Source organism: Lagopus muta, chromosome 4 (assembly GCF_023343835.1).
Source record: "Lagopus muta isolate bLagMut1 chromosome 4, bLagMut1 primary, whole genome shotgun sequence".
NCBI classification, from domain to species: Eukaryota; Metazoa; Chordata; class Aves; order Galliformes; family Phasianidae; genus Lagopus; species Lagopus muta.
The window spans coordinates 45,528,553-45,600,641 of record NC_064436.1 but is presented as its reverse complement, the minus strand read 5'-3'; the positions used below and the strand labels follow the sequence as shown (position 1 = coordinate 45,600,641).

Sequence of the window (72,089 nt, the reverse complement as noted above, 5' to 3'; positions counted from 1 at the left end):
TCCAGTCACGTTCACAGCATGTAAACATGTACATATAAGGTGGCAGGATGATCACTTCCAGAGAGAACATGTATGTGTGTTTAGAATGCATTTATTCATATGTCAATGCACTCACTTGTGTGTGAACAATACATATTTATATAAATAAAAAGCTCTTCTCAAATATCTGTACACAGAAATATTTTCATGAAAGCCAGTGAAAAGGAAGGAAGCATGGCATATTGAATCATAAATCTTTGGATAATGAGTTTTCCATCAACCACCTAACACAACCTACTCAATTCTTTGAGAAGTTTGTCTCAATGCACTGAGAACCGCTGCACAACATGTCCACCTGTCACGTAGTCACACATCACCACCCTCTTACTACCATTCTTTGGCACCACTTCAGCAGTATTCCTGCACCACACAAAGAGCAGGGAGTAACCATCAGTACAGTCCAACAGTAGGTGGCAGCTTCAACTGACTTCTCTGCAGAACACTTTGATCTTCGTTATTTCCTGCTCACAGAGAGATGCAATCAGTGTAAACCTCTATTAAGCTGCTTAGGATCACCAAAGCATTCTGTGCCTCTGTGGAAAGAGGGGTAAGTATGGTACCAACGTCACCAGCAATAGACTCTATGGGAGCTCCTGACTGTCTCCAGTGGGAACAGCTCTGTGGCTAACCGTAACTGGGAGACTTGGTCAGCCCAAGAATGTACAAAAGCATTATTTTTATTTCCCTTACACCGATCTCAGTCAGAAACAAATATTGTAATTAATGATCTTGATTCTTCAATGTTGTGGATACTGCACACTCTTTTGCTCCCCAAGCAAAATGTGCATAGCATGCTTCTAATCTTACCCAATGGCTTGTTTTGTTATTTCTCGGAGAGGAAGACAGTTAAGGAGGATGAGTAGAATGACAGCATATAAGTTTGCAGAGAAATGTCACTTCGGTTTTGATTAACTAAAACTCAGTCCAGGCACAAACTGGAGTTTTGTAGAGTGCAAATAGACTTATAGTAGTTCCTTATCATTGCAGTAAAAAGCATTCCACCAACTCAAGATCAGGGAACAGGTTTGGCTGTGCCCTTGATAGAGTGGTACTGATATCTACTATTCCAACCTCAGATTTCTCATTAGAAAATCTGACACATATCAGGAAACATAAGCATCTGCAATGAATAGTGTTTCATTGTCTGTGGCATTATAGGAGCAAAAGAGAATTACTATGGATTCAGTGCAATTTGAATTAAAAAGCAAGATGAAGCCTCACAGGACTTTCAAACTGATAGCTAATCTCTGTGAAAAAGGGCTATGAAATTAAATGATAGTTTCAGGGCTAGTTCTGTTTGCTTATTTAAAGCAAATGCCTTGTTAATGCCTATTAAAAAGAAATCCAGGGAACAACAGGATCTCATGTATGGGCTGTCAAATTCATTTCCATATAGCTGTGCCGTCTTCCTTCTTGTTGTTGGTCAAGGGTTAATTCACTGCAGGAAAAAGTGCAACAAAATACATCACTTTAATCCCTTTCTTCTGTGAAGATGAAGCAATAGAAAAGGAAAAGTAACAACTGGGAAAATGTAAGATCCGGAATTTTTTATATAAACTCATCAGCCATTCTTGACGTCTGCAGAAATAAACACTCTGCAATAAACAGTGAGGGCTTTTCTTAAACCTTTCATACGTAACAACTTTGAGAGAGGAAAAAAAAAATGTTCAAAGGCTTTTTCTGAGTGTATTTGCATTTCCAGGCTTTGTTATGTTATCTACCTAAAATGAAGCAGTTGCTCTTTTGCTGCTTAACCCTTCACAGCACACTCTCTAGCACTGAAACAAACTTCCATGGCTGAGCTTGACAGAAATTAAAATAATCTGACTGCTGAAATCGTGACCTTTTTTTGTCCCCAAACCTTTTCAGACTCCTCGAGCCTGTGTTTCATCCTCCATTTATATCCTCAACCCCTGCAGCCTTTTTCTTCTGAACTCCTGTGCTCTGTGCTGAGCTCAGTAAGCCAGCATTTCCAAGAGTCGCCATTACTTTTCCCCTCAATAATCACAGCACTGAGCATCCTATGGTCCTCCCCTTTACTGAATCTTGTTGATCTCCATACAATTTCAGACCCTGAGTGGTTCTTGTCTTCTAAGAGCACATCCTACTGAGTGAAAGGCAAAAGACCTCTACACCAACATTTGCTTTATTTATTACTGAGAAAGGCTGCTAATGCTTGGGCAGGTTTTTCACCAAATAAACCAAATGAATGAATGAAATGTTCAGAGGCCAGATGTTTTCAGAATAAGATGGGGGTGTTCAGTTCACACAATTGTTCTGCTTTTTTTTGTTTTCCTGCACAGTTTTTCCTGTGGAGTGTAGGATATATTAATTTGCAGCCACAGAGCACTTGAAACGCATCTACTGGCTCAGCCCAGCACATCAGTGAGAGATGGCTAACAGTCTTCCTTTTCCTGTGCAGCTGTTGTTTGCAGAAAGGGATAATTTTTAAGTTGATTTATTTACCTTGGGCATTTTTTTTTTCTCTTAATCAGTGAACATCAGCATGCTAATTGTTACTAGTGGCTTTGAAACAATGAATAAGCCTCATTGATACAATTATGACCGCAATAGAAAAACATCCTTGACTTGCAGGTGGAAAGCTGAGAAGTTTTGTCTTCAGGAATGTTGATATCATAGAGTTCCCAGGTAATAAATAAATAAATAAAAATAATTAAAAAGAGCAAAGGCCCATATATTCAGCTGAAAGAAGTCAGTAAGTCTTCAACTTGGTCTCCTAATGTAAGGTACAAAATCCATATACGGTTATTGTGTTTTTAGTAAACCTCTACCTGCTGTAAATTGTTGCTTGTGCACTCGGTGATAAAATAGAACATTCTCCACTGGGATGATCCTTTAATTGTAGCAATTGTGCTCAGGAATCCCGAGCCATTCAGTGAGGGCACAGCAACCCACTGCTCTCCCTGTCCTGAGAACCAGCTGCCTCAGAAACACCATCGTTTCACACCTATCTTCCTACTAGATTTGAGAAAGTGCACCTTGTTACTGCATGTGGAACACCTGGATGAAATGCTAGCTGCATCCACAGCACAAAGCACAGGTGCAGAGGTGCTTTGGGAACAGATTAGGCAAAGACTCACAGCCCAACCATATTCGCCCTACTCTCCCATTTGCTGGTGTTTCAGTTCCTTTTTCTCATTCACTGCATCTTTTTTCTTACTGGCAGAGGCTGCCTCTCTGTGGCAAGAGCTTGTATGCAAGAAGATTTTGAAATCTTCCTGCTTGAGATGTGTGAGGGAATTAGTGCACTCTGGGGACATTTTTCATGAACTTGCAACTGAAGCTTGGTAACCACCTTAGAAATTCCCCTCCCAGATGCTGCACTTTGAGGAACTGAGGGCTTGCACATCACACATTCATTAACCATGCAGAACCACCATGCACCATGCTTGCCACAAAGACACAGAGAAATACACGTGGATTTTATCATTATAAGAGGAATCGAGACACAGGTGGCATTGAAAGCAAGCAGAACAGGGGGAACAGTATGTCTGAGTGTAGTCTCTCCAGCAACTTTGGGAAAATGTTTCAGGTGAAAGCAGGAGAATGGCTTTGATCTGTTTGCAGTCTGAGGATAGATGCAGGAATGCTGCATAGCCATGGTGAATCCACCCCAGGAATGGAGCCTTGGTGAAGGCAAACATCACTGATGCATAGCCTGCTTACGCGTAGGATTGATGTAAGTTTGCTTCGCAGTAGTGATCAATATATTAGCTTGAGGGCCAATATATTAGTTTAGCAAAAGGAATCAGTATGTGCTAGCTTTAAAGCTTTTCAGTTTAGCTTTGCCTAGTATGTGAACAGACTTGTTTTTCTCAGTGATCTTTTTTTTTTTCTTCTCAGTGATAAGAGGATGGAAATGCAAGGAGCAGATGCAGACACCCATGCAGTTTTTTGTGAATAGGAAGAATGAGGTGCAAACCCAGAACGACCACACATAGGCTGGGGATCAAAATTTCCATAACAAGCTTCCTCCCCAGTGATAAAAGTCCCTCCAAACTTTGCTTTGAGCATTTCAATCTTCATTTCATTGTAGCCTCAGTCCTCTCTGGGATTATAAAACTGATAATTTTTTTTGGCTGCAATGGAACACTGAACACACTGATGCTATGGGGAAGAATAGTGGCCTCCTATCTGCATCCACTGCAGTGTATTTTAGCAGCTGAAGAGTTCAGAGCAGCCAAATCATCAAAGAGTTTTGCCCTTGCAATAAAAGCTATCTCTGCCAAATGAAGCTTTTTGGTGTTTAACCTTCATCTGCCTTATAGAGATGAATATGGCTGTAAAAAAAATTTATCAAATTTCCACTGAAGTGTCTTGTGTGGGAAAGTGCCAGAATATCAAGATGGAAGACCTTCTCAGGAAATGTGTCCATTCTGCCATCTCACTTTGTCAGAGCTGTACCACATCTTTCTGATGGCCTCATGGGCTCCCACAGCAGCAGGACAGGCAGGCCCTCTCTATCTTTAGTTTCAAATATCTTTAATTATCAATTACAGTGGCTAGCTATCAGGGTACTATCAGGGGATGGGAAAGAAGGCCAAGTCAAACAAAATATATTATTGGTCCACTCTTCATTGATTGTAATTGACATGACACAGCCGACATAACTGTTAGATTCTCCCACAAGACTGTTTTTATAATTTCAAAAGGAAAAGCGGGAAGAGCAATTGTTAATTCTTGTCTGATCATGAATGGAGGCTGTGAAAGGCAGGGCTGTCTGCAGCACACTGGGATGAGGACTTGGCAGGAGTCACCAGGGCTCTTTATCTGTTTTCCCCACTCGGAAGAAGGAAAGCTTTTTTTCCCTTTCCTGTTTCTTTGCTTGGAGAAATCTGTTGCTTCCCCTGAGATTTACATCCTGACCTATGTAAATCTTTTAACTGTTGTCTGTAACATTTCACTCCAGGAGCCTCCTTGATGAGAAATGAGGCTTCAAGAGCACGGGACAGCATTATTTATTCATCTGACATTAGTAACCTATCAGGCAGGATTAATCAAAGAATTGCTAAAGCCTGTCAGTCCTATAATCATGCAGGGTTGCTCACAATATGGGGTAATTTTCTTTAATTAAATTTCTTGATATTGTTTAAAGCATATGCTAATTTAGGTCTGGTTTCACTTACTCTTAAAAAAAAAAAAAATCAGACAGAACTGAATGCAGTTTTAAGTATATTTTTAAATGCATATCCTAGACATAAATGGTAGATAGATGTATATGTGTGCATTCTGTGCAGGCCAGTAGTGATTATACTGTCCTTCCTGGACCATAGAACATCACTATGGGTGTTTAAATTATTCGCTGCTGGAATGCAAAAAAAATAAAAAATAAAATTCAGGAGGGAAAGCAAAGGAAGAGTACTTCCAGATTTAGAACATGCACACAAACACACATAGATAATTTGTGATATTATACATATAAAATGTATGGCCCTTGGTTAATTTAGTTCTGTACAGTTAACAAATGTACAGTTAGAAAAGTGGTGTGGTTAGGATAGTGATTTACAGGTTTAGTGTTAGATTACTGTGATGGAAAGAAACAATCAAAGATGACATGCTCACCCATTATCCTAGGCTCCCAGTAGAAAACTCCAAAAGAGGGAATCTCCAGAAAGTGATCCGTCCCCAGTGGCAGTCAGCCCTTAAATGGGTTCTAGGAGAGGTGCAGCCAGACTCCACTCCTGGTCACACAGGTGAATCACTTCCCATGCTCTCCCACTCAGTGCTTGCCTCAGGTGATCAATCAGTGGTTCAGGCCATGACTCAACAGATCCCACACAAGTTCATCTGTAAATAATACAGCCTTTTTGTTTAAAGTAGGGTACAGATGAGAAGCACATAAGAAAAGAATTGAGGGCTTTTTTTGTTTGGTTGGTTTTTTGTTTTTGTTTTTGTTTTTTTTAATCTCAAAAATGTTTTGCCCTCTGCTCATGACTACAGAGCATCTCTATTTCAGCTCTCGTGTCAGTCCCACCATCAGCAGAGCAGAAAGGAAAGGGATTCCTGAGAAGAGCCAGCAGGGATTTATAGAATCATTAAGGCTGGAAAAGACTTCTAAGATCATTGAATCCAATCATCAACCCATTCCCCCTGTGCCCACTAACACATGCCCCTCAGTGCCATCTCTATACAATTCTTGAACACCTCAAGGACAGTAAGTGACTCCACCACCTAAGCAACCTGTTCCAGTAAAAAACTACTCCCAGATGGCTTCTGAGTAGTACAAGTTTGCAAAATGTACACGACTCAGCCCAGCAAAAAGAAAAACTATAAAGCTTCTTTGAGCCAGTATTTTCTCCATGAGTTTCTCTTGGAGAAAATCCATGGGGCAGGGCCAACACAAGCAATTGGTCTTAACAAGCCTTCACCATGGCTAAGAAAGCTCTGTCAACATGCTTCCTGATAACCTGAAAGCCAACACCTGCAAGCCATATGAAAGGAAAGTGCAAGCAAAGGAAGGATGAGCTTCAATTGGTAAACAACTGAGAAAAGTACAGCCCCAAGGAACGAAAAGCATAATGTAGCATGGATTGAAATGGATGATGTCCAGAGAAGGGCAGCAAAGCTGGGAGGAGTCTGGAGCACAAGTCTTATTGGGAATGGAGAAGAGAAGGCTTAGGGACACCTTATTGTTCTCTACAATGACCTGAAAGGACGTTGTGGTGAGGTGGGGGTCAGCCTCTTCTCTGAGGTAATAGTGATAGGACTAGATGGAAATGGGCTCAGGTTGTGCTAGGGGAGATTCAGGTTGGATATTAAGAAGAACTTGTTCTCAGAAAGAGTGAGGATGTATTGAAATGGGCTGCCCAGAGTGTTGGTGGGGTTACTCTCTATAGAGAGGCTTAAGAAAAGGGTCTACGTAAAGTTTAGAGACATGGTTCAGTTGCAGTTGCAGTATTGGAGGTAGGTGAATGGTTGAACTAGGTGATCTTAGGAGTCTTTTCCAACCTTAATGATTTTATGAGTCTATAGTTGCTCTTTACTGTTAATGAGGATTCTTGTCTTCATATTGGTGCAGATACTCCTGGGATGCAAGCAGAGCAGCCACAAGTGTGTTTTGGGCAGTGCCCAATGCTGTGCAACCTCCCCAGGCTTAGGGGCGGTGGGTGAGCAGTGGCTGCTTCATCTCACCCTCAGACTGGCTACCTTCCTTCTTCCATATCTGTTCTCTTCCCAGAGTGATTGATGAGCCCTGCACAACCTGCAGGGACCCAGGGAGCCTGGGAACATGGCTCCAACACATAGTGGGCTTGATCACAGTGGCACTGCCAGTCAGGGTGAGCTGTCCCTCACTCTGTGCTGGTTCTGAAATGAAGGCATGCCATGAGTGCTGCCACAGACATGTTTTCTCAGTGGTTTATAAATAATTTAATTCTGCTTTCAGACAAGGCCTTCAGTTTTCTTTCTGTTTAAGCTCTCTGGGGTTTATGTTATTCTCAGATTCTCTGATTTGTATTCCTGTCAGCAAGCAGTAGAAAACTCAGCTCTTTCAGAAAAGCTTTGGCACCAAATGGTTGCTTCTAGTGGTATCTATGTTATTATTGTCATAGAGTTGCCCTGGTTACCTTGAAGGAAGGACTAGACCTCTGGACTCGTTCATCTTGCCCAGTGTTAGAGGTCTGTCGTAGTGGAAACTGCATGTCTCAGCTCTTGGTGCCCCAGTGCCCATCCCGCCAGCAGAGAGTATCTGAGTGGAGATCTAACTCACATGGTCAGGTCCAGTCCACTTGGGCTAGAATACTTACTCTCTCTGTCTTACTGACTATACTCACTGAAGGGTGCTTAGGCACCAAGCTACAGCAGATGTGCCTCAGAGACACCTAAAGTTATTTCTAAGCTATCTTTGTGTTGTGACCCTGTGGCACGTAACTGTCACCTGACTGCTGACACGTACTTTAAAATCAGAGCTTTTATTTACTCAAGTTTGCTTAAAAGAAAGGGAAATCTGTTTGCTTAAATATGTTCAAATGCAGTGTAAAACCTACACGTTTGTAATGTGGGAGAAGCAGCGGCAGTCCCATGCCAGTTCCCTAGTTTCAGCAGTTCTGTGATGCTGCTCAGTCCCAGTTCATTCTATTATTCTAAAACCTACAAAATGCATTATTGTATGTGGGAAAGATGTCAGAGACTCCTAAGTCTTGTGTTTATCTCCCTACTGCAGAATGGCAGCTCAAAATCTTCAGAAGAATGGCAGTGAAACTTGCTGATAATGAGTCTTTATTAATTCAGAAGGGCTTGAGGCTTTGATTGCACTTGCTTATTCAGAAACAATCACTTAACTTCAGTGTACTGGGATAAATGAGCACCCACTGCTCATGCACTAGCTGTTGCATTGTTTGAAAAACAAAAGACGTAACTTGCAATGTGCTGACCTTTTTACTAAAAATGAATGGTGATCTGCTATCATATCCTTTCTGTTGCTATCTACACCGTACCCTGTGGAGGGCAGGAGGAGAGCCTGCAACCTGCATAGCGCAGACATTGTTTCTTTTTCATGGGAAACAAGGCTTGTCAATCAGCCAAAAGGCATTTGGTCATCTCTTATGACCTAACCAGGCTTCCGTGTGTCACGTGGCTGTGACCAGCCCTCAGGTGCAGACAAAAAAAAAAAAAAAAGTGCACAGTCCCATATCTCAGGGATGTATGCAGGAAGGTGAATTGCAGCCTTGGCTACATCACCTCACGTCTCTGCAGAAATGCACAGTGTTGGGTGTGATAATTGTGCCTTGATGAAAAAAGGGAAATGGAGCTGACTCATGGGGCGCTATGAAATAAAACAACCATTAAACTTGCAGCTGATGTGACTGTAAGGATCCCACATAGACCAAGCAGATTTTGCTTGCAAACTGAAGTTGATTCCTGGGGAAAGGACTCCCAGAGCCTCATAATAATAGATTGGCATGGATTTTTTTGTGGTGAATTAATTTTTGGGCTCTTTCCTTCTAAGTGCTGTCACCTGATGGAGAGGAAACTACTTGGAGGTTTGATGGGGTAGTTTCCCCCCATCAAACAGGGGAAAATGCAGCAAGGGCTTACTGAAAGACAGACAGTAACACCCTAACTTGATATCTTCCTTTGACAATACAGCTGATTCCCTGCAGATTTGTTCTGTTTTGATTTTAGTGAAGCATGTGACACGGTGCCATGCAATAAATATCTATTAAGGTAGGAGCTGTCTCGGAACTGCTGTAAGTGAAAATTAAGTTCATGACCACCTGAAGAACCTGAATAACATAAGCGTATGGGTCTAGATGAGGTGCATCCCAGAGTACTGAGGGAATTGGCTAATATAGTCACTAAGCCACTCTCAGTGACTGTTGAAAAGTCCTGGCAGTCAGGTAAAGTCCCTAGTGCCTGGAGAGAGGGCAGTATAATGCTCATTTTTAAGAAGGATAGAAAGAGTCACTCAGGGAACTACTGACCTGTCAGCCTCATCTCAGTGCCAGGGGAGACCGTGGAGCAGATCTTCCTGGATGCTATGCTTAGGCACAAGAGGGAGGTGATTTGGAATAAGGGTTTTGATGTTTGTATGCTCTATGTAGAAACATAGAACCCTCTGAGGTGGAAAGCTGCTTTAAAGGTCATCTAGTCTAATTCCCCTGCAGTGAACAGGAACACTGAGAGCTAGATCAGGTTGCTCAGAGTCCTGTCTGGTGGGACCTAGAGTGTCTCCAGGGACAGGGCTTCCACCAGCTCTCTGGGCAACCTGTGCCAGTACCTCATTGCACTTAGTGAAAAAAAAATGTTTTCCTTTTATCCAGTCTAAATCTCCCCTCTTTTAGTTTGAAACCGTTTCCCCTTGTCCTGTCGCAACAGACCCTGCTAAAGAGCTTGTCCCCTTCTTTCCTACAGCCACCTTTAGATACTGAAGAGAAAGGGTACTGAATGTACTGGATTTGCAGAAATTTTACATTGTTTACTTATACTTCCCTCCAGTTTGTCACAGGATAGAAAAGAATAAGAGTGAAAATAGTGTTTGTTGTTGTTGTTATCTTCTTGCAACAATCCATACACTTCTCTCAAACTTGCAACAACTCTTCATGTACATTTCACAGATAACAGCCCTGCAGTTTAACCTCATTTTGTGGTCTTGAAGTTTGCTTTCTGGTCTTTCTTCAGCAGTATGTTAAAGTTAGGCTCCGGAAAAAGAGGATATAATAACGCCTTCTCTACCTTATCCTGACCAGATGAGACAGGAATCCACAAAAACAGGCAAAAACACCAAACCTGCAAGGCGGGGAGATGAAGTATTGAAAGATAGAGTTTGATAGAGTAATTCTTCTTGTGCTTACTCACACTGAAGACTGTTGTTGTAGTGACAGCTTTAATGATATTTGTTTTCCAACAAGAAAAAAAAAAATAGGACTGCACCAAGTCCAATTTTCTGTGTCCTGTTCAGTTTGGCTTTGCCTGTGCCACAGACCAGACTGTGGCAAAACTGATGTATTGTGCACATTTTGTTGTCACATGCATACAATGTGTTATACTGCTGCTCACCATCTCTTCTTTAAATGAAAGTACAACAGAAATGTCTTTCAAAGGAAAAAAGGAGAAAAGAGGAGAATGAAAGAGAAGTGACCAAGGGAGAAGTATCTTGGAAATGGTAGAGGTGGATCAGCTTCTGCTGCAGTAGGTTCCCCAAACACAGCTGTTCTACTCACCTGAACAGGCATCCTCTTTGCTCAGAAAAAACAAGGAGACAAGGAATGTTCAGGTGGTAAAACTTGTTTGTAAGTGTAACACATACCAGTACAGAAAAATAGATGCTCCATTAGCAGCAGTATTTTTTCCACTTCTTTGTAGTGTTTGTTAATAGAGCTGTTTTATTCAGGGGCATGGTTTCTTTTCTCTATTTCTTCCATATCATATTTATAAGGTAGAATTTTGTAATATGACCAATCTTTTTTGAAAAGGTGCACCAAGAAACATAAGTCGGAAAGATAATCCTACTGTTGGGCAAATACAATGCCAAACAACCTTAGCAAAGTTTGGGTAGATTTGAACAAGAATTATCTTTGTTCGTTCCACGTTTTGTCCATTCACATCAACTTTAGTGTCATGGAAATGAAAATCAGCTCCAAAATTCCGTATGAACATGACTCCTAGCTTTCTTTTGCTACCATGAGTATCCTTTTGCCTTTGGCTTGCTGCTTCTTATGCCAGAAAGCTGGTGATATGAGTTTCCACAAATCCAGCACTCCTGCTGATCTTTCACTGCTGCAGCAGTAGTCTCACCATGCATCAAGGGAGTCCTCCAGTGGACATATGTGCAAAACACCCTGGTTTTGCCCATTTCTGCACTCTGCTGAGGCAGTTGTCCACCTTGAAATGATATTTTATTTGAATAAGTAATGCCATTTGTTGGAAAAGTGGAGTAAGCAGGTTTCTTATTTACATCATTGCATGGGAGTAAGCAGGTTTCTTATTTACATCATTTCATGGGATCTAGCATAACATTTGGAGACTCAAATACTTCCTAAATAAATACTGCCAAAGAATGGGCTGTTGGTGTACAAAATGTATTAAACTTTGAGGAAGTATCTGTGAAGCTACAAATCAAGGGCAGTAGTGCAAATCACAGGCGTTGTCTTGGAAACCCTGATGCAAAGCAGCCATGGCTCTGGCCAGCAGTGCTGTGAGTGGTGAGAAAGTATGGTATTTGTGGTATGTTTTCAGAAGGGATTTAGAAAAGAAGGAAAGAGGGAGAAAGTAAGAGAAGGTGAAATAAATGTTTAGGTAACCCTCCGATACCATGCTACCACAAACACTGAGCTGACAAAACTTAGCTTCCTGTCAAGTGTATGTCCAGCATCTTCCATTCACCAGCAACAGTGACAATCATTCATACTCCTATGTGCAAATCTTCTGCTTTCCAGTGCCATCATCTCTATGCTGTCATCCTGGCCAGCAGCTGGACAAAGATGACCCAATATGCCAGTGCTGTGCTGTGGCTGGGTCTGCAGTGGGTACACGCTTGTTTATTTATTGGCCGTCCAGCACCTACAAACTTCTTGTAAGCCAAACATAATAAGAATAGCCTTCTTCATCAGATGACTTGTCTCTCCACAAGAATATTCACTTAGTTCTCTTTCTACTACCCACCAACTGACTTTCATGGAATATGCAGAAATTTCCTATCTTTGCAATTTCTGGCCTTCCATCAGAACTGACCAGCTTCAGAAGTTATTAGTGGGAGACAGACAGTGGGATCACACATACTTTATTTCTTAAGAAACCAGCCTAAAAATAAACCATTCCAGTGGAAATCAAAGTTATCCACCTTCTGCCAGATTGTCTTTCAAAATCCTGTTGAACCTGGTATTTCCAGATGCGTAACAAAAGAATGAGTGATAAATGCTGCTCTTTATTTAACATGGATATTCATGTGTGTATGTAACAGTGTGCACCCTGTCATTGGGTCCTTTCAGCTCTGCATGTTTGCCCTGTTCTTTACTTCCTCATCGCTTCCAAAGTGCATTTCTGAAACCTACTCTATCTGGAATTGATATCAAAGTCATCTCTTTGACACCCTGTCTTGCTTAAAATAGAGCTATCTCTCTGTTGCAGATCATGTTGAATAGCATACAGCACCATACATACAAACAAAACACATTATCAGTAATGCAGGTTTGAAATAAGGATGCTTTCCAGCTCCAAACTTCTCATTATTCTTCAAATGAAATTTTATAGATCCAATAGACAGAAAAAGCAAGGGAAAAGGCATCTCCACTGTTTGATAGAAGTTACTGTAAGACAGCTTTTATCAATTTTTTCTGCAATCAGTAGGGCGGGGGAAAAAAAACAAACAAAAAACCATAAATTTACAAGAAACAAGCAGAAGCCAGACTGCAGAGAAAATTGCCCAAGTAAAAATGAATAAGCACAAGGGAAAATGTGTCCAGAGAGAGTATGAAACTCTTACATTTGGAACAGGGCTGCTCTGGGTATTGTAGGACAGAATAAACAACAATCTACTATCAGATGTCCTCTCTACAGGCTACTCCTTAGATACTGCAGAATGTCAGAAAAAAGAAGGATCTTAGCTCACCTACGTCTCTTTATTTCCTTGTTTCCTGTTTCTACAGCTTTTATATTCTGAAGAAGTAAGCAATAGAGAAAATACAAAGTTGAATGTACCATAATTTTTTACCAAGGATGAGGCAGTCAGTATGGTGAGGCAGTTCTTTCACATCCAAAGACTCTTAAAGACTAAAAAAGGAAGGAAGAGAAAAGAAGGTAATGTAGAGAACAGAAGCGACCCTGAGAAACTGTGATAAAATCTTGAACAAATGGAATAGGGAAACGATTGGAGAATCAAGAATAAATAGAAAAGGTATGTATGGAAAAATTTTCCTTCAGACACTAGATGGCTCTGCAACTCCGAGAAAAGCCTGCTGTGCTGGAGCTGCTTCCTTTGTTTTACTAGAGTTAAAGTGCGTGGATGACTTGGAACTCATGGAACTGCTTATACAGCACTGGAAGAAGGTAACATTAAGAGGAACTAATGCGATTTGAGTTCAGTGAACCAGCAGTGAGCTGATGTGGTACAAGAAAATTAGGGAAGCTGAATATAGTACCAGTGTAGGGAACGTAAGTGTGTTTATATCAGAGAGGCTAAAGGAGAGCTACTGAATTCAGAGAGCCTTCTATTTTTTTTTTTTTTTTCTGTTGTACAGCATCAGTGCTCAGAAATCTGTTAACATGAAGGTAGCGGGTTGTCAGAGGAGAAGAGCTCAGATTCAGGATTTGGTTTCACTTGGCACGGAGATTGCTTCTTTTATCTCAGCAAGTTTCAGTAAACCATTAAAAAATAGCCTTTTTTTTTTTTTTTTTTTTTTTTTGTCATTTCCAGTTCGCTTTCCATATTTCTGTTGGTTTCCCAGTAGGAATATGTGTTTATCAATCTATGCTGAAAACTACTGCTAGGAAAGATCACTTTCCCTTACACTCTTTTTCCTTTGTTACTTCTCTATGAGAGCTGTTATTAGTTTCTCTTTTTTGGCGCACCATATTTAATCTGTTTTCCCATTTTCAAGGCTTCATGCTGTATATCAGTGAGAAGAAAAGGCGTAATAATAGGCCAGGAGAAATGTGAGTGAAGAAGGAGGCTGCACAAAGCTGGGCAGGAGAGCAGTGTGCAATAGCGTTGAACTGTTGCAACTGCTTCGTAGTGTTCTTCAGCATCATAAACATGAATTTCAGGAGAGAGAGTACTTCATTTATTCCCCTCTTTTCTTGTCAGATGATTCTCTTTAAGTAGGTACTTGCTTACATTTGTCACCTCCTATCCACCTACCATCTCCTCTTTTTGCATTACCAGCTGGGAAATCCCTGCTGAGAGTACCAGATTCTAGTCTAGATATAGAGCATGCTCTTGTGGGGGATGTGATAGGAGAATGATTCTATGATTCTATGATTAGTACTCTCCACAGTGCTGTTGTTTAAAGATTCCACTAGTTAATAAATATCCAATGCCTCTTCCTTGGATCTCAGCTATAGTCTGTAATCCCATATACAGCACTATGAACTTCTTCCTGCACCAGGAAATAGTTCTATATTTCTAGAAATAGTATATAGCTATACATTTCCTGGAGTACTCAGTTAGGTTCTTGTGCTATCCTGTGAAACTGCAGTTTTGTCACTACAGGATAAAGGCCCAGCCCATTCCCCTTGATGCTGTGGAAGAAAAATGTGAAGCAGATGATAGAGAGTTGTTGGTCCCATTTATTAGCCTCGTTTACTATTTTGCATTTATGTTTCAATGCTTAGAAGCAGGGTAGGATTACTTAGCAGAAAGCAAACACTGTACATAATGGCAAGTGAGACACAACCCCTACATCCAAAAGCTGTACACTGGCCTGTTTGCATATCAATATAGAATCACAGAATCATAGGATGGTTTGGGCTGGAAGGGACCTTAAAGCCCACCCAGTTCCAATCCCCTGCCATGCGCTGGTTGCCACCCATCAGATCAGGCTGCGCATGGCTCCATCCAGCCTGGTCTTGAGCACCTCCAGGCATCCATTGCTCCTCTGGGCAGTCTGTTCCAGTGCCTCACTACCCTCTGAGTAAAGAATATCCCTCTAACATCTAATCTAATTTTTCACTCTTTTAGTTAGTTGAAAGCCATTCCCCCTTCTCCTATTACTATTACACCATACAAAAGGTTGGTTCTCCTCCTTTTTATAAGCTCCCTTCAAGTACTGAAAGGCCACAATGAAGTCTTCCTGGAGCCTTCTCTTCTTCAAGCAAAACAGGCCCGATTCCCTCATCCTTTCTTCGAAGGAGATATGCTCCAGCATTGTGATTGTCTTTGTGGCCCTTCTCTGGACCCACTCTAGCATGTCCGCATCCTTCTTCTGCTGCAGGACCCAGGACTGGACACAGTACTCCACAAGGCATAGCAGAGACATCATCAGATGAAAGTATGTTTGTTACTAGCCTTTTTTTAAATTTCCATGAGCTGAAAGCAGTATAATTGATAAAGACAAGACCCTGCTTTGCTACCTTGGTCTTAGATGATTCAGTTCACCAGGATGAATTTCACCTGAGAATATAAGACCTGCAGAAGATCAGTAGGCAGCAGGTGAAAGGTGGTTTGGTTATGCTGAATTTACCTTTACAGGGAGAAAAAGGGCCCAGAAGCAGAGCAAGACCAGAAGTTGTGATACGTGATATTCTTGTATGTATATCGAATTACCACAGTGAGGGAATTATCCTCTGTGGCTCTTTAGCAGAGCCAGGCTGGTTGCAGTGGAATTATCAGAGATCCTTGGGACACCATAGTCATTGTGTCTTGCCAAGTAGGCAAGGGTGTCAGTTGGACAGAGAGTTTATGTGATGTTGCTTTGCCATCTCTATCCAGGCTGAGCAGGACACTGTGCTCTTCATTCCATGGGATGGAGGAGCATTCAGTTGAGTGGGAAAGGGAGATTGTTCTGTATCTGGAGCTAAACACCAAACCTGCATTTTCCTTACTCTTGCTGCTATACTTGTGCCTGAAATGTGGCCAAAATATCTCCATTTGAATTTTCTTTTGATTAAGTAACAGCTGTTACTTACTGTTTTTTCTCCCCTTCAACTTTTTTTGAATAACAAACTTTCCAGCACCTCCACATTTGACAGCCGAGCCAGCTGCAGACCCAACTGAAGGCCAAGTGGCTGTGAACAACCTAATTCTGTGCTGCAGTTTGAAGAAGAAACACAGTGAGCTTGGTCTGGTTTATAAAGCTGCATGAACTTTCACATTATATTGTTTGTTATGATGTTTTCGAAATTAACCACAGATGTTTTACTTTGGGCTTTTTTTCCCCCCTGTTTGAGTCACCTATTATTCAGGCCAGATCTGGGCAACTCAAACAGAAATCACAATGAAGAATTCTCCAAAAGGTCAATAGTTTTTTTGATTTTTAGTCATCTTCTGCACGTACCTAAAAAGATAAGGAAACAAACACAATATCTGCTAATGACATTATATAAAATCTGGGAAGCAATGGATCCTATCTGAACTGTTTGTGTTCCCCGTGACTGAAACGGAGTAAATGAGGATGCTTAAGAACTGAGTTTTGCCCATGATTTGCATCTTGTCTTTAAATTTTGTCTTCTGTTCCTGCTTCAATTTAAGGGTGAAGGAGACTGAAAAGTTTTAGAGACAACTTTTGATCCTAATAATGTTTCTTCAGCCCTTTTGAGCAAGTGGGATCCTATCAAGCAAATGAAGTCAGAAACATTACGTAAACTGTCAAGATGACAAATGGCAAATGAACAGACACAAGATCTGAAAAACACCATGTAGCCCAGCAGGACATGGAGAAACCCCTTACATTTCCTTTTGGAAAAAAATGGTCAGATATTCTGTGACAGAACAGATCTCTCTTTCTTCAAAGACAGCAGGTTACTGTAGCATCCTTTGGACAAGATAGCAGTGTACAGAAAAAGAAGAGTTAACGACAAGAGTTAATGTCACCCTTGTTCAGTAGCCTGCTGAGTCCTTCATAGAAAAGAGAGCATATATCTGGCTACAGAGTGCTATTTGAGAATACTATCTCTCAGTCCGTTCTGATCAAATGTTTCCATCCAAACACATCCACAGATTTTTTACTGCGTGCTTAGTATGTTTGTTTTCAAACAGCTTTGTAATAATACATCCAGATCCCCAGAATATACGTTAAAGTTTTAACAGAGCATTGTCCTTGGAAAGTTTTCAAAGTGTTTCTGTATGTTTGCAGTATCTGTAGTCAGCACGCTCACAGACAGGGTGATTCATTTCCTGCCCAGTGGTCATTTGTTGTTTTGTGTATTTTTTTTCTTGGCTGCACCTTTACGAATTATGGAAAAAAAATCACTATTTGCTGGTAATGAAAGTGAAGGAACTAAAAGTTAATGCAGCAGAGAATGCCAGCCACAAACACTAATAAATGCCAGTGCAGAGCAGTACTTTGTATTAACCTGCCATGATGAGTGCCTGCATCTTTGCAAGTCTGGGAGTCAGCGTTTGGTATTGACTAGAGAATTGGGTTGTATCTACAATATAAGTTCCTGAGCAGTGAAAAGAAGAAACACAGGTTATTGCTTAATAACTCATATATTTCAGTATATTTTAGTTTGGAATGCACCTGCACTGTCCAGTAATGTTTTGTGTACCTAGTGCTTGGCGATTTCTTGTTTGAAAGTACAGTATCTCTGGAGGTTGTTAGGTGCTACACACACAGGTGAGCTCCGGAGAATAGAACATTGCCTGTGACATCTGAGTCTTTTTAAGTCCAATGTTTGTCGAGGCCAGGTCAATGATAGTAAGGTACATCTTATTACATGTTGACAACTTCCCTGACTTTTTTCCTTGAAGAAAAACCTAAAGATGATATAAAGCTTTTCTAGGCAGTTCAGTTGAAGAAGCCATTGCCCAAAACAAGAGGTGACAGAAGCTTTTAACCAAAGCATTCTTTTTTTTTTTTTTTTTTTTTTTTAAAATAGCTCACCTTGTATGTTTACTCCTGGGTCCTAGGAAATCATTGCTTGTTTGAACTGATAGTGGGAGAAAAGTAGCAAAAAGGTAAGAGGTTCTTAAAATGAGAGTATGGGAATAATAAACACTGTACTTTCATGTTAGTGCCCTCAGAATTTAAGCTGAGAGGAAGCATGGTTGGCTAGATGATCTTAGTGTTCCTTTCCAACCTTAACGTTTCTGTGATACATATATTTGAGGAAGGACTTCTGGGTAAAAGAACTAACCTCCTCCAATATTAATTAAGGAAAGGAAAAAAACAGGAAAAAGAAATAAAGCGTTTGCTAAGATGATACACAACTGTAATTCCTGACTCTATTCCCTGATTTTGTCTTTCTGGGGAGCCCTGAACTTCAGCAGCTATTAGTCAGTGTCAGAGATTGTGACTGGTTTCTCATGGAAAGTTAATGGTTCTCATGGATGACCTGGTCATTCTCTTGAATTAAGAATAAAAAAGTTGTGCTCAGATACCTTAAAATTGGTCCATGATGTACAAATGTAAAGAATAAACCAGATAACCACTGGATGTTTAGTGAAAGTGTTTCGAACTGTATCTGAAGGCTTCACAAAAATAGCAGAGAGAAGGTATTCTCTTTTACCTCATAGGCAATCTGTGCAGTGCAGGGCAACAGCAGGGAATGAAGACAAAGGCATGCAGGCTTTGGGCTGGGAGGGAAACAGATGACTCTACCTGAACTGTTGGAGGACCCCCAAGCGGATAAGAAATCTACCAAGGATTTCCAGCATAAACTGGCAATGAACCGATTTACAGGCATTCAGCTGTCTTCAACCTGTGAACCAAGGTCAGTGGACGGAAGCCAAGCAGCTCAGAATGGCTCTGGAATTTGCCATCTTACATTATTTTTCGGTTGTAGTGGTATGCCAGAAAAGGAAGCAGGTGTTAGCAAGGAAGATGGGTGCAGATCACTGAGTCAAGTAACTTCAGTTCTGCATCTTGCTGAGAATCAGCTGTTCTAGTATGACTTACTACAACATATGAAGAACCAAAGAACAGTTAAATTCAGTTTGTGAAACTAGTGAAGTCAATCACTAGAGTGCCTAGACGAGGGCACTCATTCAGTTTCAAAAGTAAAGAAATTGTCACAAAAATAGATACAAACCAGATGAGAAAGGAACATTGCAAATACAGCTCACTCTCTGAGGTGTGTAAGGGAAGGGACATTGAGCAGAAACAGAAGCATCTAAGAATATGAAAATCATCTTTATGGTTAAGTCTCGCATAAGGAACAATTTTAGTAATTTCACTGCTAGGCACATAATGTACAGAAATAGCAAACACTATAAGACAAGACATGCAAGGCAGTGTGGAGACTAAGAGGTACCAAAAACCAAGCCATCTTTTGCATTCAGAATAGATAAGAAATGTATCTTGTTTCAGAAACAGGGGAAAAAAAAAAAAAAGGCTGAAAACCAGACTTCTCCCTGCACAGAGAAGACAACACAAAAAATCCATTCAGACAGCACTCCAGCTTCTGAATTTGTAGTAACAGCCAGGAGTAGTATAATGCACTGGCAAATCCAGAGGCAGTGCCTATTTTTACAACACAGTTTGTGTAGTATCTGAGCAATTTTCAGCTAAACTATTTAACCTCTTTTCAGAAATGACTGTGATGTCTGCTTCCTGTGAAAGGTATTGTGCAGAGCAAAATCAGGGAATGACCAAGCCATGCTCTGGCACCAGCAAGCTGGCTAGTTTCACCTTTTAAAATTCTTATGGAACTGAAAGAGGGAATATAATTTTCTCGTAGATATTTAGTGTCCCACAAAAGCAATCAGCTCCATCACTGGGTTTTCCTCCTAGTATATGCTGGACCCATGCATCGATCAGCCACCTGTCCCAGAAAAGAATCTGTTCTACATGCAGCCATGCACGTAACCACTGCTCCCTGCTCCCAGGGCCCCACACACTGTGCTGCAGCTGCCACGGAGACTGCGTAAAACCTGGGGAAGTCTCTCTGGAGGCACCCTGCATGGGGCAGCAGTCTGGACAAGAATCTGAAAAGGATGTTCTTGCTATATTACAAGCATATTTACCAGGTCGTGCCTAGACTGTGTTTACACTGCTTTTTGCTGCGTGAAAAAAAGAAATTGTTTATCGCTGATCACAGTTGGAGCCATTTGATGGTTTCTTTCTGAGCTCACTTTGCGTCCAATTCAATAAGAACTAAAAATAATAACATGGGTAATCTAATTGAAGATCAGTAGATATCCTGACCGCAGTCTTGGAACATACATCCCACGTACACTGGGTGCACAGCAGTGTGCAGGCCCTCTAGCAGCAGTAGCTTTTCACCTAGAACAAGGGTGACACTGGTGAACCACAAAGCATATCAGTGTTGTCCTGCCCCACTGATGTAGCGCAGAGACTTTCTTAAAATAAATAACAAATGTTGATCTCTCTCCTTGATTGCATACCGTGTCCAAGGAAAAAATAAATGTTTAAACCCTTGATTTTCACAGGCACTGGAGAAATCTTGGCCAAAAGAAAACAGGAAAGCATTTGTAATATTAAAAATAGATTGCTTCCTGGAAGTAAGATTCCTGATGGTCTTGTTGACTTGTTTTTTTCACACTAAATGCCATATCATGCAGAGAAACAGCCAGCCAGCTCCCCACATGATTTGAAATTTACCTGAACAACAAAACTTAAATGATATGATTTATCATGTGTTTTGATTTTTTAAAATATTTATTTTTCTTTAATATGCTTCAATGCAAAAGCTTCCGAAAAAAAGACAGCTACAGGCCATGATGTGGATTCAGAGCCCACAGATGAGTACTGTAGGGTGTAAGCAGGAACAAGGCAAATATTCCTGTAGATAATTAATGTCCAGGCAAATAAGTGTTATTCTGAAGAGCTGGGATTTTACAGGGGACTCCCCATAAAGAATATTACTGGGAAAGTCAGAGATTTAAAACAAACAAACAAGTACCCCAGACAACTTTAAACGTACCTACAGTCCTGTCTAAAACACACATGAGAAATATACATCCACCTACATGCAGCAACCTCATTTATGATAATTTTACTGTCATGATATTTTCTCTGTCATGATCACCTTACAGTGTGACACCCCTGCTGCCAGAAGCTGTTGAGACCACAGCAACATCACATTCCACAGCCGTTCATTAGCATAACTTCTATGCAGCAGATGAATCTGCTATAAAATAAGACAATCAGCATTGCATGAGGACTTGCATGCCAGCAAGTGAATGAATACCCAACGAGCAGCAGTCACCCAAATGCTCCTGGTTCCATTGATACCTCCTTGTCCTTATTTTTGTCTGTCCAGCTTTCAAAACTTATAACCTAAAACAGAGTAGATAGAGGCAAAATCTGGAAGTGGTTTTTGGTCTTGATGCTCATCAGCTTCTGCTGATACTCTGAAAAGATTGAGATAGAAAAGACACTTTTCCGGTTGATATCTCTTCAGAAATAAACTTACATCTTAAATACACTTTTTGTCTAAAAATCATAGTAGGTGTTATTAATGCTGCTGTACTTTGCTTCCTATGAAAGACTGAATTGAGGGATGTTTTCCCCTTAAAGAGATACTGTTGCAATAAGATTCTCTTTAGAATTTCCTTTGAAAAATAATTCTAGTTCATTTGAAACATTTCCTCTTTCAGTTTCCACTCAGATCCTTCTCTCAGGTTTTTTAAGGCAAGGAAGGTAAGTTTTCTAAGTTTCCTTCTGGTCACTGAGGGACTTTGGGCTCTCTTTCTCCCAGTGATATCCCAGTACAAAATGAATGCTGTGAGGAAACAAAGACATTTCTCATGAAGCTTTTTCTGAGTGCAGGGCTTTTCACTGTTGGAGAAGACAATGGTTGCTCCGTTGTGTTCCAGCCTAAGAAATCTGACAGCCTGCAACTGTCACTAAAAATGTAATGAATATTGGCGTGTGGGAGTCTTCTCACTCCATCACTGAGACACATCTAGCTCTGGACATATCAGGAGCAGTTCAGATTTCCCACCTGTAAAACGAGGAGAGGACAGTCTCAAACCTTCAGATGAGCCTGCACAAGTACAGATTATTCCTTTTTTGCTGTTGTTGTTTGGTTTGGCTTTCATTTTGTTTTTGTTTTGTTATTACCTCATCTGTTTTCTAGTGTTATTGCAAATAAAAAAAACTTCTATCACAGTGGAAGAAATAGCTGCAGAAATAAATATTGTGAGTAACACTGCATATTCTACTCAAACTTTTGCAACATTTTTGAGTTCCAATGCCAGTTTGAAGCCCATTGTGCCTCACTGCCTCTGTTGTTCCCTGAAATATGGACTGTCTCCCCAGGAAATTAAGCGTTTACGTACATCTAAATTGTGTCCTCATGCTTTGGCTTGGATAAACACTAACCAAAGTGGTTTATATGCTGAGGTTGTTTTTCTTCAGAAAGATGATCCCTAAACTAACTTCAGTCAAGAGAAGTGCAAAGATGAATGGTGATTTTCTTTTTCCAAGGGTCTTTCAACAGATCGGTTTAAAGTGCCATTCTTAAGTCATGCTCAAGTGTTAGATGAGTGAATCACTTTTTTATTGCTGCTAATAACAAGCTTTTGTTGGTCAAATTTATTTTTCTGTGAAAATATTACACCTCAAGATAAGAGCAATTCCAGTCACTTGTATTGACTAGACAAACACAATATGTTTTTTTAGATGCATACAGCTTCATTCTGGAACAGATAAGGTGAATGCAAATGGCATCCAAATGGCGATGGTAAAAAATGGTTTGTCTACATGCAGTTCAAACCTTGTCCCTCCAAGCACATCTCACTTCATGCCCTTCAGCCTCCACAACCTGTCCCTACTGATGAGGAGGAAAGCCCTGGCTAGCCTTTGCTATTTCCGTTGCAGTTGTCCTTCTCTGCTAGTTCTATGCAAGAAAAGAAAATAAAGACAAACACACACAAACACACACACAAAAGAGATTTCCAGTCATCCAATTAAGCTGGAGGAGAGGAAGACTCTCTTACACTTTTTTTTTTAATCTCTTCTCAAGCCTCTTGAAGAGATTGCCCCAACCACAGCATTCGTCTTGGCCAGTGTAACAAGACAGCCCTTTCATTGCTGTTATTTTAGACTCCTTTTCACTACACTTCTCCTCTCTGGTTATAGGGCTAGCTAGGCGGAAACATATCTGTTACACATGCTTCTTATCTTTACATGTCCTCACTTAATCCAGGAGCTGAAGGACATCATTCATATGGTCAGATTTCTCTCCATCTCTGAGCTTATGGTTGGTAGCTTTTCAGCCTCACTTAGCAGGGGGAGAGAAGTGAATGTTCAAGCAATGATTTTAAACTCCCTTACACCCCCGCAAATGTGAACTGGGTTATTGCAAAACCTGTCTCCCTTATGTTAACTTATAAAATCTTGAAAAAAATAATCAAAATAAATCAAGATTAATGCCAAGAGTAAAAACACAACCGGAGCTTGGCTTAAAAAAAAAAAGGAAGAAAAAACAGCTAATTGGATGGATACAAGTGAGCAAGAGCAGAAAAAGAAACAATCATCTATTTTACTGAATGAGGAGCACTAAATGTTGGAACCAAGATTAACTACTAGAGACCCAGTACCAAAAATCTAGGGGTGGTCAGATTACCCAGCTTACAAATAATTGAGTTCATCTTTTCCTTGAAGGATGGTTTCCTGAACTGTTGGCAGCTGATGCAAAAGAAGATCCCATTACTTTGAATAATGTCACCAAAGGCATTGAAAAGGGCACTTGTCAGAACTTCCTAATCAGAAGGAAAAAGGTTCTGATGAAAATTTTTTTTTAAATTATGAAGCAGAAGAAGTTTCTGCTGTAGTCTGGGGGCACATCTATTTTATCATTCAGATAATACAGAGATCAGAATGGAAGCAATCAGTGATAACAATAAATATTTTCTGACTGGAACAAAAATACAGGTGGCTTCTGCGTGAGGCAACATTTCTGGTGAGACTCATTTTAGCATTTCTATGAGTTAGTATATAATAGGATATCTATTATCCTGTCTTCTCAAGAAAAAAAACAAAACAAAACAAACAAAAAACAAAACAAAAAAAAAAAAAACAGTAAAAGTTTGCAGAAATTCCAAAATTTGTGGATTTGGATACACCAGCAAGACCTTATCAAAAGTATTTGAAAATGCAGACTTCGTTCATTTTCTTAATAGCTTAATGTTTTAATAGAAAACGTATCTCATTATGGTACAAATTTATAAAGTGTTTATAGTTATATAGAAATGTAGCAATCAAAATAATATATCCCATCTCGATTTGGAGTAGTTAAAAAAGCTTACCTTGCCATTTACTGAGATGGGAAGACTCCCACTTACCTAATATTCTACCTGATGGAAGAGCAAAGATGTTTTAGAAAGGTAAGCAGTAGTAATAATGATTGTAGTAGTAGCAATCAGAAGCCAATAAAAAACATCTGATGCTGACCTCAATTAACACTAACACGCACTCATTTTAGCAGCACTATCAAGTGACCTCTACAACATAGTTATAGCCCGGAGCTCTGATTTCAAGGGATGCTGGTGACAGTTCTGTTTTGAAAACAAACAATTAGAGGCCACAAATCAGGATACCAAGTTGAAATGTGGCCTCCTGAGGATCTCGCAATCCTGAGCTTGAGTATTCGGATAAACAGAGGACTGCTACAAAGAGAGTCACGTTGCTTTTCTCATTCCAGATAATAAACAGGTGTATCCTGCAATGTTAAAACCCCACCAAGAATCAAGCAAGTATCTACAGCTGGGCTGACACAGGCCCTAAAACCTAAAGGCTTATATTAACAAGTCTCAGGGAAGATCTGGGCAGAGTGGAGACTAACAGTGATATAGAGACTCCTACAGAAAAGAATGGTATTTATGCTGGGTAACTCTGGCTGCACCTACATCTGTCCTTCCCAGGATGACAGCTCACATAAAAGGAAAACAGTTCTCAGAAATTGTCTGGAACCAAGCCAAATGCTGACATATCTCTTCTCTTGATCTCAGCTGGACATAGCAGCTTAAGTATTTCCAAGGATCCAGGCACCTGTTTTGAGATTTCCAAGGATCTAAATATGAAAATTACATTTACTTATCAGCAGCTGAAAAGCAATAGGTATATAATATTTTAGTATATGTAAGGGTGTAATAGCGACGTCTCTGTGGGCTGGCTGCTGCTTTCTGCAATAAGTGCAGCAGAAAGCTTGCAAGATCCAGAGCAAGAACAGTGCAGAGTCCAATCTTGCAGTGCAGCTAATCCAAGAATCATGGTCAGTGCAAAAAAGTAATGAATAATTCAGAACCAATTGTTACATAGGGTGAATGGGCTGGTAGCAAGTGCAATAACATAGGGATCTATCTTGGGACGTCTTGTGTTTATCAGTGACCCAGAGGAGATAGTGGAGTACATCTCATCTGATCTCAGAGCTGGACGCGCTTCAGTGGGAGACAGAGCTAGAGATCTTCTACAGTGCTGTAGAGTTACCCTGTGATCCTGTGAGAATGCATTAAATGAAGCCAATGCTGTTCCTGCAAAGGCTATTGATATTTGAAATGCAATACATATCAGCATTCTTTTACTACATTACAGTGTATGCTGCAAGCTGCATTCCTTCCTCTTTCTCCATGCTATAGGTTTATAGGTTAATCACAGAAAAGAATGGGTCAGATTACTCCACTGAAGACCTCATGCTGAAGCTGTAATTGAGTTTACTCTCTCTATTCAAGCGATGAACATCAATGTTCAGCTTTTATTTCATATATTCTAGCTATCAGTATGGTCTCAAAGGAGTTAAAAAGAGGAGAAATATTCCAGAACGTATGAGTCAAGTACTGCAGTCAAAAAAGGACTGTATGTCCTGAAATAGATGGGAGAGGAGCAGTGCTGTAACCAAGTTTCCGTGTGAACCTCTGACTTTTCTAAATACCAGAAAATCTTTCCTCTCAGATCCCAAGTTTACCTTCCTCATCGGGCTTGTTGCTTCCTTTAACTGCACTGGGAGGGGACAGTTGCTTTGTAGGGTGAAATCCAGGTTATTGTTGTCCAATTTGCCTTCTTGTTCTTTTCCACAGAAACTGTCCCATGGGCTTCAAAAACTGTGAGACTAGTGAAAAGTGACTTTTGTATGCACAGTTTGTGAGAACTTGCAGAGACAGCAATGAGACAGCAATGGCTGGATTAAAATGAAAGGTGAAACAATCAAATTCCTATGAGGATTGAGTTTCACCCAGTTCCTTTTACAAGATGATATTCCTTGCAGGGAGAAGGCCTGACTGAAAACAAGGATGAAGTGAACTTCACAGAAGACACTGAATGTTTCCTTGAAATCTATAAAAAATATATTAAGTTGTTGTGGCATGTTGTGTATCAAAGTTCTGGCATTCAACTTTTTGCATAATATTGATGATTTAGGCAGATCCCAGCCAGAAGATTGTTCTAAGGTAATCTCTTAGTCCTCCTTTATTTTTCCTAACAGTAAATTTAATTTTATTGGCTATTTAAATTCATTAGCTTTGCATTTTCTTTTACTTTATGTATATTTCAGTGTTGGAGAAGGGCTTCAAGCAGAGTTTGACTTAATGGGGACTAAGAAACATGATCACATGGGGCCATTCCATGCTCGGGGGGCAGACAAGATGGTACTCCTGATAAGGGATCACCCACACCAGCCATCCTGGGGACCTATAGCTCAAAGTTCATATATGTGAGGAGGAGGAATATGAGGAGGGCTGAAGGAAAGCAATCTCTCAAAGCTCTGACAATTCCAGTCACAGCCTCTCTGCTCATTTCCATCTATCCGCAGCAATAAAGAAGATACAAAATTCATACAAACCATGCTTTAAAGACTGTGGATGGGTGACTGAAATATTGAGATGTCAGTGAGCATGTGAAACAAGGGGTAAGAAAGGAGAAAGCTTTTTAAATATATAACATTTAAGGGCAAATCTTAAACTCTGAAAGCATGGTCTTTGTAAAGAGAGCTAAAATAAGGTTTTTTTTTTTTTTCCTGAAATTTTTGTACAGGAATATTTGCAGAGAAAGCCTGTAAAAATTGTTTATTTCTCTCACACGAGAGAATATTTACAGTGAGACATTGGGTTGCCAAATGGACATTACAGAGTGCAGTGTTATAAGAGTTATAAGCCTTATAAGGGTTTTTTCAGCCCCATGGAAATGGCTTGGAACGAGTCAGACAAGATGACTGCTGCACTGGAGTCCTGTGAAGGTCTAGCTAGCATGCATGGCACACAACTGATACAATCCCTGCATCCACATCTTCTCACTTGAACCATGTCCCGTGTGTAGAGTGGCAGAGCTGTAGCACCAGCAGAGTGGTGCTGAAAGCTTTAAATACCAGACCTCACATCTGAGGGCCTTTCTGCTCTAACTTTTATTCTAGGTGGTCATTTTTTTCTGCAGAGGAACTGTGGATGTGGAAATCCCAGCATCTCCAGAGCTGAGAACACTTCATTTAGCTGTGTCTTGTCACTGGATCTCATGACAAAAGTATCTGAATATCTCATAAAGGTTAACATAGCAGAGGAACATCATGACACAGAAGTAAACATCATTCATGTCTCACTGACTTTCAGAAGTTGTTTGCAACTTCCATGCTTTTATTTCCATGAAGAGGTATGGAGTGTTAAGAAAAAATGTAACTTAGTTTTTCCTTGATTAATTACATCTTTACATTCACCTTATGGTTATTTTTTGTTTTTTGTTGGTTTTTTTGGTGGTTTTTTTTTTTTTTTTTTTTTTTTTGCTATCTTTAAAAGAGAGTAAACATGACAGCTTGTTTGCCAAGATTGTGTGGAAACGCAGGATATATATATTTAGCACTAGTCACTCCGTTCAGAATGAGTAGGAAACCCATCAGTTCCTGAGGCTGTAGAAGATTTCCTCTGCACAACCTGTCATCAGCCTGCCAGAGCTGAGGATATTCTGTACTTGAAATATCAGGAATGCATTGCTTATTTGCAGCCAAAGGACTGAAAATCTGGGCTTAGAGTCTCTTTTCCAAAGGTTGCACAACCTGTGCACAAGCTGCATAGTCTGTGCCGCTGGTCCTTACTGCACTGAAGAAGCTCTGGGAGCAAACTGCAGGCTGCACTCAATGGAAAAGGCTCAGTGGTTCAGTGTATGAACCAGTGCCTGCTCATTCTCTTTTTGGAGACACAGTATTTTCCAAAGGTTCAAAATCACTTATAGCACTTACAGAATTCCCTTTATTAACCAAAACCGTGCTCATTGCAGAGCATTTTAGCCAAGTGTCACAGCTTTAGTGTATGTTTGAAAGACTCCGTTAGAATTTTTCATGTGCAGCTTGACAGATGTAACTCATGCAGAGAATTACTGTGTAAAGCCAACATTTTGCTTAACTTATCAAGCCCACAGAATACCAGAAACCATCCTGGCAAATTTAGCAGTCAACAGTGGAAGTCCAAGGAAGAGTCAAAGAGCCGGATAAGCACACAGAGGAACTTCTCCCAAACATCCTGTGCCAGTTGTCCAAGATTTGTAGCTCAGAGGTTTCTTGATTTTGAATTTATGTTTTTACATTTAGTTCAAGGGAATTGAGTGTACCCTCAGTAAATTTGCAAATGACAGCAAGTTGGGGGGAAGCGTCAATCTACCTGAAGGTAGATTGCAGATCCCTCTGTAGAAGACTCTACAAAAGGATATGGATATGTTGGATTGATGACTTGAAGCCAATTGTATGAAATTCAAGAAGATCAAGTGTCAAGTCCCACATTTTGGTCAAATCAATCTCTTGAGGTGCTACAGGCTTGGGGCAGAAGGCCAATGGCATATGATTTGTCTCAGAAACAGTGTAGTCAACAGGACCAGGGAGGTACTTGTCTTCATCACTGTCTAACTGATGTGTCAGGTTCTTCATCCTGAACAACTCAGCTTCCAGTGATTCTTCCTGTGTTTCCATTGCTCCCATCCTGTCCCCGGTGATTTCTGCCTTTCTGCCTTTCCCAATGTTGTTGCTCTTGCAATATTCCTTCTTCAGAGCCCCATCTCTGCTTTTGCTCCTTCTAAAACACTGATCCCAACTTGGTTTTCTTGCTTGAAAAGTATACCTTTGCCTGTTTAAGTCTGTCTAGCTTCCTGGGATGGGAGATTCTTCCAAATTCTCTGCTGAAGTTTCATAGCTACTAATGAAGACGACATTTATGAATTATTGGTTCATCCAAGTTGATCTTGTTTTTTTTTTCAACAGGCAAAAAGTTATAATACTTAAGCTCTGATCATTCTCATAAGCCCAGACCTCTAAAAAGCCCTTAAAGAAAGAGGAGAAAACACCATGTAATAAAAAAAACAGAAGCATTCCATGAAGTCAGATGGTAAATCTTTCCCAAGAGCTAGTGTAGCCAACAGTTCTGCACCTCAGGTCAGTGAATTTGTTTAATGGATGACAAATGTGTTTATGACATATGATATATGAAAGCTTTGCAGTGATCAAGAATATGAATGAATATATCAATTAATCAACAGCAGTCAGAGAGTGGGAAGTATGTTTAAACATACAGCAACAATTTTCTGTAATCTATTTGTAAAACTGTCACTCACATTCAAATATTCAAGATTAAGGGCATGTTTTCCAACCCTTTCCGAGACATCTCCTCATCATGCAAAGCCCAATTCTGGCAGAATTATAAAGATTCCTCCTTAAATTTACTTTAAAGCTGATCCCATAACAGACTCAACAAACTGTGTAGTCATTAGGGGACTCTACATTATACAATATTGATTTCTCTAATATCCATATAATTATTTTGAGAAGTAAATTGCTAATAAAACTTAATAATCTTCCTGAAAAATTAGCAACATTAGCCTGAGACCAAGCTTGAAAGCCCTAAAGCTATTGTTTTGATGGCATTCCCAAACCATATGCTAATAATTGTACCTCTTTATCTGCGCTCTCCCTGCTGTTTTAGTACTTAACTAAACTGTAATGTTAAATAGTTATTTTCAGCTGAAGAAGTTTATCAGAAAACATAAAGATGTCTTTGCAATTGTAATCTAAATCTGCATGTAAGTGCACCCAAAAAGTTCCACTTGTGAAGTTATCTCCTCAGGGCTCCATTTATGGGTACTGCCCTGAGTTTAAAGAGAGTTTTTATATCCTCAAGTCTTAACTCCCTAAGTCACTGATAAGATAGGCCATACTTTCACTCCATTCTATTAGCTTGCACCAGTAAGTGTAGCCTCTGCTTGTGCAGTGTTGGAGAAATACAGCCTCTGCTTCTGCACCATATCCCTCCCTGGAGCCAGACAGAAGCTGCACAAACAGCCTGGGAATGGGTCTGGATGTGCAGGAGATGAGTCCAGCCCAGCCCCTGGAAGTCTTTCATCAGCCCAAAATAGCAAAGTGGAGATGGTACCAGCAAGAAGGGTCTTGATATTGACTGATGCTGGGAAGGTTGTGGTGTATCCATCATGCAAATTGCTGGGTTGCTCCGTTCTTGCTGGCCAGCCCACAGCCTTCTTCCTTCTCTAGGGAGCTGAACATTTCATGGATATGCACTGGGCATCCTGCCAAACCTGGCACTCCTCACCATGAGGCCTTCCTTATAGGTGCTGGAAATACAGAGTCTTTACTATTTTTGCAAATATTGAGGCTATTAGGGTGATGATGCAGGGGAATAGATGTTCATCGAATCCTAATGCCATGGAGAAAATGAGAATAGTTGGCTAGCATACTGGACAACAGCTGACACCACCAAGTTCAAGCAAAATTTGAACATAGAGGACAGAATAATAAGCAATGGGCTGCTTGCAATTTTGCAAGGAAATCACTGTGAAAAAGAGGCCTTGTTTCTGCATGAAATACAAATGAAAAAGCAATTTTCAGATGACATCTATAAGTGTTGCTGGTGTTCCAGTCCAGTGATGCAACCATAGTGAGTAAAATCCCTTTGTTCTTCCTTGGTTCCTGGTGCTAAAGTAAAATTCTCCAGGATAGGGACAGATGTATACTCAAAAGGAATATATGCAATTAACATAACTTCTTTCAGCCTTTTGCTTCTCTCCTGTCTCCTGCCCTATGCCAGCGCAACACTGCTGAGTATGGGCAGGGTCAGACCCAAGGCCACTGCTGCCCATCAGCCCCATTGGCTGCAGCGTGCAGGGATCAGTGCGCAACAAGCAAATGATGGAAAACAAACAGCAGTCTTCAGCCTGAAATAAATCTAGTAAGAGTTGCTGAGAATTGTATTATAAAACTCCAAAAAATGATACATCACATACAGTCTTTGTTGCCATGGTGCATGGCACGGATACAGCCAAAGGTTAGTGCAGTACACCCAGAGGTGCAAGAAGCTCCAGTCATCAAATGCTACTTGCACACCTGTGGTTATTACCAAAAGTGAACACACTGCAGCTGAAGGTGGGACTGTGGCACACATAGAGGCAGCCAGCTTTCTGCTTATGAGCTTGGTCTGCTGAGCTCCCATTGGAACTGATGCTTAAATTGGCAGGATTTAAACTATTTTAGGTATTTCTATAAAGTGTTGAGTCAGAATTCTAACTGCATTGGGAAAGCAGAACAAGAGAAATAAAACTAATAGTAGCTTCATTTCCACTCACTTTTGTGAAACCATTGCTAGAGCTTGGAAGCCACTTAGCATGATTACACAAGATAGAACAGCATGGAGCCCAGAGAAGCAGCCCTGTGGGATGCTGAACATCTCCAGTTCTCCCTGTGAAAGAGAATTAAGCCTCATGAGCTTCAGTTCACATATTCCACCCCTCAAAAAATCCTTTTTTGATGAAGACTCAGGAAATGACATGACACTGACATTTTTACTGGCACCAGAGCCTGTGTCTGGAGCTGGGCCTAGAAATTATATTAATTTGCATTTCCCCCCCCTCTTCTTAAATCTACAAAGCATCCATCATTCACCATAACATGTCATTCTAACAAGCTGCAAGGCAGAGATAGTTCGCCTTTGAACCAACTGGTAGCAGTCAGCGAATAACATCTAGGTAACCAGAACACCCTTCATCATGAACCTGATACCTTTAACAGCTAATTAAATCTGTGTAGGGATTAGGCTTTACATTGTATAGTTTTATGGTAACAAAACTCCGGCTTCCTAAGATTACTCTGAGCAGCTCCTTATCTCTGATGCTGAGATGCTTATCAGCAACATATGTTAAGAGCTCCTGCTATGTTTCCCAATGACCTTCGGGGACTTAATCAGCCCAAGTGTCAGGGGTTCAGGAGCTGAAGACATATATTATGACACAAACTGTAGCGTTCAGCCAGGCAGAATAAAAATTCAGGGCTAGAGTCCAAAGAAAAGGTCTCTGTTGCTTAACTTCTGTCCCTAATAAATTTGTCAATTAGTAAGAACAAACGTTAACTTTGTTTTCCTTGCCCTTGCTGTTGCTTTGTTAGGACCCACGCTGCGCGGTAATGCAGGGTGTGTACTCAAGTATCAGTGATGAGGGGAAACCTCAGATGATTCATGATTTGGGAATGTTTCACACAAAAATAGCAAATTCCAGCTTTATATCTGGAGGCTACCTATGATATCCAAGCATGTTTTCCAGACATAGAACCACCAGAGAGAGATCCAAGTAGGGGGAAATTTCCGTCCCTAGTTCCAGTGGCTCTAGGACTGTAGCCTTTTTTAGTTACATGCTGCTTTTAGAATCAGTGAGCAGTTGGTCCCAAAAGTCCAGCATGGTATGTGGGGATAATCACATCAAAAGAAGGATCAGCTTAAGACTTGCATGTCTTTATGTGCGTGCAAAATACAATTGCTATGAGTACAAAAAGTTTAGGCAGTGCCAAGACACGTTCATGAAAAGAGTAAGATCCTTTTTACACTATGTGTTGCATGAAGAAGGACCTAGCTATCGTGCTTGAGTGCCCTTGCATTCTCCAGATATGCGTGTTTCTGCTGATGAGACCTAACACAGAGCCATCTCCAAACTCCAAAACTTCCATTTCAGGTGTTACTCTGCTTGATTTTCCACATTCAAACGCAGCAGCAATTCCACTTTGTTCTAGTAGTTCTTCTGAAAAGGAGGAGTCAACCCCATCAAAGCTTTTCCTCACTCCTACTTAGCTGCTTATACCAGTATGTTTATCCCTAATCTCACAAATGTCTCTTTAGTTTGCAACTTACAGGGTTCAAATCCATGGAATCTCCCATGCATTTCATGAGTAAGGATAATACTGAACCATGCTGCATAGCTGCAGAATGGAGACAAAGCCAAGAATATGTTTGTGAAGCATTTGCAGATTTGCACTGCGTCTGCTGCTTCATAGAAAATAGCCATTTTGGAATGTAAAACATCCACCAGGAGATATAGCCTGACTGGAGTTTAGCTGAACATGCTGCATTCAGAATACAACAAAAAGTCCAGGTGTTTTCAAGGATATAAAAGCCATGGTCTAAGAAAAGAATTGTGGAACAGGGTGCCAAATACACAAATGTATTTATAGAAGCTCTGCTTGCTCTTGAAGCTATATATATGATTTTTTTATTATTATTTTTTTTTAAATTTAAGCTAATTTCCTCTTCTAAACCAGGTGTGTGCCTGTTCCCAGATTTCCCAGGCACTGTAAATGAAAGCTCATTAAGCGTAATGGCTCTATTGCAACTTCATCAGTCTGCATTACGGTGGATACATTTTACAGGTACTGCAAACACACAGGGAAGCATGTGATTATGTACATGTGGCACATATCATGAGTTGCACCATCTTGGAGAGAAACCAAAACTAAAAAATTTAAACATCTAAGCTGAACATTTCAAACTTCGGGGAGGCTTCAGATCTAGAGCAGATGAATATTGATGACTGTCTCCATTTTTGTTCCTGTGCCAGGAATTTCCTTCATGTAGTTATATCAGCGTATAATAACAGACAGAAGAAACAATGTTGAAGAATACTGGGGGGAGAGAGAGAGGATGTTGAGGAATGCAACATTTCCTATCAAGTGTAGTCTACTGGCCAGAATATTGCCTGGCAATGAAAACAAATGTCAAATACATACACGAAAACTTACATCCTTCCTGGGAGCCCTCACAGCAAAACTGAGAAGCATCTCACTTATTTTACTGTCTGATCTCCCAGCTTTTGTTTTCTCAGCTGTAAAATGCTTTAGCTTCAAGGAGAGTAATGGAGAAACACCTGAATCTGGATGCCCACAACTATGTAGTTGGGGAATTCATCTAGTACAAAGAAGATATTTGCCCTGGATTCAGCTCTGGTAGAGTTTACTGGTGATATCTCCCACTTGCTGGGCAAGTGATCTCATTATGTAGTTTACAAAGATCGTATTCCAAACTGCAATAAAGAGATGGAGAGTTCAAGTCTGATGCTGTGGGTTAATTTCTCTTGCACATTTGTTAACATAAACTGTTATGATTCTTGGAGAACTAGTACTTTAACAGAGGTCAAACTGAGAATGCAGGTGTGCACAGAACAGAAGAGAAAGTCAGAAAGTAGAAAACAGAGTGAAAAGATGGCAGGTTTAAGTATGGAATCAAAATAAAATGATGCATGTTTACATAAGAGCAAGGGCCAACATTTCAGCTGTAATGTAAGTGAGATGGAAGAAAGACAAGTGGGGAAAAAAAATAAGGCTTTAAGGAAAACTGCTACTCCTCAGGCAAAAGCCACAATACAATTAGATTAACCACTCCCTAACTGAGCTCTATAAACTCAGAGAAGATTCAGGCTGTGTAAGCAGTCTTCTATGAGCCGTTCTTTAAATGCAATTACTTCCAACCATTAAAAATTACTGAAGTTTCTTTACTATAGATACCCTCAGAAATGCTCATGGACCTGTACAATGGTAGAAATATGTAGATTTGTTAAGTGGCACTTACAATAACTAGCACTTGATAAGTTTCCCTGTCAGTAGATAGGATATAAGTAAATACAGGAAAGATTTACCTTATAACCCCTCCCCTCTAAGTTTCCAGTCTCTTATAATAAAATGAAAAGTTTTATCTATTAAAAATGTTGTGACCCTCATAAGGCTACAGAACACTGATATAAAATGTGAATAGTACAATATCCATTATATAATATATATATTTATATTTTAATATATTACATTTATTTCTACATAAGGAGGCTATAAATACTGTATATGCCTTATATTCATGGTTCCCAGCATCTGACTTAATAGTAAGAACAAACAAACAAAACAACCCAACAGTACAAAAATACAAAAAAGAACTCAGTAGAAATAGCTTTACATTTTAAAAGTCTGCATTGTGTCTACCAGTAGAGCTCTGGGACTACAAGAGCACAGTAAGAAGTTGTCCAACATCTACAATCTCACCATTTGGAGAAGATTGGAGCTGCCATGAAACCAGTCACAAATTCCCAAGACTACATAAATCACAATCTCTGCTGGTGTAAACAAACTTTTAGTTTGTCAATGACAGATGTGACTTACACCTGGGGAAGAGGGATGAGAAGAGAAGGCAGAGTGCCTTTTGGATAACCCATCAAGACCACAGGGCTGTCTATGGTCCCAATGTAAATTAACCCTCCCTCTCTACCTCTGCCCCAGGGGCAGTTTAGAGGGGAATTTTCTGCAGCACTCCTGACTAGCTCACTAGATCAGGTGCCTGGCAAGGGCTGAGGGTGCTGGGGAGGGTGTGGGCAGAGACATCACCATGGTAGATGTGCCCCATGCACCCGTGTTCCATCATCACACTGCTCCTCCTCATTAATCTCAACAAGTACATCTTCACCAAGGAAATGGAGATCACGAGGTTTAGTACAGCAACATCTTTCTCCACAAAGGATAGAGATCACCTCCCCCACCTATATTTAGCCCAGCCTATGTTTAGCCTTAGGCTATTGGTGAGTGTCACAGCCTTGAGATGGAGGTTCCCTTTTTTGTTTGCGGAGGTGCAGGCACGGGATAACTCTGAGAAACAAGAAGCCAGCGCTGTGCTGTTTCCTTCCTGGAGTCCAGCCGGGAAAAACAAGAGAGCAAGGCTGTGTCTTTATTTCGTACAATTACAAACAGTTGAGCTGAACGCCATGCCACTGTCTGTGTTGGGCTCAGCCTGTCACCAAGGTCCTAAAAGCCATCACGCTGCTTCTGCCATAGAGTTGGCACTGCACCCACACACCACAACCACAGCTTCGTGTCCTCAGCCACAAGTGTCTCTGGAGGATAGCACCCCACAGCCTGGCACTGCCTTTGGGCTGCAAGATGCTTCTGTATCCTCTTCCTGAAAAAATAAATGTCTTTCCCTAGGCCCACGGCCGCAGTCTCTGTACACACCAAATGTGAATACCACCAGCCAAGGCAAGGAAGGCACATCCCAGGGGATCTGGAGCCACCGGTTTTGGCTTAGAGTGGTGGGGACGCCATAGGTGCAGGGCTGTCATATGCCAGGCCGTGCGCACGAGGCAACACGGGGGAGGCCTCCTGGGCACACAAAAGTTCAGTGTCCTCACTGGAACAGACCATGGTGTCCATGTCGTCTGAGTGGTACCCCGACTGGTAGCCACTTGTCTGGTTGGATGCCTCGGACATGACGGACTCATTGCTCTTGCTGGGGGCTAGTGTGCTGCAAAAATACCAGATAGGTCAAGTCAGAGAGAAACAGATTTGTCTTCCGGAGGACAAGTGGGTGACTCCTGTGGGCAACTGCTTCACATCACAGCAACAATAAAAGCAAAACAGTCAATTCAACAAAACTGGCTTTAAGCCCTTTTAAACGTGTGTTTGATTATAAGGAGAGATCTTTTTATATGTCCTAACTAACCCTAATGAATGGAAAATATTTAATTTTATGATAGTAGGGAGTTGGATTGCAACTGTAGATGAGACAAAACTTTGATATGTTTTGTACAATACAGCCACAGTGCAGTTGTAACTGCTATACACCTTTGTTTATACAAAATAATTCCTCTGAGAAGCTCTCAGAAAGCATAAGTCAGATGAATGCCACTGTATTTCCTGTGAACTGCACAATCGAATCCCTGTACAATGCTCTGAAAATACACCCAGGTACATCCTGAAAACTTGAGGGCTGGTTTCAGAAGAAAGAAAGAAAGAATAACAAAAATAAGAGCTCTTTGTCATCCCAGTTGTATGTACTGGCTCAGTTCCTTCAAGGGGTGGTTGATGCTTTTGCAGCTGGTAAATACAAGTCCCTTCTATGTTGTGCTATCTTCCCTCTCTTGGTACCAAATGCAGATGACCAGACATAGAATAAACAACTTTTATTTGTGTGGTTTTAAAAAAAACAGTAAGAAAAATTTTGTATTTTAATAAAATCTACAAACCTATCAGTGCTTCGAATTACCGCAAGAAAAATTTCTTATTCAATCCTATTTGCAACCTGAACCTTACCTGAAGGGTATTTTGACTTGTTTATCTTGCTCTTCCAGTGTCTTCAGCTCTTCAGATGCAAGAACCATCCCACTGTCTGTCTGGTTTTCCTGTAAAAATGGTGAAAATGCATTAAATGGAAAGGGGTTTACAAAAATTTAAAAAATAAACACACTTCTCAATAAAAGGAAAAGACATGCAAAGAGCAGTCTCACCTCCTGAACAACTTTTACAGTGGTTACCAATGGGATATCTTCAAAAGTTTTCACACTCACAGGTCGGCTTTTTCTTTTGCTACCTTGTCGGTACTGACTGAAAAGAAAACAAAAACAATCACTTTGTGTCCACTATCCACAACTTGGCTGAAAACAGCACAGTGATATCAGAATCCTTTTATCTCTCTACAGAGAAATTAATCCTTTTGTCAAAACATGTTTTGCAAACCTCAAAATATCCATTTATTGAAAAGGACAAACCGCCTAACAAGTGACAAGTTTCTGACCTTCTGCTCCTGACAACCTTGATCTCTGAACAAATTCTAAGAAACAGATTTGAGAAAACAGCTCCTTTCCTCAGTTACGCTGGAGGGCTTCACTTCCTGCAAGCTTTGCTCAGAAGTATAATAAACAGAGGAGCCTGGAACAAAGACATGTGTCTCTTTCTTTGGGTTGAACTTCTGGGACCCCTGCCTGGACTCAGGACAACAACAGCAGACTCAGCAGACTGACGCCCTTAAACCATGGGGATCAGCTAAGGCAGGGCTGCATCTCTCCTGAAGGCTCTTCTCCAAAAGAAGCCCTCTGGTCAGGATGACGTCCATAAAAAATACGGACCAAAAAATAACAAACAGAAAAACTGCAGTTTCATGGGGGTACTAATAAAGCAAACACAACAGCCTTCTCTCTAAGTGAATCTGGAATAAAATGAATGCTGTCTCAGTTAAATAGCTCCAATTTATGTTCCTAACAGCTTATGGAGAAAAACACACTCTGGGCACTATGGATTTAGAATAGAAATCTGCATATACCTTGCAAAGGTGGAAGCAATACTCATCCCATTTCCCAGCTTTGACTTTAGTTATGCCAACTCCTGCTAGTCTCCCGTCGATTTTAATTTGCTTCAAGTATTCTTCAATATTCTCTATTCTCCCTATGCTTGCCTCTCCTACTCCAGCTTTGATTCAAAGTTTGCTCCTCAAAGCTACTATTTTTTGGAGAGTGAAAGAGACATTATTGAACAGATCAATCTTCTCTTCTATGTGAACAGTAACAGCCACGTCTACAAAATTCTTTTTCAGATAACAGAAGAACAAAGACTCAATACAAGTCTTATGTTCCTCATTTTGCTTCTCCTAGCACAGTTTCCACAAGTGCTTTCTCATTAATTCTGTCACACTGTAGAAAAAGAGATGATAAGTCTCTTCAAAAGTTTGATGGAGAGATTTTACATCTGTTCATAACAAGAAGTAGGCACCAGGAACAGCCATGTAAGAAGTGTCAGAAGTGGAAAATAAGTGTAACATTTTCAGTGTTAAATCATAGTTCAGGTATTTTAAAAGTTTGTATTTTGGAGTGCAACACTATTTAAACATAGGGCTTAGGGTTCAGCTCTAGGACCCTCAGTTCAGCTGAAGTATGAAATGCATTGTGACTACCTAGTTTTTTTCCAGGACCACACAGAAATGTGATTCTGCAGTACCCCAGATTACTGGGAACCCTGTCTGTCTTTGATGAGGGTAACACAAACAGTGAGGAAGAGGGGCTCAGACAGCACCTTGAGGAAACCACATGAAACCTGCCAGCAGAGTCCTTCTCTCCACTGATGGTTGGATCCATGTCCTGCCCTCTTTCTTCCTACACTGCAGCAAGCGCCCCAGGACATTCAGAATCTAAGCTGCTCCATTTGCTCTTAAGCAGCATTTGATGAGAAAATTACATTCTCCCTTACATACTATGGAATGAAACGTCCACAAAGGCCCCATGCCCAAAGCTCTCACAAGATCCAGCATAAGCCCCCACTTAAGTGCTTTTATAATTACTATAAATTCATTACTGGGGGACTAACCCCTGCTATGACATCCAACAACTATCTCTACAGGTCTACTGTGGATGCTCCCGCAGCACAACAGACGTAAGCAGTGACAATAATCCCAGTGACAATACTGTTTGCCTCACGTTCCCCTTAGCTATCAGTTCACGAGCTATTTACCAACATTCCAATTCAGGAGGATTCAGGCCAGGCAGGATTCCAGCCAAGGTTGAAAAAGATCATCCAGTCCAACAAGTCTTAATAGTAGATCTATTACTGTTCATATTTGAGGGTGCTGCAATACCAGAGCTTGAGCACACCTGATTTGGGTCAGTACAACTTTGTTCTATTTCTTAAAAACTAACAATGCTCTTCAATACTTTTGCTTTTTTTTTTTTTTTTTTTTTGAATGAGAATGAAATCTAAAGATCTATCATTAGCATTTGGGGGAAGTAAGAAACAGGTTTGGCCTACTGAAACTCTACAGATTCATTTATATCCCTATGGAGGAGGTTAAATATGGACCAGAGCAGCTGAAGTCTCTTCCTTTCATTTTCCCTGCCCCCAGCATGAACAAAAACTGCCCCGAGGCCCAGTAGGATGTCGATCATATAAAATACCTAATTCCTGCTGTGTTGTCATAGTGGAATTTAGGATCACAGACTTCCTCTTCCTCCTTACAGGAAGCAGGTGAAGTTGGGAGAGAGAGGCCCGAATCCTCTTCCATATTCAGCGATACTGACAAAGGAAGGACAACGTAGTCTTTACCATCCTGTAGAATGCAGCGAAAAAAATACAAAAATGAAAAGTGCTACAGAGAAACACAGTTTCACACACATACATGGAGAATGCATCAGACCAGGAGAGATATGTTGGCTGTTTTATTGAATTGTGAGAATTATATTGCCTCTGTAGGAGCAGATACACTAAAAAAAAAAAAGAAAATGTAAAGATCTACTGCCAAGTTGTTTCTTATTAAAAAAATGAGAAGTTTATATGATGTACTACAAAACATGTGTAAATAGAATTTTTTCTTGATATCTTTGAAATAAAAAACATAATTTTTAGTAAGTTTTGAATCCCAATAACATGAAGTGCATGAATCTGAAAAAAAAAACCAACCTTAAATTGAAGATGAGATCGGACTACAGCATATAAGGACTAAATTACGCATAAGAAGTAAACAAAAAAGGAATGAAATACAGATTGCAAAAACAGTAACTTTTCTATATATGTACATATTTATTTCAGCATCTCAATTGATATGAATAAGTAGGCTTACATTTTTAAAATTCTCTTCTATTTGCTTAAATTTCTGCTCTTAAATGTGAAGAGAAAATGAGACTATGCATTCTTTGGTACTGTATATCCATTTATAGTCCCGTAAGAAGTCCTTTAATAGATTACAACTCTTTTCTATTTTTTTTTTTCATTCATTTCTTTTGAATTATTACATGACACATACACAACAGCAAAGTAGCAATACCAGTGGCAACATGAGAAACCCATGCTGGCCAAGCAATGTGCATTTCAGTCATCTTGACAAATTTCAGTGATCTTTTTCCTCTACCCAATCATTCTTCTCTGCCAGTTGTTCCAGCTGCTGGCTAGGAGAAGTGGAAGAATAGGTTCTCCCACAGCTCTAGTACTCATCCGTGGCATTTTATGGTAGCTAGTGAGACAGATGGAGTTTGGTTGGTAGTTTTAGTAATTTTAGTAAGTTCAGAAAATTTCACATACCTGACGGACGTTGGCTTGCAGTAAATTCCCCAAGTGCTCCACCAGCTCTGAAAAAGTTGGTCTCTGCTTAGGATCTCCGTGCCAGCAATCCAACATAGTTTGGTACCTAGAAGGACAAGCCCAGTGAAATACCAGCATAAAGAAAACAGAACCTACTACTTTCTTAAACACCAGCTATTACTGTGGGATAACTCTGGCAGCTGAAATTATGGTTTCTTACATTTCAGGTGTTGTATAGTCTGGTGCTCTCATTCTTGTTCCTTCCTTCAGTCTTCTGCAAAATTCCTCATCAATTTTCACTCCAGGGTATGGTGATGCACCTAAAATGAGAGCAATGGTAATTTTAATGCATTAGATTCTTAATTTCTGGAATTAATTTTCTAATATATAATTCATTGTGGCCTGAGTTAATAAGGTACTTCAGTACATTTGGATGTGCAAACAAATTATATTTACAATGGCAGAAGCAAGTGAATGAGTAAATGAGGCACATAATCACATACTGAAATCGCAAGAAGATGCATTTAAGTCCATGTTAACATTTGCATTTTAAAGAAATTTGAGCATTTCACTTTGAAGGAGAAAATAAACAGGAAATCTTCAAGAAGTAAAAAATACTGAAGGGAATCCAAGAACATTTTGACTATTTTCCTCAACAAACTGTTGTGTAGATTTTAAGATGGTCAGTGAAATTAAAGTGACTCACCTAATGAAAATATTTCCCACAGCAGAACTCCAAATGACCATACATCACTCTGAATGGTATATACTCTGTCAAAAATGGTTTCTGGTGCCATCCATTTTAGTGGTAGCCTAGCCTGAAAACATTTAATTTAAAAACATATATACATCACTGCTCATTAAAAACTGATTTTCTAAACACCTATTTAAGGGTTTGAGTTCTGACTTCACATTAACTCTCTCTCAAATAGAGAGTCTGAAACTTACATCTCCTTTTCTGACGTAATCTGGGTCTTTGTAGATGTCTCGAGCCAAGCCAAAATCACAGATTTTGACCACGTTATTGTCTGACAAGAGGATATTACGAGCAGCCAGGTCCCTGTGGATGCACTGCAAAGAGAAGTAAACAACTTCAAGCGCTGCCTGTTGTCACTGCTCTGACCGTGGGGCTGATCTCTTTCACATATGTGCTCTCCTACCCTCAAAGGGCAGATAATTCTTAAAACCTCTCAAGAAAAAGAAACCTCAGCATTAACAGTTACTGATTTAAAGTGCTTTTTTGATGGTCACAACTGATTTGGCTCAGGAATACTTGTGTTTCCAAGTCCAAACATACATCTGTTTATCCACTACGCAAAGAGGTCCTTTGAAGTTATCTAGTTATTTATCCCAAGAAGCTGACACAAAGCAGGTTCAGATCTGATTATCTTTAGATTTTCTGAAGTTCACTAAAATCTCTATATTCCATTCTCTCTCTGAAAAACACACTATTCTAAAATGTCAATTTGATTCCAACACAAACTAACATGCTTGGAGAAAGAAAAGTCTGTGCTTTTACCTATGCAGAATGAGAACTTAACCAAGAACCCAAGGACTTTAAAATTCAAGCCTCGATAGCTAAAAATAAAAAAAAGCTATGTTCTGCAAGTGACTGCAGATTTGCTTTTAGAATGGACTAGAAATACAGATTGAGGAAAGGCATAATTTTACATATACGTACCAACCAGGATGTATAAAAGTATATAAAAAACTTTTTGTAGAAAAGGCTCTGATGTCTGCATTGCACACCTAGAGCAGTGTTACATTCCCTTCTATTTCCTTTCCTCATTTCTAAGTAACTTTGTTTCTATAACACTGAAATCAATTCCTCACTCTCACTGGCATTTGTATCCTTTGAAACATGCACTATATATATTTAGGATCAAATCAAAGAGATGGACTTATATAAGGCTAAAGTGCAATTGAGGTGCTATTAGTCCCCAGGGTATTGTTTGCTAAGAGACTCATCAAAGAGACATCCACAAATTTTCATAGATGAGCATCCTCTCTCCTGGCACTGTCCTTCCAATCCTAATGCACAAATCACAGGCAACTTCCTCAGAGCAAGATCTTTACTCTAGCTTAGAGCCGTTTTCCAGGGATTTGTCTTTAATTCCTTCAGTCATCCTCATATGCCAGTTTCCTTCCACCAACTACTTAATCATTCTTCTATGACTCAGTGACCCACAAACCTTACACAGGTCACTAACATTTGTGTCAATAAACATATGGGCTGTTTCACTTTGTAATATTTATGATTTGGATATCTCTTAGGGCAAAAAGAAAATGTTGTGGATGACTGCCAGTCCAAAGATGAACACACTGTTTCCTTCTGCAGACCTACAGCACTATTTCCTACAGTCAAATAAATAACATGCCATTCTTCCTGAGAAGTTCCTTACTTTGCGTGAAGCCAAGAACTCCATTCCTCTCGCCACCTGGAAGCTATAACAGATGAGGTCCTCCATGGTCAAAGGGTTCTTGCAAAGGTCTTCAGAACCAGCTGCAAAGAATCAGACAACAGTCAAGCATGCCCTTTGTCACTAATTTACCCATGACTGCTTCGTAGGTAAATGTTCATCTTAATTTCATGTCACTGTAAACTGAAAGAGCAAATCAAGCCCTTCTTTTTTGGCTGTATAATCAACATTAGCAACCAAACCAGACCTGTGCAAATTTAACTTTTAGATGATGAGTTTTACCCCAGACTTCCTTGCTTACTTGCAGAGTTCTCACCAGTAGAAAGATTTGTGAAAAAATCACAAAAGAAACACTACCAAAAATTCTAGCTCACTAACTCCTAGGACAGGAAAGGCCTGCTATGGTTTCAGCAGATGACTTTGGAAACCGATGAGAAGCCCCACCTAGTCCTTATGGGGGAGTAATATTCCACAGGGGGAAAGACTCAAGTTTGGCAAAAAGCACTGCTAATTTCAGGTAGAAGAAACCTAACCTCATTTCTAGTGACCCTGAGAAATAACATACTTAAGTATCTAACGAAGATACCTCAGCACTTAGCTCCTGCTGATAGAAATATTTCAAGTTCCTTGTAGAGCTCTAAATTTTTAGAAGAAACCTGCCACAAACTACAACTTGCTGGCTAAAACCCTCATCTCAAGGCCTTCTTTAGGCCTAGACACTTCTACAACACTTCAGCTCATAAAGTTAGTGTTCACTCCAGAGATGTCTGAAAAGGTCCAAAATGGTGCAGAAATGCATAATGAAGTGCAGACTTTGCATTACATGATTTTCAGTATCAGTTGAGACACAAACAGTTGAGCTATGGCTTCCCTCCTGAGCGGTCTGACCCCACTACTTGCTGAAGTCAGTGCTCTCTGAAACATTTGGGCAGCACTGAGTGTTCTGTACTATTGCTGCCAAAGGAGAACATGGTAAATGTGAAGCTGTTGCAGAGAGTATGTATAACCAAGGGAGGCTTTGAATGAGCGGAAAATTTAGGTTTCCTGTTCCTGGTGGACCACCTGCACATAGGGAAGGCAAACCAACTTCTCTGTGAATAAGCACCAAAGCAGATGGTTTTTCATGGTATTTGACTTCAGGGTAAACATTGAGGAAATTCATTTAGTTTTCAGGCACATCCTCTCTATGCTGCCTTTGGAGGTTGTGTCGCTTGATTTTTTCTGAAGACACTGGGATACTAAACAGGCAGATGTTCAGAACGCAGTGCAGTAAAAATGCATCCTGGAATGGGAATGGGCTGAGGGGTCTGAGATGTTGAACTACAATGATCCACAGCTCAACAACTTTGGTCATCCAAGAAATATTTTGCACACAGCTTTGAGGGATTTTTGGAAACACCCCATCCCTGATACCCCTTATCAGCCTCTACCAATGAGAGCTGTTCCAAAACTAGAAGAAGACATATCCTACCATCCTCCTCTTCCACATCGCTCAGGGACCGCTCTTCCACAAACCCGGAGCTTGCGGAGCTCTGGCTGCTCGTGATGCTGTCCAACCGTTGCTTCAGGTCCGTGGAGATGTCTCCAATGTAGTTCTCCTTACCTTGCCGAAACCTGGCACTTTTAGTCTAGAAAGGACAGAGAAAGAGTGAGAAATCAGAAACAGAAAGTATATCAGAAACTTCACCAGGACAGGCAACACAGTTCTCTATAGTGCACGTCATGAGTATCCCCTCACAGCACCACAGTGGCCTGCTCCCATGGCCTCCCAGCTGCCCCTCACTGCCACCTCTACACTGTTTAGAGAAAACCTGCTCTTACAGGTCTCAGGAATCTGGTTTTCACAGCCTCCTACCAAGTCCCTGGTCCCCACAAATCACAAAGCAAATGTGCTGCTGAATCTCCGCACAAACTGTAGAGCATCTCTATTGCATTAATTTCTGTTGCTGCAAAGGCCCTTTGACTAAGCTTCTACACCCATGCCAAAACCCTAGCTGCCCTCAAAATCTGATTTATTACCTTCTTCCACAGACCCATCAAATTACCCTGGATAAGATCCACTCCTGCTGTCTTCCTCCACTACAGTTCCATTTTCTCAGTCTGGTTTGGTCTGGTTACTTTGCTCCCATGGCAGTGCTGCATTTTCCTGTTGCTGATTCCCATCCCCATCACTTTGGTGAGCAAGGGTCATCACTCTTGTGAAACCTTGCCTCTTTCCTCAAGTTCCCTTAGATATTTATCTTTTTTACCTCGCAAAAGGATACAGCAAGCTGCCTTTGCCAATATGAAATAGTAAACAATGACTCCAAGGATGAAGAAAAATAACCCTCTGGAGAACTGACAAACAGATTAAAGGAGCTCTGATCTAAACACAGCAGCTGCAAGAAGGCTGAAGAACAGGTCTATCAGCACTGCAGAGCACTGAGCGGCCTTTCTCTTGGCTGCGGTTGAAAAAGTTTAGAGTCCCAGGCATGCTCTTCAGCACTGGACATCTACAGCCATGCTGTTCAGCTGGCATCTGACCCTCAGAGTGGATGGATCCTGCGTCAGACTTCCTTACAAAGGTGTCCAGAAATGACCTTGAAAATGCCAACCTCCGTCCTCCCTCTCCTTTAAAGCAGGACGCAAATATGAAGTGTTGTGATGAGAGTTCTCCTTTCCAAATAATTTGGGAGGTGAAAACCTCAGCAAAAACTCAAGGGATATATCATTTATACAACATGATTAAGAGCACAAAATACGGGTAATCTGGCTCAGCAATGAGGCAAGGGGAAAGTGGAAAGGATTACGCGATAAAAGATATCTATGGATATGATGGATATATATACTAAGCAGGGAGTGCAGTTATTTAAGGTGGTCTGGAGCCTAACTAAGAAAGGAAAAAATTCAGGCTGATAATCAGAAAAAAACTTCCTGACAGATACAGCCAAGTGTAGAACAATCTGCCAAGGGAAATACTGGAAGCCCAGTTCCTTTGCACATTTCAAGCTAACAATAACAAAATAGCAACATTTCAGGGGCCAGGGGAAAGACCAGATGACCTCTGATGTCTTTGTCATCTCTCATTCCCATGAGAAGCACTGAATAGCCAGCATCCACAAGAACTGCCATGACATTCTCCCCAAGAAACAGAAAAATTGTGTATGGAGAAAAAACACCAAATAGACCATTATACTGCACCTTGTATGGGACAAATTCACCCCTCTTGCTCCGTAGATATGCTGAGAGGTTTCCAAACTTGCAGTATTCCACAATCACCATGAGTGGACCTGCATAACATACAAAGCAATTACTTGGAATTATATATTATATATTATAGAATCATATAATCACAGAATCATAGCAGGGTTTAGGTAGGAAGAGGCATTTATGATCATCTAGTTTTTGTCTAGGTAGTTTAAGTTCTAATAACTTAAATCAGAAACTCAATTTCAAATATAGATGCTTTAATCTACAATCAAAATGTGGTAATTTATGCTCATATAAGCATTTATTTCAATGACAGATTTTCACCCTAAGTTCCAAATATTGCACATATCAATTTTGTTATTTGATAAACAAAGAAAGAAATATTTATGTATTATGTTTCCTTCAACTACTGCACTTTTTCACAGAACTTTACAAATTAAATTCTAATCACACAGTAAGTCAACAGTTCAGCTTTCCTGAAAAATTATTACCGACCTACTCCACACTGAATTTCTTCCAAATTAGCATTCACTGCTGAATTTGCTAAATGAAACATCTGTCCTAGATTATAAAGTCAAATAGGTTCATCCACCCAGAGCTGGACTTCAAAATGCAATCTCCGCTCCCACTCACACACAGATGCACCCACTCCCTGTCCAAAGCCAAGCAGGGAAGCCATTACTTGCAGTTGCACTGTAGCCAGTGGAAAGAATAAGACCAACTTGTGAAATCTCCTATTAGACTTAGATTCAGAGCCCATTATATGCAAAGCATCCACTGTGAAAGTGGATATGAGGTACTGAAAAGTGAAGTGAGAGAACAGGGGTGTTGAAGGCTTTGCAAAAATGAACAAGGGATGGAGCTGTACATACTACAGAAGGCTTTGAGCTCTTATCCCATCTCTGGATCTGCTACATTTACCAGGAATTTAAAAAAAAAAAAAAAGGGTAATTTCCTCAAACCTTAATTTTGAAACTCAACATTCTCGGCAGTAGAAATGGCAGAAATAGGGGTTTTGTTAGTACTTTCCCACTCACTGAGAAGTTACTCACCTCCTGGCTTTGTGCAGGCTCCAAGTAAATTGACGACATTGAGATGATGACCAATGTGAATGAGGATCTTCAGCTCAGACATAAGTGCTCTGTGCTCACTGTGGGTTGCACCCTCTGCAGAGGTAAAACAATGCAAGTCAGGAACATAACAGAAAGGCTCTCCTCTCCTCTATCTTCTCTATCGTTATTTTTCTAGCCCATTTAGTGAGAAGTCTTGTTGGCTGGCATCCTGGATCAGCTCTGCTGTAGGACACTGATGGAAACTAGCCATATGCATTACAAGGTTGGTTTTGCTTTGCTTTTGAACAAAATTTGCCAAGGACAGCATATTAGACCAGAGACACAAACATATATTGTCAAATACCTTTTTTCCCCACATAGCTTTTGAACAACCTGTACTCTGCCATTTGACCCCAGCAGCCAGCCCATACAGCTGACTAGAGCTAGAAACTGTGCAACTGCTCACACTGTACTGTCAGAAGCCTGTCAGCTTTCCCATCCACCTCTATCACAGCAGAGGGTGGGATACAGCCCCTGAATTCCCTGCATCCTATTTTGTTGTCCCAGCTTCCCAAAACTTCTCCCCAATTTTGGAACATGTCTGAAGTCTGCAGAAAGCCACCCAGTCAAATATGGACGTTTGAAAATTGCTTGCTGGTGCAAGTTTATCATATTAATGTGAGTAAGTCTAAAAAGCAATGGCTAGAAAACCACAGTTGCATTACTCCTATTATTGATAAAGTAAAGGTATTTTACACCAACTGATAAGATCAATTTTAATACATTATTGATATGAATGCTTTGATTGTTTTTGGTTCATTTTCATCCCTGCTGTTACAGGATTGGCAATACCCATATATTCAGCATTCAAGGTGAAGTCTTAGTCATCTTTTTTACCTTTAAGCATTTTGACTGCCACAGTTCTGCAGGTAGCAGTTTTGTCAATCCCAAAGGCATCAGCTTCTATGACTTGGCCAAAAGCTCCACGCCCAAGAGGTTTACCTTGAAGTGAGAAGAACAGACTGATTCATTTGCCTGGTCCAGTGGTCAAAAGATACAGAATAAATGGCAAACTGAACTTGTAAATGAGAAATTAACAGAGGACTGACAGTGGGGAGAGGCCGTATTATATCCTATGGGACCCTGGAGCGCTCCCTGCTCCTGCTGGCTGTGCATCAGGGCAGTCCCACCACCCACTCTGAAGCCGCTCCTGGAGCAGGGCTGGCTGCAGGGTCACATAATGGCCAGTGCAGGGAAAACACACCTAGTTTCAGTCGGTCTCTGGGAAACTCCCACTTGCTGGCATCATATGGAAGCCGCTCGCAGTGCTCATCTATGGGGACTTCATCAGGATCCATGATGATTGACAAGTACCCAGTCTTCATGTCACCTCCATTGGCCTGGAAAATGGCATTAGTTGTTAAATGCATAGGTTTTTTGGTGGAGATGTGCAAAGTACCAGTTTGTCACTCTGAAGTGTTCTGCTGTTTCCCAGAAATGCCTGGCTACCATTCCCCTACACAATGTCATTGGGAGTTTGATCATCATTAATTACTGCACTTTTTTTTTTTAATAAACAAAAACAGCTGAAGAACTTTTTTTCTCATGAAGGCCTGTTCAATTAAAAACAAATTTCTGTGCCCTCAGTTCCAGGCAAGAATGTTACAGCATGGAGAGAAAAAAATGTGTCTGTTGATTTAAGAACAATGGAAAGAAACAGCACAAAAGGATTCAAGTCAGCTTTCATTTGTCATGCAAGACCAGTGCTGATAGGACAGTACAAGAATTTTTTCATTACCCGCTTAACGGTCCGAAGGATGATTACAAGAAGCAACCAGAAGAACATGGCAATGACTGCAGTGCCAACAAGGATAATGAGCTCCAGATTTGTTTTCTCTTCAGCGCCTGGGAAGAAATAAATGAATATCTGAGTGATAGCTGGAAGTGTATTGGTTTTGTTCATTCATTAAATCACAGAATGGAGGTTCTTGTTCTAAAGGTTCATTTTAAAAGCACAACATGGAGCAAGGGAACGAAAGCAAAATGAAACAAAAAGCTTGGGTTTAATGTTAGAATATTATGCTTATTTCAGTGTGGTTTTAAACACCACACGATTTCTTAGCACCAGCTTTGTTCCATGGGCAGAATCTGGATATTTAGCAACCAATATAAAGCAAAACTTCATATTTTAAAAATAAATGGTTGTTTCAGAATACCCCGAATGAAAAATTCTGTGTTAAGAAAAAGTAAATAAAGTACTGAGAATGACCTAGGGAGCACTCTCTCTCTTGTCTCTAGACATGCTTCAGCTGGGTCATAAAAAATGAGGTTCTACAGCAACACATGAAAATGAGGACTTATAACAATACTTGAATATCTGATTATGTACAGCAGTAGCTCTCTTTTCTCCAGCACTCATTCCACACATCATGGTCTTGTGTGTCACGCCTTGCACCACACTCATTTTCCTACACAGTAGCACACTTCACCTCATGATCCCAACTGCACTATACATTACTTGAAGAGAAACAGTATGCAATACTGCAATACACAGATTTCCAACTTTTACAGACCTTTAAATCATGCCCCAGCTACATTTACCAATTCAGCTGAAATTAACATCTGCAGATAACATCCCACATAAATGTTATTGCCCTTAATTCATCTTAATATCTTAACGAGAGCTATGAAAATACAGGATAGTGCTTTAATTACCTTAACGTAATAGGAAGACAATCATCCTAACTTATAAGACAGAGATTAGTGAATTATTCAGTAACTACTTTTCATAAATATACCAGTATCAAAAACAATGAGTTTTTTACTTGAAGGTTTCTACTTGCAGAATCCTAACCCTTGGTGCAAAGTCCATCATAGTTCCAGTTACTCAAACTGGAGACTAACCTCTTGTTAGGTTTTATTATTTCCTATTGCAAGCTGCATTTTGGTGGGCTACAGTAGGACTGATGCAAATGAGAAATGGGCCTCACAAACACTTTCAGATCTTGGTGGACGAAGCCTGGAGTTTCCTAACCCAAAAACACTACCTGTTCCTATCAGTGAAATGGGACAGCAGACACAATAGAGTGCACAAAGACTTCACCCTTTTTCCTATTTCAGTGATCATAACAAGTTCATGCACAAACTGAAAATAAACAGATACTGACCTTGCACTGAAAAAAAAGCCTCTGCTTTTTTGCATCCAAGAACATTGCAGGCAAGGCAGGTGTACAGCCCACCATCTTCTTTCCTCACTCTACGTATTGTTAGTGTTTTGTTCCCATCTTTCAAAACAATACCTAGGAAAAAAAAAAGATCATACTTAATTTGGTTGTTTTTATGTTGGTTTGTGATAACAACGCAAAATGAAGCTTTCTGAAATGAAAATTAAAAGTTAACCCTAGGAATCAAAGCTCCCGAGTGACAGAAAATCCATAACAAAAGAAAAGTTCCTCACCTGAATCTTCAAAAAGCATTTCACTATTTTTAAACCATGTGATGTTTGGAGGAGGAATGCCATTTACTGTGCATGACACTTCTATGGTTTCACCAATGTTTGTTGTTTGATTTTCCAAATTTCCCACAAGTGTGGGTGCCATGGGCTCTGTTGGTATGGAAACAAGATTAGATCAGTGAAAGTTTAAAAAAGCATCTATTTTTGCAGAAACAGCTGTTGATGATGCTCTACACATTTGACTTAGAAATGAAGTCTCAATTTTTTCAATAAAATCAATAGCTGCAGAGTTCAAATTAAAATCATAGTTAAGCTTCCACATGATGCAAAACGATCATAGTATCTAAGAAAATTTTAGCAGCTTTAGATCATTTAATTTGTAACTACTTGGGCTGCAATGCAAAGAGGGATAGGTGAGAAATTGCTTCCCTCCCACTTCTGTGTCTGGCTCATTATGAGAATGCTGACATTGTCTGTCCATCAGGCATTCATTTAAGACAGCCAATAAACATATGTAGGTATTTTCCTGAATCAACGCCACAGCTGCTTAATGAGACCAGACATCTAGGCCCTGAAACAAAGTCATCATTATTTGTGTGAAAAGCTAATTGATTACTAGCTTTTATTGCTTGCACCTGAATTCCAGTGTTATTTCATGACAGTTTTAAATTATAGACGCTACTTCCGACCCAAGATTCAGTGACAAAACGCAGTAGCACTAATGCCATAAATACACACAGGCACTTATAACTGTAGAGAAAAAAGTGTTGGGAAAAGTAAAACTGAGAAGTTATTAAACTAAATACATGTCATCATTTGTGCAAAAGCAAAATTTATCACCTTGCAAGAGCTCAGTGCTACAGTCAGTGTTTTCCTCACTTGTACAGATGAAGTGGTCAGTCCTTTCTATCTGGATAAGACTCAGACCTGCATTCAGCAGATATCAGCATCTCCAACTAACATGCCCTTTGTTTACAACAGATAGTCTAAATCTACTTAATAAATTGAACGCACATATACAAGGCAGGCAGACACCAAAACCTTGTGCTCTTGGAGTTGTTTTCTTCTGCAGCCCCTCATCATAGCTCACAGCAAGAGATCCATACCTTGAACAGTGAGGTGCTTCACCAGGCAGTGCTGTGTTTTAGCCTTTTTGTCCTGAGCAATGCAAACATAGTCACCTCCATCCTGGAGGGAGATGTTACGGAGGATGAGTTCTAAGGTGACATTTTCACCGTTGGTATTTGAAATAGTTGCATTCAGCTTCTGAAGAGCATCAAGGTTCTTGCAAACGGGCATGGGCAGCCCTCCAAAGGGTGTCTGTGAGGTGTGAGCACTGAGTTTGTACCACGATAGCTTCTCAAATGTGAATTTATCAGCTGTGCACTGTAAGGACGTGTTATCCTTCTCTGTCAGTTGATTCCGAGGCTGGAGATTAATTTCAAGACCTCCTGCACATTAAGAAAAATAAAAAGGAAATAAATTCCTATCGGGTTGTATATTTTGCTGTCAAATGAACCTGAAAAGCCTTTTTACAAACATAGCATTATCCTCATCTTGTCTATTATTAACTAAATGAACAATCACTGAAAAATCAATTAATCACTTAGGTAAGGAGCACAATCTCATTAAAAGCAATGTATTTATATGGATTAAAGACAGGCTTGTCTAATTAATATAATTCCTCTTCCTACAGAAACTTCCGGCAAGCAATGATGATTCTTAGCATTATCTTATAGCTTCTTTTTTGATATGGATTTAAATATTATTTCACACGAATATGGGAACAAATTTTCAAAAAGACAGAAGCTCTTTGCCATCAGTTTTGAAAATGTTAGCCTTAGCTTTTGTAATATGATATTATATTACTCCTTTTGTCAAACTACACAAATTTCTCTCTAACTCTTCCAAAAGACTGCAAAAAGCCAGCAGCAATCACTCTCTGGATATTAGTGCCCACTTTGTATTATTTTCATGGGACCCAGTCCACTGACGCCAGCAGAACTAATGTCTTGGTTGAAGTTAGTTGGTGACTTTAAAAACCGCTTTAGGAAAACCTTCAGTAAGATTAAAGGATTTATGAAAGACAGGAATCAGATAATAGTGCAGAAGCACATCTAAGTAGTGAGAAATACAAAACAACATTAATTCAACATGACTCCTCAGAAAGGTATACTTACTGGTCACGTGAAAGGAGATAACTCTTTCACTTGATCCAGCTCTGTTAGTAGCCATACATCTGTACAAAGCAGATACATTTGCTGCTTGAATCACAAGGGTGCTCACAGTCTACAAGAGAACAAACAAGAAATTTCATACCACATCAGTGTTAAGGTTCCTGCATGAGTCTGACCACCACAACAGCTCAGCAAATTGCTATGCAAACTAAAACACCCTCCATAGCATAGTGGCTATTCAGTCCCTTACTGCATAAGTGCATGACAATCAGATAAAAGAAAACAACAAAAAGCAGGCTACGGTGTTCATGCCCATAAATACCAGACCCACTGCTTTTCTGCTCTTCAGTTTTCCTAGCTTTTCTTTGTTAACTGACAAAATTAACTCACCTAATTCATACCCCTAAAAGAGAAGTAATGAAATGTAAGCAAGCTTCACAATGAAGATTCACTTTGGGGAGATTGTCTAAAGACACAAGTGTCCATCTCTACCTATTAGCTTCAATAGGAGTTTATATGACAAGAGACCAGATCCTCCAGTTTAACACTAGGTTAAGACTCTCATCTCTAGTGATATACTTCTGATATGTGGACTGCTGAGCAGGGCTAGTCATTCCCAACCAACAGAAAAAAAAATCTGCTCACCTTTGTTTTCCCAGCAATAGTAACAACTCGCTGTTTGATTTCAACCTGATTCCCACCCTTTCTCTCTGAGATCACTTTCCATTTTCTGCATGCATATGGACTGGCTCCCAGGCGAACTTTTCTGAAACAAGAAGAAAAGAGATGTATTAGCCCACAGGAAACATTAGCCCCTTCCTAGTGTGTTTTTCTGTTTTCTCTGTAACATGAAGATGCCAATCAACAAACCACATGGATCACTGGCTACAGCCTACATTTCGGAGGGAAAAAGTATGTTTCTTGAAATATTTCTATTAAATTGAACCCCTTAACCTTCTGAAACCTTTGTGCTTTGTAAAATAACAAGCCCCCAAGCTGAAAGGTGAATTCCCTAATTAATCTGCCTGTGTCAGCTCCATCAGGATGCTTGGAGGGAAGTGGCTATTCTGGGAACAAACCTCCATTCATAAATGCAAGATTCGAGTTAATTTAGTTCAAAGGAAGACAGAGAGACATAGAAATCACTGAACTCCCTACAAGAATTTCTTGAGGACAGTGGCCATTGTGTAGGAAGCAACCAGGCACCAAAGGAAGAAACTTGTGGAAATCACTTTAAAAACAACAACAGGAAAGAAGAATGCTTTTTTTTTTCCTTGACTTTTTTTTTTTTTTTTAAAGGAAATCTGGGCTTGTGGCAGGCCCAGATAAGGGAAGCTGCGTGAATCTCAGTCAGGCACTCTCTCTATCTTTCCCCAACATCAATCAGTGCACTTCCTTTGAGATACACTTTCACACAGATAAAGTGCACTGTCACACTCAGCACTTGAGCACAAGGAGAAAAAAACAACAACCACAAAGGTCTGCAATTAGCATAAACAGCAAGTTTCCTGTGTTTGGGACTGAGCCCAATGGGAGAGCTGACAGGGGTGGGGGGCACAAAAATAGCTGTGTTTGAAACCCATCATGGGTCAAGATGCCCTTGAGGAAGGCTTGAAGGTAACAAGCCAGCATTGACAGCTCTTCACCACAGGTGGCCCTTGTCTCTCAACTCCCTGCCCATGAGTCAGCAGAGCCTGAGTGCCTACTGAGTACAACAATCTTCTTTGTTGGCAACTGAAGTCATTTTGAGGCCTACAGGTGCCATCAGCAGAAGCTCTCTCATGACTTAAGAGGGAGCAAAACCAAATCCTAGAGTGGAACCCTTCAGTGTCCACCACTCTCTGTCCAGCACGCATAGCATAGTGAGGCCCCAAACCACCAGCCCAGCTCAGCTGAGCTCACCTCAAAGCCCAGACACAAAGCAACACCACGATGAGCATCCGGCCCCACCACTGCTACTCACTGGGGGCTGAAGGTGCACTCTTCCTCCAGCTGCCAGTACCACAGGACAGCAGCAGGCGGTGGGACGGCATAGATGGTGCAGGTGAGTGCCTGCGTTGAGCCATACTTGTAGGAGTCAACAGGGGCCATCAGCGCGTTCTCACCAATCTGGGGGGGTACTGGAGGAGAGAGCAAGATATTACACCTCCCTCAAGGCTTCCCAATGGCACTCTGTACACACACCCCATGTCACTTTGTCCCTATAGAAGCTGGGGACATCTGAGTGCAGAGCAGAGCATCTCCAAGGAACAATATGCACTGGAAAGTGTTGAACCTGCCCAATGCCTTGAGGATCAGGATCTCAAGATGCAATGCTCATTATCTCCATTGAGATCTCCCTTCACTACGCTCAGAAGGTGGCCCTTGAGGTCTTGCCCCTATCCCCAGCTATTAAATGTTTGTTACACTCCAGAATTTAACCTCGCTGCCCTTTCCAAGACCTGCTGTTTTCAAAGCACAGGAGAAAGGCTGTTTCCTGGGAAGCAGAGGGGAGGAAGAGGAGGAGGGCGGCTGTGCAGGGCAGGGCAGAAGATGAGGGACAGCTGGCATAGAGGAGGAAGGATGGGCGAGGCAGACCAGGGTCAGGATGGAGCGGAGTGGGGGAGGCACCGGGGAGCAAGGAGGACAGGAAAAGGACAGGACACACAGGCAAAGAAATAATACGCAGAAAACAAAAACACACCCACCATGTAGCGCCACAACAACAACAGGAGCCTCTACCAGAACATCCTGGGGCAGGGCCCAAGAGAGACAGCCCAGCCTTGCATCACCCCAGCTAAGCATAAAGTGCTCTGATCTAAGCCCCCACCCCTGTTTAAGGCTTCATAGCTCAGATGTGAAATTAATCTGAAGAACAGTAACACATGATGTCTACACATGGCAGGGTGGAATCCCTGCACATCACTTACCATTCACAAGCAGGGTGAATGTATGCCTCCTCTGCATCTTGTTGGTAGGGTTCGTAAGGACAACAGTGTAATTCCCAGCATCCTTCTCAGTTGCTTCAGTGATTACTAATGTGTAGCCAAGCTTAATTGTATGATTTGCATTCATGACTTTTCCATTTTTGTACCTACAGAAAAAAACAGTGCTCTGAATACTTTAGAGATTTGCCTCAACCAACCATAGCTCAGCTTTTCAAACTCATTTTGTCTAGATTCTTACCATTTTGCCTCAGGAGAAGGATATCCTTTAAACTTCACAGGAATACTGACTGTATCGCCTAACTTCATCTCAACCACATTCTCCATTTTCTCTAGATGAATAAAAGGACTTTCTGCAAAAAAAAAAAAAAAAAAAAAAAGATAAAAAATACAGAGGTTTTTCTGCAGAGGCAAAAGTTGTCAGTGGTCTCTGCTTGGGTTAACATCTAACTCCAAATGACCAGAGGCTGGTGGCAGGAAGGCACTGTAAAAGCACAGTAATCTCTAAATTCTGAAGAAGAACAAAAACCAAGTCCTTTCCCTTGCACAGAGGAATTGACCAGTTTCCTCCCAGGGAGCTTGGAGAAGCAGAGACCAAAGGGACCTCAGCATGCCAACGTTCAGACCCCGTGGTCTATTGAGCCACTGTGATGTTGCAAAAGGAGCAATTCTGGGCAGTCCTCAGCTGCATAGCATCCCCTTTTTAGCCTTCTCAGTATTTCTATATATATAGTGTAAAACTGGCTTGACGGACTCATTCTAGGAAAAAAGAGTGTTTAAAACTACAATGTCATCATTACACACTTGAGAAGAAGCTGAATTTATCTACTTGAAACTCTGCAGTTGCAGAATACTATGAAATGCTTTACTACTTTAAATTTGCATTCAGACTAAAACAGCAACAAGCTTCTTGGCTAAGACTTTATCAATTTGGTATCTACTGTGCTCAGAATAACAAATGATCCGGTTTTGGCTCCTCAAGAGAAATAGAAAAAATCTAAGAGAAAGTTAAGAGTATCTTGAAGCACTACGCTACAGAGTAATTTTGAATGTTTATATATTTGTATGGCCTCTGAAAACAGAATACAGGAAAACCAGCCTCCTTTGAGATACAAAGTCCTTTGTTTGACTGAGTGATAAAAAAGGGCCATTCTCATGCTGACAATTTCTTTTTTTTCTAGAAGTAAGCCAGTGGAGTCACTATGGCTGTGCTCAAGAGGGGCTTGAAAAAAAGGCTGTAAGATTGTGGCCTCATACTTATCTATACAGGTAGTCAAAGTTGTTTCATTTGCATTGTATCTGTATGACCAGACCACTTTGATTCAGTTCCTCATAACTTGGAAGCCAAAAGTTTTCTTTGCCTAGCTTCATTTAAGCTGACCTAGAATCTTGTCCTACAGAGCCACCAGAACCTCACTTACATTCACCTGGCATGAGAACAGGTAGCTCTTACACAACGTCATCTGTGCAAAGCCAGCTTTGTAGGACCTCGAGGTCCTACACAGAAGAGCACAAGGGGTTTACCTTAGTTAAGTATCCATTTTCCTATGGGATTTTACAGCTTTCAGTAACAATTAATTATTCTTTAAAAACATACTAGATAAGCATGTGGTACAAAACTACTCAAGAACATGGTAATGGGTGCAAGAGAGCAGCTGCAGCTGCACTTTGGTTCATTTCCATCATTCAGTTCATTACCATGATGCCTCCTGTGTCCCATTTACCCACCCCAAAGCCAGAACAACCAACAGAACTGAAGTGGAAGATCCTGTACCATGGATTATGAAGTAGCTGCTGTTCTTCATGTTCATGCGACCACTGGATGCTGCACACGTGTATCGACCTTTGTCATTTAAGTTCACACTGTCAATGGTAAGAGTGCTTACAAACGTCTTTATTTCTCCTGCAGTGGTTTTTAAATCTCTTATGGTTGCACGCTTTTCCTGCAATAGAAGAGACAAATGTTTGGGAATTTGAATTTATTCTTCCTCACACCCATAAATACTAGCATTTTCTTTCTGTATTATCAGCTGTCTTGTGAACATTCCTAAATGCAGAGTAACACTGTAACAAAACTAAATTCTGCTGCACCTTTCACTTAATATGATTTTACCTTGATGGAAGGGTAGTCCCACTTAAAATCAATTCCCACGTTCAGCTCTGTCCTTACAGTACAATTGAGAACTAGTTTTTCTCCTACTGCCAGCTCAACTTGGTAGTGTGGGTTCATTGTTAGATCATAAATCCGATAACCTGGAGGAAGAAAAAGGCACACATTGGGTTACAGCACTCGGTACCAACTTCCCCAGCTGAATTCATGAAAACTCCCACCAAACCCACTGCTACAAAGAGGCATCTCAATGCTCCAGCATAGCATGATGACTAGCGTGCAAAGGAGCCTGGAGGGAAGGGGATCTGCTAGTCCCAAGCATTTCCCACATGTGACGTGAGAACCATGTAAGACGGTGTCACAACAGGATGTATGTGCTTGTTCAGATCCTCCCGGGTGTTGGGTGCAGGCAGGAGATGGTGACCTACGTGGTCTTTTCCAGGGAGTGGCAAGTGAGGTCCACTCACCCCCAGGTGGCTAGAAGCCAGGCAGCCCCCACAAACGCAGCACTGAATCTGAGCACATATGTCCTGCATCTCAGCACAGAAAGGGAACAGCTCCAAATGAGGAGAGAAGAAATTCGATGAGCAGCCATCACATTGTAACAGCACAAGGACAAATCCTGCTGCCCAACACAGCGCTACAGCATTTCTGGACTTTGCTGAACAACTGACAGCATAGACCAAGAGAGCACAAATTCCCTTGTGAGGATGTCAGTCTGAAGTGAGACAAGACAACCCAACTCCTCATATGACCTTCCGATCCCCCATTCCCTCAGTACACCTCAGAGCAATTTCTTTCCATCTGCTGCTGATGGGTGCCTGCCTCTAGTTCCCTTCAACAATGACTTGGATCCTAGATAAGAAAATTAAGTACAGAAGGGAGTGATCTGGGGAAGAAAGGCTTGCATTGTTGGGAAGAAAAATGCCTGGCATCTATATTAAACTAAAAATAGAAACCTTTAACCCAGTGATCAACTAGAAAGAACACAATACATTGTATTTAACAGAAAAGTAACGCTTATAACAACATCCATTTTGCATTAGCTACATCGTCAGTATTGAGTAACCTACGGCCCAATCAAATATAATTGTGTCAGCACACTGTAGAAGCAAAATAACATCAGCTATACAGAAAAAACTTGGGCTTACCTACAACTGCGACTATGTATATCACAGACTGGTAGCTCTCATTATCTATTTTAGCTTCGCAGAAGACCATGCCTGCGTAGTTGATTAGATGACTGGGTATAGTGAAGCCTTTTTTATTATCCCACGAAATGGATTTACCATCAGGAACAAATACCTTTTCTGGATATTTCTGTTTGAAATAGTGACAAAATGCATCGTCAGGTTTCAAAAGCAAACAACTTTGAATTTTCAAGTGCAACATCTTCCATATCAGCCAGAAGCCAGTTTTAGCATCTCAGCTCAGGCACTTCTCCTTTTGTGAGCAATCACCCCACACTTCCGAAGCACAGGACCATGGTGACACACAGTCACAGCACTCACCAAAGGCTGCAAAGTTCCCAACAAGGGAAAGATGTTTTCAAGAAACACATTTATACCTCATGCAAAATATTTACATCACAGTGATTTCAATTAACTCTCAAAATAATAACAAGCTTTTTCCTTACCGCATGCAGAGATACATTGAGATTTGACACAGTTCCAAGGCATGGTACTACCACAGTTTTATTCTTAGTGATGTACACAATGCCAAGCTGATCACCAACTGAAGTCACAAATGGAGATCGATAATCTAGAAGAATATTCAGTTGGTAAGTGGATACAATTAGTCGTGTGATTACCAAGGAAACATTTTTAAATTATCTTTCCCTATTTATTTCTTCTTAGGTCAGTTTTGTTCTTTTCTACTTGGTTAAACACTTAAGCAATGAGACTAAAAAGGAAGAACATGTTTTGACAGCCCCCCAGGTTGACAGTATCATTATTCTCAAAACATTTATCGACAGCAGTACACACTTTGGAGAACAGCTTCCTGCCACCACAGTCTGCGTGCCGACACAAATCTGATTTACCCCAGTGTGACTTTTCTTGCATAAGTATTACAGGAAATACCAGTTGAAAGCAGTGACATGCAACACTAGCTCCCCCAATGGCAGCACCCTTTTTGGAATCAGTCAAAAAATGAGCTTATAAAACAAGCCACGTGAGAACTTACCTTGAACGTAGACATAAATGGTTGTAGCTGCCTGGCTGTCTCCATAAAGGCACTTGTAGTCCCCGGTGTCATTGCCTATGACTCTGAGGAGGGTGAGGGTCTTGCAGAAAGGGCCATCATTGCAGCCCGTCACAGCAAGGCGCTTCTCAGCACTGCTCTGGTTATTGGGCCAGGACCAGAACACGGCTCTCTGACCACTGGAAGGCAAACATTCAAAAGGGGTAAGTGCTAATCTCTGCAGGATCCCTAGAGAACTGCTTTCATCCCACCTTATGAAGCATCAGGATAAATTCACATAAACTGACATGTTGCTCGTATCCCAAAGGAAGCTACTTGAGAACAAAGTTGCACCGAATCTGTCACAGAGCACCCAGCTCCCTCCCACGCCATCCTATGCCTGCTTTGCTTTGGCTGCCCTGCTGATGTGCTTTTCTTCAGCAGTCTTTCCTTGCTGCAAGTTTAGAGATTGTTTCAAAACTTTGCCAGGGAAAAATCAGATGACGGGTGCAAAGGAAAGGGGGGAAATGAGCACTACTGGGAGAGAGACAGAACCACCTGAAACTCTGTCCAAAAACTCACTGCATAAATCAACCCTATCAAAATGAATGTACAGATTGGCCCTTACCTGCAAGTAATGTTCAGAGTGTCATTTGTGGTTATGGTGAGAACACTTTTTTGGATGCTAAGGGTTGGCTGATCCATAGAAATAAACAAACCTGCAAAAACTGATATAAAAAAAAAGCCCTCAGACAGATACAATAACAAAAAGAAATGCTACTCAACCAGAACAGCATCGTAGGAAAGAATACGTGCTATGCTTTAAGCAGACACCTTCACATCATCTACTTAACAGTGAAAGGTAAATAATGACTTTTCACACATCACAGAAAGGTCAAAAACTCTGTCATAACAGGAAAGCCAGGCAGATGGTCAGGAGCTGGCTGCAGAGCACGACAATTCAGCCGGCCAGGGTGGAGTTCCTGTTTCCTTGTGCTGCCAACTTCAAGGTCTAACAAGAGGATGTGGAACATTGAAATAAAGTGAACCTACATCTGATGACCTCACTCCCTGGGGAAAGGGATTACAAGCTTCTCTCATAATAAACTGAATACGCTCGTACTCTTTGATACTGCTGATCAATGAATTATGTGAAAAACTACTTTACACATTTTGGCACAAATTTCAGATCCCAGGAGCTCAGCATCACTTTCCTTTATACTGCTTTCCCCTTTCTTCCCAAGCAGTGTGACACAAAACCGCTGCTAGCAGCTCGCCCCGGACCACCTGTCCGAGGGACACATGCCGGTGCCAGCGCTGCTCTTAGGCAGGTGAAGGGCATGGGCAGAGCCTTCCCATCTGCCAAGCACTCCGTCGTGCCGCGAGCAGCTCCGCATCACGGCGAGCACCCAGCCCGGCCGGCACAGCGCAGTTAGATGGGGCGAGTAACGAGACAGCAAGACCGGAGTGGAGCTTTCCCCCTTTATCCCGCTATTTCCCGGGGAACCCCGGGGTATCCCGTGCTGCAGCCGCCGGCATCCTCACGGGCTGACTGATGACGGCTTTTCTTCAGCTAAGCTCTGCTCAGCTCTGGGAAGCGGCAGGATCCCAGCGAGCAGGAGGTGATGCCGCACCGAGCCGCTCTGCCTGCCCCGACAGCCCTCAGGAAACCGGGGACCGCCACCCGCTCACCGGGACTGCGCCGGTGGCGCATCCGGACCCGAGCACAGCCCTGCCCGACGGCTCCCCGACGGCTTACCGGGAGTAAGGCACAGCAGCACCGTCAGCACCCGCAGCGACCCCAGCTCCATCCCGGAGCGCGAAGCCGAGCCGAGCCGCGCCACACCGTACCGAACGCAGGGATGCGGGATCCCTGGGGCAGCACCGCCCTCTTGTTCCTGGGGCGGGACCCGCCGCTATGCCCCGTCCAGCCGACCGAAGCCCCGCCCCGCGCCCCGCCCTACTCGCAGCGAGGGCTGGATTTGTCCCCAAACAACTCCGACCCAACCCCCCACTATAATGCATTTTCAGGTAAAATTGTCGACCAGGCAAGGAAAGCAAACATAGGTTAACGTTTTGTCCGTGCACATGATGCCCCTGTTGGAAATAAATAGACGTGCATGGACAGAGGTATGCACAGGCAGGTGGATGATATCAGGGATGGAGCAACACGCTGTACTCAGAGCTGTGCCTGTGTGTGCATACATGTGCTGCTCTGTGCTGCCTTCCCCCGCACGTGTCCACTGATGACTTCAGTTAATGAAGCAGCAATTTTATTTTCTGCGCTGTGCAATTCTGGCTGTTTTGCTGGGCTGGGGATGAGTGTAATTCCGTTTGAAATGACAGTCCTGTTTCATGCGGAAAGATAAAGGAGTGGAAGAAGCCACATTTCTCTGATGATTTTTCCCAGAGATCCAATAAATCCCACGATATCTCACAGAGGACTTATGTGGTTGAACAGTTGTGAGTTGGCACGATGCAAACAACACGTACTCTTGTTATTCTTCTGAGCTCCACAACCAGAAAATCAGCATTTTCCCACCTCCGCTGTGCTGTATGTTGGCCCAGTGGTGTTTCTAAATTAATTGGCTGTGATCACTCAGCTGACTCTGTCTGAGATGGCTGCATGAGAGGTTTGTGTGCCTGTGGCTCTGAGAAGCATCAAACCTACCTGTTGCTAAAGAGTGGCTTTTGATAACTGTATGGTGAAGCCGGTCTTATTGTTTTCTTGGTATCCTTTTTTCTAACTACAAAGAGCAAATTCTATTAGGGAAAGGCATGCGTGCAAGAACGTTGCCCTCCAGAGCAGTTCAGCTGGCCAACAAAGCTAAAAAAGTGCCATTTGAAAGCACCATAGGACCCCAAAAACACAGTGCAGTCACTGGTAGCTCACTTCAGTGCTTTCTGCACTCCAACCACAGCTTCCACAATTGCTATCTGCAGATAATATACCACTATATTGGCCTTAACAAATAGCTTTTCCAAAATTCCATCAGATGATGCACAACAATAGCTTGCTGTAATTTTATTTACACCTTATTTTCATGTAGAGTTATTGCTCTTAAGTTAGGAGAGGGCAGTTGGTTTTGTCACTAAAAATTGTTTTGGTTCCTAAGCTTTGTAGGAACAAATACCCACAGCTTGACTTAAGCAGATCTGAGCAAAGATATACGAATTCTTCTTCACATAGTGCTACATCTGCTTTTCCAAACCTCATATTGTTAAGTCATACACCCAAAGGGGCACAAAGGTGAAAAAAATGTGCCTTTCCTCCAAGACTCAGAGAGAGAAGGAGCCCTCAGACACAGTCAACATCAGGAGAATGCAGACTGAGTGCAAGGCATCCTCTGGAAAGGACACAGCTCAGAGCCACACAGCACTTTTGCTTCCCCCAGTGATCCTATTGAGATCTCAATCTTTAAACTATGCTTCCCAATTGGGACACAATCTTTCAGTCCTTTGCTGCCAGTGTAATCTTGTTAACCAGAATAATGCTGCAGGCAGTGCTGCTTCGCTGCACAAATCTCTGTCCCCATTGCTCTCTCCCCATTGATGGTTGAGACACCAATGAGAAAATGAGAAGATAGGTTTTTTACACTCCAGATACTTGAATGAGGCCCTATCAACATCAAAGCACAAGAACAACTTAGCTTTGGAGTCATTCCATGGATGTGGGGCTGAATCAAAGTACCTATGGGCATAGTGGTCGTGGGATGAGTCTTCTGTTAAGGTCGAGTAAAATCACTGGAATTGTTGGTATATGTGAAACCTGGAAAGTATGCAAAGTTTTTACTGACACAAAGGATATGTGCTTTGCTACACTGATTTTTCTGGTTTGAGCCTTGGTGTGGCTGCCTCAAGTGGTTTGTCACCGGAAGGTGCTGTGGGAAACATCTGGAACACCAACCTGAGCACAGAAGACAATCACCCAACTTCAGATGAAAGACTCATCTAAGTGCACTGCTGCTGTGATGGCTACAGGGCATTGAACCACAGATGTCTGTGAGGCTAAGGAGCAAAGGGATAGAAGTTACAAAGCCCAAACTGCAGAGATTTGAGTGGTGGTAGCTTTCTTATCCTGTTTTAGACTACCATCTCTGCACAGCTGTGGTGCTTTTCCTTAGACCTGTAGCACACCTTGCACAGCACAGATCTCATTGGGTTTGTTTTCCTTCCTCCCTGCACCTTTCTCTGCCTCAGCCTCTGCGCAGGGAAACAACCACTGTGGATAGAGTGGGCACTCAATCCCGCCTTAGCCAAACTTTTATTTAGACATTCGTGTCTCCGACTTGCTGAAGCTCATTGAAAACAAGGCACAAAGAAAAGCAGCCCCCTTCCCTCTCCATCCTGACTTGTCACGACTCCCCCGGGCCCTCCGGCTCCGTCAGCACCTCCGGGCAGCGGCCAGGAGCCCAGCCAGAACAACGCGGCCACCTTTTGTTTGCTCAATTATTCAATTAACAGCCAGGGCAGATAAGGACAGCACTACGTGCTCTCTTGCTCACAGAGCTGAGCAAGCCTGTGAGTGGTCCTTTGCAGCCTCAAGTGTGCAGCTGCTCAGGGAAATGCCTTCATTCAGATTAGACCACTGAGAACACCTTTAAGATAATTCCAATCCCCAAATTCTCTCTCTATATGTATACACAAATGTACATAACAAATAATGCACAAGGAATTGCTTACCATCCCCTGACCAATGCCCAGCTAGCCCCCTGAGCGTCAGAAGAGAGAAAGATGAATTCCCACTCCCTTCAAAACTCCTTCTACTTGATGTCATATGGTATGGAATATCCCTTTGGCCAGTTTAACTCAGCTGCCCTAATTCTGTTCTCTCCCAGCTCTTTAGGCCCTTCACTGGGGATGGCTTTTGTTCTGTACAACACTGCATAGCAGCAATTATAAACATCGGTGTGTTATCAACATTGTTTTTCTCCTAGAACCAAACATAGCATCATACCAGACACTCTGAAGAAAAGAATTCCATCCCAGCTGAAACTAAGACAGCATGTCACTTGTGTTTGGCTGTGTCCAGGGAAGATGTGAGTGTGGTGTGCATGGAAACTTGATTCAAGGCTGGCTGGATGCTGATTCCAACAAACCTGGAGGATTGGGTTTATTGCTCCAAGTCCCATATGAGGCTAACTCACTTTGACTACGTGTCACTACTCCTTGGCACCTTGTTATGGCTGGAGGCCTGTGGCATTTTAGGACACAACTTTCAAAAATTCCATTCTTTCAGTTCTTGCTTGTTTGACCCATCATGTCCTAAATCTTCATTCTGTGTATCAGTAGCTGCTTATGCCAGGACAGCAGCCCTTCATTTGCCCAGGTGCCATTCAACGCACAGATTATACTGGCCTCCTACAGGGCAATTTACTTAGAGATGAAGGTACAGCAGCTTGAAAAACTGCCTGCCAAAAAGATCTGTTACTGGCTTGTTAGGAAATAAAGATTATGAACATATCTCACTGGGAGCCAGCCTGTTCATCACAGTCTTACAATAAATGGTTGCATTAGGAATAGCAGCAACATGCCTCAGCTTCCAGTGGATTTGTGTCCCACATATCCCACACAGAACAATCTCCAGGGTTTTGTTATGGATGAGGCATCTGTAGCTTCTTTCTGCAACAGGGGTTCCTCAGTGTCTAGTAAGGATTTTATTGGGCTGTAGCCTTTCCCTGGTGACAGCTTTAATAAAACATCTCTCCTACATCCAACCACTTTTAAAATTACATGTACATGGACTGCTGTCATATTTGCTGGAAGAAGTTAAAAATGAATAGGCAGGCATAAAACATAGTTAGGCAAGTCTCACTTCCTTAGGAAATCAGCCTAAAAGTTACAGATTGTATACACAGGAAAAATGTGGCAGCACTTCATACAGAAGGATTAGAACCTAAAATTATTCTAACAGAGATAAGAATTGTCCCAAACAAGTAAGACAACATTGGCTAAAAACAACTGAAGAACAACAGAATGCTTTTGAGTATCAAATGCATTAAATAAGTATTTAGCAAGCAAGTAAAGCAAACCAAGGAAGAGCTGATCAGTCACTGCAGAAAGGGTCCATGCGTTGCAAGGGGAAGATGCTAAAGGCACCACTTTGCAATGCCATTAACTGTGTATGTAAACTCAAGATGATTATTTGACACTGATGAGGATGAAGACATCAGTGAGCATCATGTTTTTGGAGAGAACAAGACAAACTGGAGGCAACACAAAGGAGAGCAAAGCACTGTCAGAAATAAAAATCCAGCCTGTGACGAAAAGCTGAAAGAATTGAGCCTGCTCAATCCTGACAAAGAGATCATGCAGAATGGTTTGGAATCAAGGGAATCCCTGGCAGTCATCTGTTCCAAACAGACAGATGGGTATGATAACAGCCTTCCAGTGTTATTACCTGATCAATTACCTTTCTAATCACCAAGGGTAGGAAAGGAAACAATCAGTCTAACTTTCTGAACAGGAGATTTATCTCAGAAAATGTGGAACATTTTCTGACCTTTCTGGCAGTCCAGCATTGAAAAATGTTTGAAGAGCCTGGGACTGTCATCAGCTGAGGACTTTAAGTCTGACAGATCTCTGTTAGGGTGAAATGCAATTCTGGTTTACAACAGAAGTAGGGATTATGTAGTCTTCTCAGATTTACTCAAGTCCATGAATTCATGACTGATTGGAATATAATTTGTGGTTTCCTGGGCTTTAATAAAACAGCCTGAAAATGAAGCACTTTGTTGGGTCAAGACATATTTCATCCAGCATATTTTGTATTTGGCACAATATTTGTGCCATCATATTTCATCACTCTGAGCTGATACCTGTTCTGCTTCCTTCTGGGGAGAGGCATCTCAGAGCAAGTGCTTTTGTTGTTTTTTTGTTGTCATTTGGTGAGTGTGTGTCCAGCAACTAAACTGTCAAAAAACATAGCAATGTCCAAACAATTGTTCACACAGCCCTAGCACCAGGTAGGAGCTCCTGAGATAGGAAAAATGCAGAAGTTGATGGGGAACATGTTCTTCTGCAACATCAGTAGCTGCCAAAATACAAGCGCTGATGATTTGAAGTGACATAGAACATCTTTCCCAGATGAGCACAAATGGCTGTGCATAGTACACATGTCAAAGGCACATGATGACTTCTTTCCCAGCTAATACTTGCTGGTCCGTCTAGGCAGCTCTTGGGGAAATGTCTAAACTGCCTTCTTCCAGGTAATTAATTTTCTTTGCAAATATTTTCACAGCCAGTAGAAGTGGAACTGAATAGCTTTTCCCAGACAGAGGAGCTGTTGCTCTTATGGGACATTATGTAGGGTTCCCCAATGTAAGAATACATGAAGAAAAGGGCACAACAAGGACTCCCTCCTAAAGACAGAGGAGGCATCTCCATCACTCTACCACCGTCCTGAAGTCTTTTCAGGGTATGGGCATACTTGGCTACCACAGTTCCTCCAAAGAGCTATTTTTACTCCAGAACTGAGGAAGCCTTATCTAAAATATCCTACAATCAATATTTGTTTGCACAGCAGATACCTGAAAAGTGATGAATCACTTTAAAATTGTAAAGCATAAATTAGTTTTTAAAACCTTTTTTTTTTAAAGTCTTTTTCTTACAAAGTACAAAAGTTCATAAAAAAGAATTCCTTACTTTCTGGTTAATATTTTTTCTCATTTTACTCCGTAACCAAATCTATCAGATATTTTTCACCATTTGTCCCAAAGTAGAGAACTGTTCCACTAGTGACGTGTTCTGCTTCTGTCCAGACTCCCTTTCAAGGCAGCAAATCAATCAGTTTTGGAGAAGAGCTAAATCCTCATTTCAGGGTGAATATCTCAGTTCAATTGCTGATCAAAATTCTCCATTTCTCTAGCCAAAAATCAGCTTTCTGCAGTTTGGGGAAGCAGAGTACCTCTGTTCTAACAACCAGACAACAAACCCAGAAAGTCTAGCCCCAAAGCTTGTTCTCTACATACTTTTGCCTTTGTGAACAAGTTGACTGATTGTTAGATTACATGGTTGGTTTTTTTTAAATATCTGACTATTTTCTCACACTTCCCACCCAAGCTGAAGTGTCATAAAAAAATACAATATCAATATTTCACTGCTTTCTGAACTTTTAGCACCTGATGAGTGGCAGTGTGGCTTCTAGAAGGAAAGCACTGAAAGGAAAGGAAGTGAGTACATATTGTACATTGAGTTTGACTCATCTACCAGACAAAGAGAAGGTTAAAAATACATATCAGTTTGTTTTCTGGAGGGGGATGCCAGGATGAAATGTGCAAAATTCAGAAAATCAGAAAATTAAGGTCAAAAGAAAATATCAGATGTAGTAGACCCTTAAATATAGGGAGCCTGTTGTCGCCTGCTGTTAGTTATGTACAGATACTGCTAGAAGAGGAGTAGCAGGAGCCTAACTAAAGTTAGAGACAGACAGGGTATAGTTTGGGAAGGGGTCAGGGCCTGCATGTTATCCAGGAGTATTTAGGGATCATATATAGTAACAACCTTAGCACTCTACTGAATTAGCTGTAAAAAGACAACAGTAACTGTACAGTAACAGACTTATATATGGGGAAGTATTATATATATATATATATGTACACTTGTGTATATATACACGCATATATACATGTATACCTGTACTCCATGGGAGTTCAGGAATAGTTCTGGAATTCCACTAGTGTAACATTTGCTAATAACATAGTTGATGTATAAACATTTTGAAATTATTTCATTTCACTGAATTGCTGTCAGTGTTTGCAAGAAGTGCATCACCACCCCGGCCCTTTCAGCTGGAGGGAATAACCAAGAGGACCCTTCTCAGAAGCACTGTCAGCAAGCAACAAGGAGGGAGAACTGGCACTACTTTTCTCCTGCCCAGACTCAGAGGCTGATGATGAAGGTTGACACCACCAAGGAAGCTCTCAGAAAAGCCCAGACCTTGGGAGGGGCTGGAGGTTTCCTAGAGACCCATCCTGCAGCCAAGGGAGAACGCCCAGCTCTGTTCCTTTCTATCATCAGGATCACATTTTCCGGAGAAGCCCTGGATGCAAAGCACCAGGACAACTGATACATGGGAGGCACATGATGGAGAGCTGCCAGGCTGCCAGGGGTGTTGCTCTCTCTTCAGAGACTGTGTTTTGCTAGCTCGTTCCACTGGATCCAGGCGGAGTAGTGTTGGGTAATGAGAGAGGTGAGATGGGGAACTGGGTGTCCAAGAATTACAGGCAGACAGAGAGAGAGCAAACTGAACATGTGCAAAAGCAGGCAGGGATGCCAAATCCGCAAGGCTGAGTTGGTAGGAAGAATTTTCTCCTGAAGCCACAGCTATCGCCACTAAAAAATGAGTGTTGCAATCAGCTGCATAGAGTGAAAATTTTGTACGATTCTCACTACCTCAGATTCTCCATTTTTTGGACTTTTATCCATAAAATGCCACAGAACAAAAGTCAGCAGGAATTCTCTATATAACTGAAATTAGAGTCTTTATTGCAGAAAACAGTATGCCAGCACTGAACTGTTGGCACCAAACTTCTCCTTATTCTTTGACATCTGCTGACTGTCGTGTGCCAAGAAAAAGGTAACTGAGCAGCTCAAGGAAGGAAGACATTGAGCTCAGGGTCACTGCTACCTGCCAACAAGACTTATTTTATTGCCGATGACTGAGAAATACAGGAAGACTTGTTTTAGAAGGAGAGAGAATCCAAGCATAGTATTTAAGATTTGCTAAATTCTTAAAAATCACAAACACTTTCTTCCTTTTTACTCCAAAAATGTAGCAACTAGAACCAGTGAAGAAGGAATCTCTCTAACCTGCACACGTGTGAACATTCACCACATTAACAATGCTCTGTCTGCTCACGGCTTTCCCTCTGACTCATTCATAATGTCATTTACCATATGCATGGAGTCTAACTGTGGATTTTTCTATGCTCTTATCACCATTTCAGTCACTAGGTGTTTTTCTCATGTAAACCTGTGAAAATATTTTGATTGAAGTGGTGCAAAAATATATCAGGCAAGCCCAAGGTATGGATGTCAAAATATACTAAGAGAATAACACACCTAAAGATATATAATAATATTACCCAGTTATTAAAGGAAGCGAGTGGGAAAATGTAGGTATACGGTTTCTAGCCAATAGGAAAAAAGAAGAAAGAAAAGCAGGTCCTGATTAAAAGCTGTTAAAAGACTTTACATTCTGCCTCCCTGCCTCAGCCCATTTGACCCACTGAGCATGGGCCCAGCCAGCACAGCACAGCCATACTCTGGGACACATTGATGCATAGGGAGGTTTGCCATACTGTCCTGGTGCAGATAGTGAAAGTTGCTTGCCGAAGCCTCTAGCCTTCCTCTTGGACATGCATGTCATCAGGAAAGCTGAGTCTGGGCTCACTACTTTCTCTTCCGCCCCTGGGGTTCCACATGTTTCCTGACCCCTGGTTCCTCTTCCAAGAGGGCTTGCCACCTGCACACCAGCTCTGGGATCACAGTGACATCCTGTACCTTCTCCGTGTCCAGGATTCATTATTTTCACCAGCCCACAGGGATGGTTGTGTGATGGGGATGTGTTTGGTTTCAAATCGCTTTTGCAACGGGAAAACAAAGCAGTGTTTCATCATGATGCGTGCCACATCAGCTGGGTGGTAGAGAAGGGACCAAAAACCACCTTGCATTGTGCTGGCTGCCTTTTTGGGTAGGCCAATAAGTGCTTCATGGGAAAAAGGACCTTGGCCTTTGCAAAATGCCTCACAGAGGTGATGGTATGCGTGAAAAAACAGAGCAGTGTTCCTCCAAATACTTCTGTCCTCACCTTCCAACAGATGCACTGTTGTGAGTGAAGAAAAAAGTAATTTGCACTTTCTCCTATATTCTCATTCCAAGCCTCTCCTCCCAAGATGAGTCTCTTCTGAGGTGCTTCTCCTAAGAAAACAGAAGAAAATAGCCCCAGCTGAAAGGGCCAAGGAGGCAGTTGGACAGAGCCTAAAAAAAGCCTAAAAAGCAGAGGTAGGTGGAAAAATGTATCTGTACTCAAAAGTTCAGTCTTGGAAGAAAAAGTAGCCTGTTTATCCCCTCAGAATTCAACATGCTTTTTTTTTTTATTACCTTGATTGATCTAACTCATGGAACAGAGTCTGTACTGGTGCTACCACTAATCATGTTGTTCTGTCCTCACCATGCAGTGATGGTGACCAAGCAGATGAGTGCTTCAAGGGGAGCTCCCACTGCTACATTCCTCAAGAGAAAAGAACAGAGCAATACAACAGCATCTCACTGCATGGTGGCTTTGGAAAGCCACAGGAGCTCAGAACATATTGATGAGTGATTCACACAAAACACTCCTTTGTTGAGAAATATGTGGTCTACTCGGAAAATAATGCTTCCTATTTTATTATGTTAGCCCACAGCATCAGAGGCG

At 41.3% G+C, this 72,089-nt stretch overlaps 1 protein-coding gene across 1 annotated transcript; it reads right to left on the bottom strand.

The window, feature by feature from the left end:
• Nucleotides 1-32,973: 32,973 nt before the first annotated feature.
• KDR (kinase insert domain receptor) lies at nt 32,974-62,551 on the bottom strand. Its single transcript, XM_048942242.1, has 30 exons — nt 62,433-62,551; nt 61,302-61,401; nt 60,677-60,873; nt 60,129-60,253; nt 59,644-59,812; nt 58,496-58,635; nt 58,157-58,325; nt 56,624-56,735; nt 56,368-56,531; nt 55,422-55,578; nt 54,104-54,224; nt 53,462-53,570; nt 52,388-52,732; nt 51,285-51,431; nt 50,995-51,126; nt 49,626-49,732; nt 49,092-49,227; nt 48,725-48,829; nt 47,828-47,941; nt 46,767-46,855; nt 45,058-45,214; nt 43,569-43,669; nt 42,115-42,237; nt 41,873-41,984; nt 41,387-41,486; nt 41,167-41,272; nt 40,047-40,198; nt 37,614-37,710; nt 37,420-37,508; nt 32,974-36,631 (listed from the first exon to the last, which is right to left on the bottom strand). The coding sequence occupies exons 1-30, from the start codon at nt 62,482-62,484 to the stop codon at nt 36,412-36,414; spliced, it is 4,047 nt and encodes a 1,348-aa protein (XP_048798199.1). The 5' UTR covers nt 62,485-62,551; the 3' UTR covers nt 32,974-36,411.
• Nucleotides 62,552-72,089: the final 9,538 nt, after the last annotated feature.

What these genes read in the sequence shown, in the direction of transcription:
- KDR (XM_048942242.1), bottom strand. Translation starts at nt 62,484, where the DNA reads ATGGAGCTGGGGTCGCTGCGGGTGCTGACGGTGCTGCTGTGCCTTACT. An exon ending in AGTTCTTGGCTTCACGCAAA is followed by an intron (nt 42,238 to 43,568) that starts GTAAGGAACTTC and finishes TTCTCTTTGCAG; the next exon opens with TGCATCCACAGGGACCTGGC. An exon ending in GTGGGAAATATTTTCATTAG is followed by an intron (nt 41,487 to 41,872) that starts GTGAGTCACTTT and finishes CTCTCATTTTAG; the next exon opens with GTGCATCACCATACCCTGGA.